This window comes from Corvus hawaiiensis, chromosome 8 (assembly GCF_020740725.1).
Source record: "Corvus hawaiiensis isolate bCorHaw1 chromosome 8, bCorHaw1.pri.cur, whole genome shotgun sequence".
NCBI classification, from domain to species: domain Eukaryota; kingdom Metazoa; phylum Chordata; class Aves; order Passeriformes; family Corvidae; genus Corvus; species Corvus hawaiiensis.
Genome location: NC_063220.1, coordinates 5307363 through 5379294, shown reverse-complemented (window position 1 = coordinate 5379294; position 71932 = coordinate 5307363). Strand labels below are relative to the sequence as shown.

The following is a 71932-nucleotide window of genomic DNA, read 5'->3' as shown; positions in this document are numbered from 1 at the left end:
GTAAACCAAAGTGGCTAATTCTTTGCATTAAGGGGAGAAATCTGATTTAGGGCAGAGTGTCTCACTGTCCTGTGAGAAGGATGAGAGAATTTTCTGGAAAAAAATCTTCAGCCAAACTGAAGAGTCACAAAAATGGGATGTGAAAGCTCAGTGTCTGTCTGAAGTACGCGTGAGAAAGAAAGAAAAAATGACCAGGATGTCTGTTTAATTGATAGAATTATGCAGAGAAGAGAATAAGTACATTTACTGCATGATAATTTGATACCTTTAGAAGAAATAAACAGAAAAGCTTTATTGTTATGTATTCCTTTTGCAGCACTTGTCACTAGATCAGGTTTAAGACCTGGCTGTGGCTCAGATTCCCACAAATCCTCCAGGAATCCCTTGCATAGAGCAGGTGCTGCCATTCTTGCTCCCAAGCTGAGAACCAACAAAATAAGGAGTGGATGGTGAAAATGTGTGTATGATTTGCCTGGCTGAACCTGGGAATGCTGTAGCGGAGGTTCCTGGTGGAATAGGAAAATGCAAGAAATTAGAGGGAGGAAAAAAAGGCCAGTTCCTCATGACTTATTTAAACCTTTTCCCTAGTGTTTGTCATGGAAAGTTACTCTGAATGCAGAGTGGAAAATATTGTTCTCCTAGCCATGTTAAACAGATTAAGCGTTATGGAATTAAAATGCAGACCAAACACTTCCAGCCTCTTAAATGAAGCTGTGGTAACGCGATGTTTTGGAGACTGGGGGTTTGTAAACCATCTGCCCTGCATTACCAACAGGCAGTGTTCTATGTGGATCAAGAAAGAGCTGAGTATTAAAGCCTGAGATTTAGCCTGGGTAATCCTATTTAAACTCCTTTTGAAGTTTTATTGTTCCGTCCATAACCATAAGTTCAGGAAAACTTCAGGGTTTTAACAACTACACAAAGTAAAGAATCCTAATAAAAGATTCAGGTTTGTTTGTTTACATCTAGTCTTCTTTATTAACAGATAGCTCAGAAAAATAGATTTCTTCAGTGGTTTTCCAGGTTTAATGAGTTTTATTTTTCTTGCTACAAGTCTCTCTATTGCTGTAGCTGTTGGGTGCTCAACAGACCATCTAAGTCATGGTCTAGTTAGGACAACTGCATTTGAAAATGTTGGCACAAGTGGCTGCCTGAAGGGCACAGAAAAAGCTCACAGCAGAGGAGGGAAATGAGCACAGATTTCCAAGCACTTTTCCTCCAATTTTTTATTTGTGAAATAAAGAATTAGCCAGTGGACAACATTGACCAACATCTGGCTGTAAACCAAACGGATATGAAACCTTTGGATAAAAAACATTCATTTTTATTGAAACCATCTTTTCCTTCCTTATTTTTCTCTATTTAAATGTCAAATTTTCTTTTCCATTTTTTTCTCATGCCACAATCTCTTCTTCACCTTCCAGTCTGCTGTCTCATACCCATCTCTGTAGTTAACACACTGGACAGTTCTGTTACCCAAGTTCCCCAATTGCTGCTCTGATCTGTTCTTTCACACCAGCTACTTTCTAAACTCATAATTAATTTTCTAAATCTCTGCTATCTATCACTAGAATGTTAAACAGACAAGCTTTAATTCCACCCGCTGCTGCTTTCATCAATTAAATCTCATTTTCAGTGACGAAGAGGAAAGATGCCAAGTTTTATGGTAATTCCCATCAACCACTAATTTGAACCTGTCAGTGTAGCAGCACATATTGACAAAGATTTACCCGTGGGAAAATCTGCTTTTGTGCTGAGGACAAGAGATGACAAACAATAATGAAGTGTACAATGTTGTCAAGAGCAGGCACGGAAGATCATCTGTTAATTGTTTCCTTCTAGTACCTTCTGGAAAGCATTTTATTTTTTGCCAGACTAACAACTAGATTGAATTGGCTGCTGGATCCAACAGCATCCTGATATCTGTACAGAGAGACCCCGATTAGCAAATTTAATATGTACATATTAATGTATTTTAGGACAGGCAGGTGAATGGCAAGTGCAGTGAAGTATTAAAAAACAAAAACGATTGTTCTATTCTGGTTTTTTGACCTCTTCAACTGGCCAAAAGGTTCCTTGTATTAACTTTTCTAATAACGTTGTCCAAGATAGCCAAGAGTGTAGTAGGAGATTGATAGGCAGGACAGGAGAAGGGAACGTCCGGGCAGCTCTCCTTCACTGCCGCAGTGCTGCTCCCCAGTGCAATGGAAATCCTCCCAATCCTCAGCTGTGGGAGTTTCTCCAGCAGCCAGGAATGTTCACAGCAGCTCTGGAGAAAGGGCTATAAAACAACTGACTGTCCTGAGAGCTGCAGCAAAGGTTCCCTTTTCAATCAGAACAATTAGCAGGAAGACAAAAGCCATGAATGGCTGCAGCGCAAAAGTTTTTCATCCACCTTAATTACTTTCCGTAGGGAAGGCATTAAAAATCCAAATGGCCCTTGTCAGAGGGTTACAAATTGATGGTGCAACAGCCCCAGGCAGCGATATGCGGATGGCTATTCAAACACAGAGTGATATAACGGGTTGGGGCTTTGTCTCAAGCGTTTTTATTCTTGCTGTAGGGAGGTGTGTTCTCCTGGATTCCATCCATGCACAGCCCCAGCGCTTGCTTCTGCGGCAGGCAGGTTGTAATGAATCATATTTGAACTTGAAAACTGAAGCCCTCACTTTGTTTAAAGTGAAAGCTCACTGTCATTAACAAAAGCTGCATCTGGGAGAAAATGAGCCGTAGAAACACAATGACAAACAATATTCTGAAAGTCTCTGGGGTGGTTACGAGCACGGTGTATGAAACACTGACTTTGGCTTGTTCAGTGCTGTTCAGAAAGGGAAAAGCTCTTTGTCAGTGATTCCCAGACATCCAGACAAATGTGACTTCTTCTGAAAAGCATATTTTACTGCATAATGACAAGGGGCAAGTAAATGCACTAACTGGCCATTGGAACGGCTTCACTGCCACAGTCAGCTCATTGGAAGGGAAATCTTCCAAATGCAATTAAAATATCAAAGTTAACTTGGAATGAGTTGATAGCTTTCCAGAGCCAAGGAACTGAGGGACAGCAGTGATGGGAAATGATTAAATTTTACTGTGCTGTGTGTGAATTGGGCAACCATGGCTGCCTGAAGCAGAGCAGGGCCAGGGAAAGTGTAGACTGGGAAGACCCTAAAGCTGAATCAGAGAAAGGAGTTTTATGAGAATTCTGGAAAATGTCTGTCATGGCATCCTTGGGAGTGAAGGAAAGGCCAGAGGCGACCCTTGTGCCCCCACCTCCCAGTATCTCCATGGGGTGCTGATGGCCAAAATTCAGGGAGGGGATATTTATTGATTTGCCCTGTCTCCCTGGAAGAGTGGGATTATAGCACAGAGGAAGCGCTGCTTCTTATCCAACTTAAATTGTGGAAGTAGTTGGGATTACAGAAGCATGCACTGCTAAAAACACTTTATAGCTGAGCTCCTTTTCCACCTTACATGAGCTGTGAACGCTGGGCTGGAGATGGGCTGGAATCTCTGAAGTGCAGAGGAGAATTCTCCTAGAGGAAATGAGTCATCCCAGGAAAATCTGTGATACCTAGAGAATAAATAAACCAAAACACTAATCATGCATCTTAATGGATTGTCTTCTTTGTTTTTTTTTAAACAGATGCCTGCAGGAGATTCGGGAATTCATGAGAGACTGGGGGCTTTAACCCTGACATTAAATTCTCCAATGACTGCCCCTCTTTTATTCAGTTTTTCTTGATAAAGGGTCAATTAAGTTATATTGCCTATGAACAATACTTTAGACAAATCCATCAGTTTATTTGCTTTGATGGATTTAAACTAAGTAAAAAAACCCAAAACTAAACCCAGAAACCTTATTCATAATGGGCCTACAACCATCTGTGGGTTATTTTTGGGTGTGTTGCTAATCACTCCCATTATTTAGTTGTTGAAAACATCTCCTTGCAGAGGTGTGTGGGTGTCTGAGGGCTGTGAAGGTGGCAAACCCCTTCTGACAGGATGCCATGAAAGCATGAACACAAAATATGGCTCTGCTTTATATCATATTTTAGATGCATTGGATGTTGCAGCCGTAAAGCAACTCGTGCATTCTTTTTGCTATCAATTTTAACAAGTAAATCAGTCATTAAATAATTTTATTCACAGTTCTGCATCTGTGTACACCTGATTATAAAATCCCTCAGCAGAGCATGTCTGTACATGCTCGTGTCAATTTTGGCTTCCATCAGACTTCAGCATGTTTAAATTGAAGGTATCCTGAAAATCTTCCTGATGTCAGGAATTAGTTGTTCATGATCAATGATTGATTGTTCATTAAAACACACTTTCCTCCTTGTCTTGGTACCTCTATAGCTCTTGTCTTCCATATCTCTGTACATTATTGCTCTGTGAAAGAGCAGACTGTTTGCATTTCTTAATTTATTTTCTTGAAGAAGTGACAAGCAAAAATATATGTATTTTAAATAAGCAAATATCCTAGTTAAATATAAAATTAATTATTAAATTAATAGCTTTTTAAACCTGAAGGCACATTATTTTCTTCTGTCCTTGGCACTGTGTGTGGTAGTCAAAACCAATTGCATGGGACTTTTTCTCTCAACACTCTCTGATTTTGGAATAACACCACTGTAGTACCTTGTTTCTTATTAGCACCAGTGAAAGCTGAGACTTGTTTTGCTTTTTATCTATTCATTTATTTATTGCTTATTACAGCGACTCCACACATTAGTTGGAAAATAAGATCATGCAAACACTTTATTGCAGGTAGTAAAATGAGATCCAGAGCAAGGGGTGCTGGGAGGCAGGCAAGAAATGCAAGTTTTGCTAACTGGGGGTATCACAGAGCTAATTTTAAGGTAAAGGAAAGGGGCAGCATGTGAAAACAGAGATTAAACAGGAGAAATGATGTCTTTGTAAAACCATAGTCCATCATCAGGCTCCAGGAAAAGTACTTATATTGAGTTTAATTTCAAGTTTTCTCACTTAGTCTGAATAGAGTCAAAGTGGTAAAGAAGTTCCATCTTTTCATAAAATATAGTGCAACACACTCTGTCCTCCCCACCCCAGTTTTTGATATTCTTTCTTCTGCTTGAGCACTTTTTGTTGGTTTACTTTCCAATTCTGTTTTTTTTGGTCAGATTTTCCCCTCAGGGCATTGTTGGTCTGTGTACACTTTGTTATTTCACCATTTCTGCACAATCTTTCAAGTACATGGATTTCTCTTGGGTTTTTTATCTTCTTTGCGCAGCTAGTTTTCTTTCCAGGTATTTCTTTTTCATTCTTTAATGAGAATTTTTGTTTTCAGGCTTCCAGTCTAGATTCCTTCCCTCTTTCTCTCTGCAATCTAGTAAGGATGTTTTTGTCCATGTAGATTCTATTTCTCTCACCTTCTTACTCTAGGATATCCTTTTTTTTTTCCCCCATGTGATTAATTTTGTTTTGTTTTGTCTAACTTATCTCCTTTAAATGCACTTGGGTAACTCCCATGTCCTTTCGTTATGCATCACGGTCATCTTAGACGGAAACTGCATGCAATAACTAAAAGATTCCTAAAGATTATTTTGAATTCCATCTCCTTTTCCTACCCTCTGTCCTTCTGCTCATGCTTGCTAACAAGGAATGAGTATTTCCAATCTAAATGTTACTTTGGTGTCCTCACAATCTAAAGCTTCATCTCCGTCTGTCTCAGCCTCAAAGCAGAGACAATCAGAAGGAGACACCTATGTGACATCTGGTTCAGGCCATTCATGAGATTAAGACTCTGAATTATCCTGGGGGAGGAAAAAAAAGGGAAAAAACAAAGTGTGGAGATTGTGGGCAAAATGACAGTTGTCTTGTGTTTTATAAATCAGTGAGGATCTGCTAGCCAACAGCCTGGAGCATAATGTTGCAGGTGCAGAGTGTGGGAGAAGAAAGCATTCTGTGTGTTTGTCTTAATTATAAAAAGAACAGTGTGTCTTGGAGTTAAATCCAGGTTTCTCCTGACTGCTGTAAAATCAGACTGATAAATAAGGGTGGCTTGATGTGTAACAAAGGGAATTTAATGGTCCAGATGCATACTTGGTACTCTAAAATCAAAGAAACAGTTTTGGTCTGATCTCTAAGAAGTGATTACATGCTTATTTTGGCTTCCATTCAATGTATTGAAATCTGATAAAAGTTCTGATAATGGTTGGTTTTCTTATTTTTGATTTGTTTTCTTTTTTTCCCCTGAAAATGTCACAATCAGATTCTTCCTTTAGAGTGCTCTACCTGCTTCATAAATATCAATTTAGGCTATGCAATAGCTCTGGTGATCAGCTTTCCTTGGTTAACCTGTGTGACTATTTCCATGTGATGAGAAAGAACAAGGTGGAGTGGCTTTTCTCTTGATTTTATGTAACTGGGGCATCAATCAGCCTGTCCTTCACTGTGTTATTTAAACTGTGACATGGTTGTGTCTTTACTGACATGGCCAGATTGTCATGTTTGACAAACTGCCTCAGATATTCCCTGATCAGCCCACAGATGAGCCCAGCTCTAAAACTGACAGAGGCTGATGAGATCCCAAGCTTGTGGCTATCTGCCTGACAATCTGTGTCCTCAAGCCTCCGGACGCCTCCTACATCTCTCGTTCAAGTTAAGCCACTCTTGTTGTGTGCAGGAGAGCCAATCTGGTAGTTTGTGTTCTCATCACTCTATAGTTGGTGCCCAACACTCCTGATTTTAGTCAGGATGGAAAAGCGCAGAGTTTTGCATCCCTCTGGGAGGTTCAGTGTTGTATTGAATGCAGTGGGGTTGAAATTGCACAAAAAGTCCATTTACAATCAGGTAAACATGAAGAAGATCTAAGGTGCCTCTTTTTTTTTTTTTTTTTTTTTTTCCAACTTCAGTGACAATTGCTGAAAACTTCTTCAAACACAGCATTTGGGGATGTAACTTGCAGGAATTATAAAACTGGCTGGTTCTGACAATGAAATGTAGTGGGATCTGAAAGTCCTCCACGCTAGTCAGTTCTGTGAAACTCTTCTGAACAGCAATTTCTTCTAGGATTATTATTCTATTGCTCTCTAGCAAGTATTTCAGCATATTTGATACTTAATCTTCTGTGTCAGTGGTGAAAATGTAGCTTCTATATTGCCTTGTGGCTATTTTTTTAATATACCTACCCTTATGGTATCTGCTCATCAAAGCTTTTCTTGAAAAGGTCTGAAAGCTAAGGCAGCATTTAGAGAAGTATTGCCACATTCTTAAAAGGAGAGACAATAAAGTTAGAGTGAGATCTAATTTCTCCAAGGTCAGGAAGCAAGTGAGCATATGGGGGGTGGGGAAGCACTTAAAAAATCAAGAAATAAAAAAATCCAAAGAATCCCTACAGGTGAATTTGGATTGTCCTGTTAAAATTACAGATTGGCAGCACCACTGCTGCCATTCAGCCTCTCTGACAAAGGCCACTATGGGTATCACTCACCCAAAGCTGACACGTACCCTCTGAGCCTGACCTTTTGTTAAACCGATTCTCCCTGACTTAGACAGCAATGCATCAATATTTCCCATGCCAGAGAGGTTGATGTAGAGTAAATAGTCCAGAAAATTAGTAAAAGTGGAAGAATGTCTCCTAGAAAAAGGCAAACTTTCTATAGTGACTGCTCAGTTTTTTACGGGCAGGTCAACATTATCATTTCAGTTCAAGTGAGGAGTGAGCTTGTGGAACACCTCAGTTTGTAGGGCTGCATGGACAGACATGTAAAGAGCAGTTTCCAGTGAAAGCTGTTCTTGAATAGCACATTTAACACAAAATAATAGCTGTAAACACTCAAAGGCTTGAACTAAAAAGAGAATTGCAGCAGAGCTCACTGGCATGAGCTTTGTTAATTAGAGAATGCACCGAATGCTCACCTGGCTAACAAACAATATCGACTTTTAATGAGGCTGGAACCAAGAAATTTCATTAAATACTAACAGTTAATGATTTGAATAATTGGCCTGAGAGAGGAAAGAGATCAGTATTGATACAAGGAATTGTGCTGGTGCTAGCCCTGTAAAACTGCAGAGAATAAAGCCAGGCTTTGAGAAAAAGTCTGACCTAGGAAGGCAAAACTCACAGTCCAGTGCCTTCTATTAGAGATACTTCTGTGAGGTTACATGCTGATTAAAGAGACATTCTGGAGAAGTTGGATCTGTAACAATCTCCGAGTAATTTACTGCCTGAATGACTTTATGTAATTTATTGCAGTCACAGGGAGATTGCTAAGGGCTGGTCAGGATCTTCACAGATTTTACTTCTCCCTATTAAAACCCTGCAAAGAGAGCAGTCAGCACTAATTTTGTTATAGCATCTCATTTTAGGGTGATCATCATATTACAATGTAATACTGTGCTTATCAGAATCCCATAACCTATAAGTATATTTTTCACTGTCTTTGTCTAGTTTATCATTCTTTCCAATGTTTTTATAACACTCTTTTGCAGTCTGTGCATGCTCAGAAATATGCATCTGAGGAAAACTTACATTCTTTCTGCCAAGCAGATTATCAGTTATTAAATCTTTCCAAATCTCCCCACTTTACAGTGAAATCAGAAGAGTTCAAGTTAGCTTTTATAACTCTACTAAATTGAAGACTGTAATTCTTGTGAAAAAAGGTATTAACTGAGGAAATTTATCATGGAGTCTGAGAAGTAATCAACTTCTCTGAGAACAGCTATTAATACAGGTTTCCAAACTGTATAAAAAGGAGACTTTTAGGGAACATTTAAAAACATGGGGAGTGAAGGGCAAAAATCAGGAGGTGCCTCTTCCAGCTGCTGCTGCTCCAGGGAGTTCTCCTTCTCCAGGCTTTTCTGCTCCTCTCCTGTGTGTCTTTTACTTGTGGGACTTCATTTCTTCCACACCTCTGCTCTTGACTTTTTTTTTTACAGCTGCTGATCAATAACAAGGAGTGTATAACTTCCCTTTAGCTGCATTGCACTAGAGGGGCTATTTCAAAAAAGCATTAAGGCAGCTCATACTTAGTGTGGCTCACAGACAAGAAAACCCAGTGTTTGGAGCATTGTGTGATTTCAGCTACTTGGGCTATTTTCTGTTCTCCTGTTATGCAGTGCATTTTTCTTGGCTGAGATTTATATTTTATTTTATGCTCCAGTATGGTCCAAGTTAACAACATACATCTTTATTCTATTCTGCCCTTTGCAGTTTCAGCTTAAATTCTGAAAATTTGGCCTGTAAGCTTCAAGAGAGATAAAGAAAAGAGCCCCCAACATCAAAGAAGTGGTAGCAGATGAAAGGAAACTAGAGAATGCCTTTAGGGAGTAACAAGGAGTCTCGAGGAAACAGGCCCTGAATATCCAGTCAGTCACAACCAAACCATGGAGAAAAACCTCTGTGAAAAAAGAAGAATTATATATGGAAGGATGATTGCAATTATTAATGCAAAAACTGAATTTCTGATGGTGGTGTGTGTGAGAGAGAAAATACACAGGAAGAAAAATTGGGGTTTTCCATCATCCTATAGGTGAAAACTGAAATAGTGACATTCAGTGACCTAGAGGATTCATTATTTATAACTGTCTTGAGACAAAATGTAAAATAGTTCATGTTCCTCATCACCCCAGTGATTTGAAGAAAAGGGAGTGAGATTCCTTTTCTGATATGCTCTGGCTGTGCCTGGAAAAGTTAATGTTTCTGTATGAGATGTAGCAGAGTTGTGTGAGCAGATGTTTCACTTAAGTGTGGGTAATGACAAATCACACCACAAATAATAAGAAAATGCTGGCCTGCAATAAATCATCTTTCCAAACAGTGTGCTTAGATAACGAGCATATGAAAATACCAATGCGGAGCCTATTACTGTATGGAAATTCTTCCTACTGAACTTAGATTTCCTACAAGCTATGGAAGAGGAAGAAATATCTGCTACCAAATTCTATGCCATTATTACACCTTTCTCTGGCATGTAATTAGAGAACTACCTTTAGGAGTGGATGGCTACAACCTGTTGTACTTTGCTGGAAGTGTAGGGTCTAAAAACTTTGCCATGTGGCAGCTGAGAGCATCCTCTGGCTCACTGAGCACATGGAGGCAACAGAACCTGAGTAAGAGCTAAAACAGGCTTGTATTGCTTGAATGTCTCTGAGTGTCTTAAATCATTTGTTTGTTGTCTTGTTGAACCACCCTGGAATTTTCACGTCCGAATCACTCAGTTACTTTTTAAAATAGGAGTTAATTCTTATAATCAAGGACTCTTTTCCAACAATGAATGCATTCAAAGGATTTAGGCTACCTAAAAAATGGAGCTACTGCTTTTAAGTATTCTTAATTATTTGCCGTGTGCAGTGTGCTGTGAGTCTTGTGAAAGATATCTGAACAATTCTCTGTTTTGTGTGCCTTCAATCACAGAAAACATTTTATTTGTTTTGTTCTATCCAGCTCTAATAATTAACCCTTTTCCTCAACACTCAGGCAGAGCATCCAAGGGAAGGAGCTCTACCTAAGTTAGTAAATGAAGTATTTTATTGAAAATTACCCTGCAATGAGCTGAGCCTGCAGTAAGTCAGACTTGGGTGTGTGAAAAGATTCAGCCTGGGCCAGACTGGTCTGCTAAGTGGGGTGAGGAAATGATGGAAGGGAGTAAGTGACGTCTTTTGTGTAGTTGGATATGGAAGAGACGGGGGGCTGTTGGACTAGGAAGATCAGAACAGCTTTGGCAGAATGCATTAACAGCTTGGTGGATGGCAGATGTGCTGAAGATGGGGAGGTTACTCCCTGCCCAGCTGTAGGTGGCGGTTTTATCTCAGTTCTTGCATCTTGCCTCACTTCTTGGCCCTCTCTTACTTCAGAGGGATCCAGGAAAGACTTCAGCTTTAGCTTCTGTGAGTGCTGGGCAAAGCTAAGGCATTTGGCAGTGGGATGTTCTCATGTTTCTGGAGTGCACTCTGATTTTTCCATAACTGTCCATGGCCCCATGATGCCATAAAAGCTTTGTGTCACCCTGGTCTCATCACTCATGAAATCGCTGACACTCAGCTTCTCACAGGGTGCAGTTCTACTGCAGCTTGTAAAAGTCCAGGCTTAACTGGTGGGGGAAGGTCCTTCAAGCCTCAAGCCTTTGAAAAATGGATGAGGTTTACAACCAAAAATGTCATCACAGACAGCTCTTTGTCAAAGCACAGTTGACTGCATGCTGAAAAGGCAACCTGCTGTGGTGTTTCCTTTTGCTGGACATCCTGGGAGAAGAAAACAGCCTTGGAAAAATCAGTTTTAGGAATTATTTTACGGAAATACCAAAGCAATCCAAAAAAACACTCTTCGTGGGTTATGACATTACAGTAAAAGCATTAGTCCTGCACAGATCATTATTTTATCATTAGCTTAATGTCATCAGTTAATGAAGACGCATCCGTGCAGCTCTCAGATGAGTTTCATTGGGCTGCCCACGCCCACAGATAACAGATGCAATTAAAATGCTGCCAAAATCATCATCCTTGTGATGATGTGACAAAGCTTTGTAAGTGTCTTTTTGGTGGTGGAAAATAGTTTTAATTTTACCCACTTGGGTGTTTGTTTGCTGCTAACCATAATTTTGCCCATAGCATGAAGACAGAAAACTTCCTATAATAAATGATTTACTGTTCTTGCAGTATTACCCTTTTCTCTTTCCATATTTCAGGAAGGTGTGTGTATTGTGCCCCTGATAAGGAGGAAATTAAATAGAAAAGGAATAAACATCCAAACTATGATAGGCCTCTAGTAAAATTATTATGCTAATTTTTAATTTTATTTTTTTCACTTTGCAACCCCTCGGGACTGCGATTCCTTTCAACAGCTGCTATATCAGATTAAAAAAAGCTCCTAACCAATTCTGAAAACTGAAGATTTAGCATCTTTCTACCAATACTGTACATTTTTATCAAAGAACTAAGTTCAATCCTGTTGTATTTTATTATAGGGAGGTTATGATTCATAGTGGAAAAGATACAAATTAATTACTCGCTCCTGGGGACTGTTTCAGTGGATATAAGAGCTCCTTTCATTATTTAAAGAAAGGGTACTCCCAATGAACTGCTTAACATTTGATCCAGTTGTTAATAGCACAGAATGGCACTGGGGCAGCATCCCTGGAAAACATTGAGCATTAGAGCAGCTCCTGCATGTCTCACACCATTTCAGGCACCACAAAGAGCCCCAAGGCAGATTTTATAAAGCAATGTCAGCTGTAGCAAATCCCACCCCCGCCGCTTCCCAGCCTTCCCCATGAATTTCTGCCTAGCCAGTAAAATAAAATAAAAGACTTAAGAGCATAAAAAAATAAAGTTTCAACTCAGCTTGAGTCTGATTTTTTTCAGAAATCAGAATCTGCTGATTGATTTTCAAAATAGACTTCTCTTGAATATTCAGAGATGAAATCACGATGGATACAAGACACTGGGCATGACTCATGGGCTTTAGCCAATATTTTGAATTATATTTTCACCTGTTTGTCTTTTTCCTGATGTTATCCCTTCTGCAAAGGAGTTCATGATTTTGGATTCATGTTTATGGATGATACCATACAAAGAGACCAGACTACCTTTAAAAAGCATTTGCAGAAGTTTTCAGGAAGCAAGTATCCTGGAGACCACTTAGGACCCACTGGACATCGTGGAATGAGATCAAAGGTTTTAAATTCATGCTCTCTATATGTAAATTACTCTGAGTCACCATTTAAAAACTGAACCTCTGATCATTGTTTAGCAAAAGACTGACACTCTGAGTATGTGCTGTCCTTAGCTTGAGATTGAGCAGAAGCCTTCTCGCATCTCTACTGGTGCTTCCAGCTCAAGTCTGTGACTGGACCAAGCAGTGCAGCCCTCAAGGTCTCTGCCAGATTGTCAGTGCAGCATCTTTCAGAAGGAATAGATTCACTTTTTCAAAACTCCAACCAAGAAATATAATAAAGAGGCATGTGCTGCTTGGAGATGTACAACTGTTCTTTTTGTGGAGGCTATGAAGCATTTCCAGAGAACTTCCAGATTTATTTGCACATCGTTTCTAATCCCACATAGAACAAAATGTTGGGGTATTGGAGTTGTCAGTTGAGAGAGCTGTTCCTTGAGCTGTTTGCAGGAGAGGAAATGGAGATGGGGGCTTCATATGCCCACCCCTGTGTAGGGTGTGCATTACTGTTCATGAATAATTCATCAGCATCACCTCTCTGTCTTCTGTTCCCTGTTTGCACAGGCCTTGGGTAAGGGAATGTGAGCTGTCACTGTTCCCTGGACCATTGCCTTTCCAGTGTCTCCTGCCCTCAGTGAAGGAGACAAATCATGTCCCGAGACTTTTTGCAGCTCATCTCAGAAATAAAAAGAGAGGAGGTTTCTTGACAGCCTTGTTATAAGTAAATAACTTTTATTCCTAGTGTTCTCCCTAATTTAAGTTGTTGGATTTCATTACTTTATTGAGATGCTTGCCACATGGCCAGGACTACTGAATCTCCAGACTGGCAGATGTTTCTCCTCATTAACCCAGTTTTCAGCCAAGGAAGGAAGCCAATGTTTTTCAGCCTTGTGTATTGAAGATCTATAAATACACAGTGTGTGTATTTGGACAGGACAGTCTGTTTCCCGAAGGCATTAAGCAAAACAGCATCTTCTAATTTGAGGGAAAATCAGGTCATTTGAACTGGGGAATCAGGTGTGGATTCCAGCACTTAACTCAGACAGCTGCTCTCAATTGGTAGCAAAAGGGTGGAGGGAAAGATAACAGAGGAACAAACTCACCTGGGTGCACCCTGTGCCAGCACAAGCATCAGTGGGATCATGGTCAGCCTCACCCACAAGGTTTGCTTGGGCTGTAATCCCTGCCAGGGCTGACAGCCCCAAGCTGGACAAAGTTATGGTCCTGCAGGAGACCTGTGCTGGAATGAAAAGCAGCAGTTCTGACCAGTCCCATCCTCCCCTTTTTAAATTCAAGAAATTACATGGACTAGGAATTAATATGCTGTTATAAACTTTATGCCTGAATTTGTTTGAAAATCACAACAACAGAGGAGCATTGTGCACCAGCTGAATTTCTATTGGCATATTAAAACAAACTCAGTGAGCTATATAGCAATGTGCTGAAATTAAGGTCAGCTTAGCTCCTTAACCAAAATTTTGTATTCTACTGACAGTGTGTCTGAGTGGATTTCTGTTGAGGGCAACTTGGGAACAACTACTCCTCAGGTGTAGTAATAAATATAAATGCAGTGCAAAACTTCTCTAAGATTCTTGAAATTGAGTCAGTTTTCCAAGATGATTAAAAATCTGCAGTAAGAATCCTGGTTTTATTTATTGTTTTGGAGGGGTTTCAGACCTTCATCTGTAAGAGTCTTGAAATGTTTTGGTGCTGGCTGTTGGCTGTTCTTAGCACCTTCTATAATTTATTCCTTGGTGTAATCCAATTTCAGCAGTCTGAGGAGAGAACTGGGCTCGGTAGAAAACTGGGATGTTTCAACTAAATTTGCCAGACAGACACAATTTCCAGCTCTGTGGTGAAATTTAAAACATTTTACACAATGTAAATGAAGATAATGGCAGTGTTTGCATTGGTGAGCACACCTGTATCCCTAAGAAATCCACTACAGAAGGAAAATTCAAGAAATTAATTTGTAACTTAGAGTAAACATCAGGGTTTAAGTGAGGCTCATCTAGAAATATAATCCAGCTGATGTCTGTCCTCATTGCAGGTGCTTAAGAAATGACAAGACAAGCATGAGTGCTATACCACAGAGGATTCTTCTGGGGAAATAAGGAAGTTTGGAAACTTGGAAAACAAAAGGAGAGTTTTTATTCTGGTCCAGTCATGGGGTGAATGGTACAAGTCTCTGCTGCATCTCACAACAGTGGGAAATCCAGGTTTTTTTCTAAAGGAGGTTAGGGGGTTGGCTGTAATCTTCAGTAGCACCTTGAGCTCTGCCTGCAGAGGAGAGGATGCAGGGGAGAAAATGTCTCATTGACCAAATGCCCTTGAAAGGAGTTCGCTTTCCAGGTAAAAAGACATGGGGTTTTAAAGATAGACAAGCTTAGGAAGACCAGGATTTCTTGCAGTTCTCCAGGAGTGCCTAAAAAGAGTAACTGAGAAGGCTCCTAGCTGAGAAGGCTAAAAACTTAGACTGTCTCCATCCCAAAAGTGCAGTTTGCCTGGCAGAGCGAGGCATTTGCAGCCCCTTCCTGAAGTGAAAATGTTCTGAGTGACTGCTGGGGAAATACATTGTAGTGAGAATTGGAGTCTGGGGCAGGATCTCTCCCTCTGCTTCCTGCTCCAAGGGAATGGTTTAACTGCATTTACCAAGAGTGGGAGACATCAGTCAAGTCCACAAGGGGCTGTGGTTAAGAAAGACTGGGTTTCACTTTTTGCCCATGCTGCACTCTTAAACCTGGCATCCCTCAAATCTGAGCAAATTCTGTCTGCTGAAATGCCACCATCATTTCTCTTCTCCACTTTCACAACAATCAGTTAATTTATGCTTCACCTGACTCAGCAGAGCTGCACTCATTTTGGTAGAGCAGCATCATTTTACGCTATGTGAGCATGAGCCCATCAAATCCTCTCTGGCTGAAAAGACCCATTATATACATTATTATTACAACAGTCATATTAATAAAGATCTGGCAGGGTACTGTTACAGTGAGCTGCTGGTTGTTTCTTCTGCCTGATCATTTTGGTGAGAGGATGTGCCCTTCTTCCTACAATTTTATTTCTTGCACAATTTAGGGTCTGTAGAAGTAGGTGCTTTGGACAATATTAGAATGAGACTGCCTGAAATAATTCCTGCCCTGAAGCCCGTGCTGGCTATGTTTCCATCATTTCCATGAAAACTCTCTTCTGATTTGCTGAGAGATGTTTAGTTTGCATTCAAAATGAAATCTGCAGTCTCCATTTTTCTGACTTGAGCTTATTTGATCTCTAGCCTGAGGGTACTGAGTCCCTGTGACTTGAGAAGGAGACAGAGCAGATCCCATCATCCCTCTTGGACTTCAAACCTGTGGGAAGAACAGGAGCAATTCGGTGAAACTGCTGTTTGCCTTTTAAAAAAGCAGCTATTTAAAAGCCTAAGTTAAAAGGAACTTTAGCAAAAATGCTACTTATGGAACACAGAAAACTCATTAAAACTCATGAGTATGAAATTGATGTGTTAAGCATGTGTTGTGAAATATAGAAGCGGAACATGAACTGAAACTCAGCAAAAGGAAGAGACTTCTAATAACCAAATACTTCAACTCTAAGATATTATGAAATGGTTACACTTGGGTAGTCCACAAAACAGGACTTTTTACCCAAATAATTTCCGCTGATTACACAGAAAAATGGTCAACCACTTGCTGACTTGCAGTGTAAAATAGAGCAGGGAAAACAACAGACATATTCACCCTATATTTTTAGAAACCTTTATCACTAATAGATGGGACTCAAATCTCATTTTCTAGTCCTTTCTCTCTTCTTTTTCCTTCCATTTCTGCTTTGCTCCCAATTTCTGGTATTTCTTTCATTATTCTTTGACTTCTAGAAGACCTACCATATAAAAACCCAAGAGCAATAAAACACAACAAAAGCCAATTCAAGCTAATTTCTAAATCTTTTTTCCCTCAACCACGAAATTGTGGGAATACATTTTTAATATACCCAGAGCTGTTTGTTAATTATGAGATGTCATTGCCTTTGAGGACTGCAGGAGGTACAATCAAAAGTCTTTGCATGTTTCAAGACAGCTTTGAAAACACATCCTTACAATGACCAAATAGATCAAAATATGTAAAAATAGAAAAGCTACAAGGGGGCTCAATTGTTTAATCAAAGAGATGGAGAGGAATAACAAATGTATGAGAAACTGCCTCTGGGAAAGGCTTTAGTAAATATGGCAGAGCACTGCCTACAAATATGCTGACAAAATCCCCTCCCCTGTAAGAGACAGGTCAGCTCACTGGTGCAATCTGTAATATTTGTAAGGGCTCTAGAGCTGATATTTATTTATATTGTTCTTTTCCAAAATTAAATCTACATTTTAAATCTTAACTCATGCCATCTGAGTAATTAGTTTCAGCATCTATCCGTGCCAATCATTGCCACTGTAATTTTTGTTAATTAAAACCAGTCATGGCAAGGGGAAATTAAAAATGTAAATGCCTCAAGTTTCGCACCAGTGGCTGTTGTGAAAATTTGGAAGCTTTGTTTGAAAGGGCAGCAATTTTTCACTGAAATAATTGATCTGCTGCTGTTTTACTTTTGTAGCACAGTATCAATCTGATGTTAATTATTATGATAAATATTAACTGTGTAGGCTGTGTTTGGTGAGCCAGGGGCAAATCAATCAAATGCTGCTTCCAGGAACCATCCTTTTCACTGAGAGAGGGATAGGCCAGAGCATCCACATCCCAGTCGGTGCAGAGTATCAGAGGCACTTCCAGCAGATGTGCAAACACCAGAAGACCTGGAACAGCCGGTCTGCTTTCACGGGCCTTTTGCAACTATTTCTTCTCACTGCACCTGTTTTCCTCATTGCTGTTAAGAGAGGAAAGGAGGGATCAAATTCCTCATTGCAGTAACTCCACTGATGTGAGCCCACGTTAGAAAACTTCATTCTTCTCAAAGGCAAAATTATCACAAGCAGTGGGAAGGGTTTGGTGCCACATTACGACTTTGTAGAAGAGCCAGAATTCTCATACTTTATTAATGAGGATTTTCTTTTGACAGATGTGCTGTGTACTCCAGTAGCTGTAAGTGGTTTCAGTGTTACAAGCACTTTTATGGGAAACACCGTGGTTACTCGCAGCTAAACACTGATTTTCAAAGGAGGGTGGATGTGAGATCCGCAATGTATCAATTAGTTTCAGCATGATATCCACAATGCTAATGAAGAGCTTTTGCTATGAAGCCTCCTGCTGTTTGTGAATCCTTTTAGTTGAGGATCACAAGGCATCAGACTGGGACATAACAAACTCACAGTTTTCGTAGCTGAGCCACCACTTTCTTGGGTAACCTGGACGAGCTTCTTCATCGTCCTGTGACACAGTTTTTCCTACAGCAAAATAAGCATCGTGGTAATTTTTTCCTTGAGAAGTTGTACGGTGAGGAATGTTCAGTGCCCTGCGACAGGTAAGCATTGTTATTTCAGTTACAACAATATAAACTTTTCCTTTTTAAAGCAGCTCTCCGTGGTTGATCCCTTGCTGTGAATGCCTTTGCCAGGCCATTAACGCTGATGGGTATCAGCAGCAAACACTTAATAGGATAAATTACCACTCCAGCCACCACGTCATATCTTGGGAGGAATCTCCATTAATCACAGCAAAAACTTCTTGGTATTTAGAGTACCACCGAGTTTGGACCAGAAAAGGCTTTCTTTATGCAACTGAAAAGCAAAATATTTGGGTAGCACAGTTTATCTATTCCTACTTCAGAGCTACTTATGAGCAAACACATCGTTTCCCACCCCCACAAATTTACCAGATCTGTCTGCAACCTGACAGTGCTGCCCATTGCTTAATCTTGCTGTGCACGAAGGTGTCTCACACAGTGACTCACTGAACTGAAGAGATATGGAAAAATCACGAATCAGATTGTTTTCAACCTCATCAAAGATGCAAGAACTCATTTTGCCCCAAAACCCTTCTGAGGACTGAGGAGATCAATATGGAAATTGGAATTTAAAAAAAAAAAAAAAAAGGTTGCTGACTGAAAAATAATGCAGTTATACTTTTTATTGAATTTTGTAATGAAATGAGGAATGCACTTAATTATACGATCCCAATGGTAATACCTGAAGTAATCAGGTTTCTATTTAGTTCTCTTCTTATTCCTCCCTGCCACTTTCCTTGTGTAATTTCTAATCTTGCTACAGTAATTTTTAAATTACTGCCCAAATTCTAATGCATAAATAAGAATACAAAGAGGGGTAGAACAGTGCAAATGCTCACAGTGCCAACACAGGCTTTTCTGTTGCAAAAATACGTTCCTGAAGTCACATAACTAGTCCTTTGAAAGTTTTAAAACATGGAAAATAAAACAAAAACTGAAGAAAGGTGATGTCTTTTAAAGGGGAAAAATTACTAAATATTTTTTGTGCTTTAGTGGTGTTGTTTGGGATTTGGTTTTTTTAATCTCTGTAAATGGGCACTTATCCCTCAGTAAATCGTGGCACATGGATCAGTCATGTTTGTCAATATCATGAAGAAAAACAAGCCCTTGAGATTACTTGTGTTTAAATTACCTTACAAAGGACCACAACATATTGAGAATGACAAAATTACATTTGATAACTGTCTTTTTTCTTAAAAATATGCAAGAAATAATGACTGTTGGTCAGGTAAATCATCTGCGTCTATCCAATTTGTTGACTTTTACAGGCCAATCAGCATTTCTAATCCCTGGAAAGATAGGGGATTTAAAATCTTCTGGAAAACAGTTTTGCCAAATACAAAACCTTATGGATTTATGCCTAATTTCTACAAATCACTTTGTATGCTCAACAATTTGCATTTATAAGGTGTGCAAAAGGTTCTTATATTCAGGCCAAGTAAGAGGAGGATTGACTGAGGTCCCATATTCTCTGTTTCTGGAAGGTTTCTCCTCCTTTCCTGCAGATGGAAGGAAATTGCTGGGGACAGGAGGACTGGCAGGCTCACACTAGGCTGAAAATAGCCCTGCAAGGGCTGTCACATTTTTTACTTGGTACAAAAAAAGTTTTATTATTAAAAATGCAAGTCAGAAGTTTCAAGTAGTATGTATTAATAATTTAAAGCTACATCTACAAAAAGTTAGGGAGTTAGGTCTAAGAACTTGTGTTTTTATTTGAGGACTACTTTTGTTAACAGGTTAAACATTTTTTTTGGTGTCAAAATCAAGAATGCTTTGTTAATAGCATTCCTCTGACTCTAAGTCTCCTTTGGTTTTAATATTGTATAACCCATGCTAAATATTTAATTACTTTTCATGTTTTCTGCTCTGAAGCTTGCATGTCTGGGATCTGATTCAGATTGATCATTCTGTCTTCAAATCAGGGATATTTTATTAAAAATTCTGTGGAGAATAGGGAGCTTGAGTACTGTATTGTTATGGAAAACTCATCTACAATAATCCATTATATGAAAAACATCTTTATTCCCCACTATGTGCAAAATGCAGCAAAGAGAGACAAAGAGAAGGAAGATGAAAATATAAGGATGAAAAACTGATAAGCAGGGGAAAAGTGCTTTGGGCTCACCATTTCAGATCTGTTGCCCTTGTCAGTCAAAAATTGGCTGTTTAATTTGTGTTAAAACTGAATACTAGATCTTTCTCATAGCAAAACTTCCAGAAATTCTGGAAGAAGCAGTTTGTAGTGGAATGGGAAGTAAAAGGAAGGAAATCTTTAAAGAATAGCTGAACACTTAGCCTGTGAAAATCGTGTTTACCACAGACTCTTTGCCCTGGCTGGCAGCAGCTGAGCTCTGGGTCATGTTGATCAGCTTCATGGGGATCTGCATTGTTGTCTTGTGCTCCTTCATCTCTCCAATTTCTCTCCATTGCTACCACAAGCAGCCACCTTCTTTCACCTGCTGAAGTTTTGAGGATAGGAACTTTGGTGACAGCAGATCCTGTGCTTTTAATACTGATATATAAACCTTGAAAACCACTGTTTTTTTCCCAAAGAGAATTCAAGAAATATTCTTCTCCCAACATCCTTCAAAAACACTGACAGTCTTAGAAAAGTAATTTCTCCTGCACTGAAAGCCTCAAGTATACTGAAACCACATGGTCATCAATATAGATACTTATTGAATTATATCCATTAAGAATTAAGGAATAAATAGGCCTTAAATCATGCAAATTTTGGAGTAGAATTCATTCCCAAGGGAAGATGAATTCATGTCATGTCCCCAGTAAAAGAATAATCTTGCTCCCCATTGTGAGAGCTATTGTGAAAGTCCTATTATCAGGGATCTGGGGGCTTTTAGCCTAATGAAGAACAGAAATGTCATATCTAAACTTGCCAGGTGTGGTAAAGTTTACAGTCAAATGCATCACAAAGGGAACTTTGCATTTGTTGAAGCAGACAAAATGTTCCCCTTGCTCCACAGAGGATGATAAACAGGTCTGGTTTTTATTCAGCTTACTGTTAGCACAGTGATAATTTGGGAAAACAAACTGGAAGCTTGGATGGGCAGGATTCAGAGGTAGGGAGCTCAAACCAAGTGAGCAGCACAAAGAGCACTTCCTCTGGGATGGAGGTACAGAAACCATCAACACAGAGGCAAAAGTTGAGCTGTAGTTTAATGGAAAGAAGCACTTTTGTCAGAATTGAAGATCTGGCTTAGAGTGAAATTTCTTTTATTGTTTTATAGGAAAAGAAAAGGGACATGGTTACTCATGACAATATTTGGAAGTATTCTCACAATCTGTCCCATTAAGAATGCCAGTCATGGAGTATATTATTGTAAACACATCCTCAGTGAACTGGCTTCCAGCTGAATTTATTTCCACCCTTCCTGCTCTCCCAGGAGTCCTACTCTGGGGAGCAGAAAAAATGAAATACTGAAACCATCCCCAGTATTTGCAGCACAGGAATACAGCCATTCCTTTAGGGCTGAGCTTCAAGACAACAATCTGAAAATGTTTTGAAAGAAAGAGATAGAGGTACATTTCCCTGAGTGAGAAAATCATAGCAGAGATTTTAAATTCCCCGGCCAAACTGCACTCTGGAAAAATCTGATTTCTTAAATTACCTCCTACAGTTAAAAGGTTATTTCCATGTAAGTTTGTCATGACAAAGCTGTTGTCAGATTCCTCCAAATATTATTTGCATGAAAAAATCACCACCCATTTGTGCATTCCTGTATAAATTGCTCTGTTGTAAGTTTAAGTTCACAAATGCATTTCTTATAGCTCTGCTTTATGATCCCACAATGAGTAAAGTTTAAAAAATCTATAAATTCTTTATTGTTTCTGAATTTTTTCAACACTGATTGGCTCATTTCAGGCAAGCTTAATGAGGCCTGGAAGGACACTGTAGAAGTCTCAGATTTCAGGGATGTCTTAGTCCTGCATTTCATCATAATTCCCACTTGAACTCACACTTCTCACGCACGAGATGTCTTTCACTGATCAAATTCCTAAAAAGATTTTCATGCCAACTCCTGAAGGCCTGTTTGGGTTTTGGTAGGATTTGTATGAGTGTCTGTGTGTGGGTTTTGGTGATTTTTTGGTTTTAATTACCTTTGCTTTTCTTGTGCTGAACTGAAAAAAGTCAGAACTGGAAAGGTAAATAAAAGTACATAAAATCGAGTATGGGAACATTGCCCCAGTGTGGAGGGCCTTAGAGTCAATTTATCACGACTGAAGCCAAAGTTTCTCTTGTATATATGAGAATGAACTAAAACAGTAAATATTATGATTTTTATGACATCCAGTGCATGTTGGAAGAGCAATTTCACATTTTAAGAAATCCTCTTCAAAGAGGAGGATGTGAACTTTGCAGAAAATCACCAGTAAAGCAAAGCCATAGAGTCTCTCCACTACTTTCACTAAAGGGGAAAAAACAGATGGATACTGCTAATGCCACAGAACATAAACCAACATTTACAGCTCAAACAGGGCTGTAAAGAAATATATTTTATTCATGGTTGGTGAGGCAGGGTTCTGATCTCTACTAGAAGATCTATTTTTTTTTAATGGACTTTTCACAGGATGATTTTCATATATATGGATACATGGTATTTGCCTGCTAATAGATTCAGTATTTCAGCCAAGTCATTTCCTACCCTGCAGACACTTATATGGACAGGACACTTAATATGTCAAAAGTGATGGGCGTTATGAGGATTTTTGCCTCCACATTGCCTTTATCACTGATCATAAAACTTGCTTTTTCAGCACTACTTCAAAGTCAGATCAAATATTTATGGTACTTATGGGAAATATTTACATAAGCTCTTTAAAACCTGAAATCTTAAAAAGCATTAAGACTCATTTGATTTCTTTCTGTAACTCAATGGCCCCTGAGAAAGCAGTTTAAAGTGTGAAATGCAGCACTGGCAGGAAGTAGCCTTGAAGAAGAAGCTCCTGTGTCCTATCTTCAGTGCACCGACCACAGATTTTTCTCTTTCCTGTGGTTCCCAGACTTTAATTGCTGTCAACAAGAGCCACAACCTGTAAAGCGTCATCACTGAACCAGCTCCAGAAGCTGATTTGAAAAATATTTTTATTTGATATTTTGATCCCAGCAGCTGTGTGGAATTACTCTCTGACACAAATCTGTGTATTTTTTTCTGCTGCCAACATACAGATTGCACTAGATGATAATTTTTTCTTCCAGACTGCTGCATGATATTCTCTTTCTTAAAGACTGGTTCCTCAGTGATCATTTTTCTTTTATTTAAACTGGAAAAGTGGAAAATCCCAAACCAACTTGTCTGGGAACTGTGGTTCACTTGAACCTTGTGTTCCAAAAACTGCAACTTTTCTTCCTGCCTGTGATCAATTTATAATTACTCCAGAGGAAAAAGAAATCATGCACAGCTAGAGGGAAGTCACAGGTCATCACCGTGCTGAGATGGAAAGCAAGCTTTGTGCATCATATTTATGGAATTTTCTATTTTTTGCCCCTGTTTACCTGTCAGGCTCAGGCCCTCCACCTAATATATGTAAGCATATCAAAGAGATCAGAGCATTTTTCAGGATGCCTTACAAAAAAGAGCAGTAAAATCCACCAAAGAATTCAAAGCCCACAGCAAAACCATTGCGTAACACTCTTAAAATATATTTTATGAGGGAAAAAGAGTGATTATAAAGCTGCTTTAAACACTGAATATGTGATGCCTTCTCAGTTGCTGCCTCTCAGAGGGACTGTGGGAATACATCCATCACCTGTAACAACAGTGGGCAGCCACAGGAACACCTGACAGCCAAGGAGCACTGGAGGAACAGCAAATGTGGTGAGCAAAACCTGGCTTTAATGTCACTGTCAGCTTGCTAATGCTCCTTGTATTTACAGAGGGATTTTATCTTTCACAGGTCATCCTAACATTTTATTTGATACTTTATATTGTATTATCAGAGCAGGATTTAAGTACTTTCAGTGTCCTTTGAGCTTATAAGAGACTCAAAGTTTCACTGCATCATAAACCATGAGAGCAGAGAATTCCCACCCCGGTTTGTGGAGGAGAGGCACTGGTGCAGGAATTTTTGTGGTTCGAGTGGATGATGTGCCAGGCTGGTTTTTTTTACTTCCCACATGCAGATTGTACTGCTACACACTGAATTATACACATTTATTTTCTTCCATCCAGAGCCTTGAAACAGGGTCACACTTTAACACACAAACTTCATTGGACATTGGATACAAACAAGTCCTAACGTAGATTTTGCCAAAGAATGTGAAAACCATTTAATGAAAATATTATACATCATGAAATAATTAAGGTTTATGCTCTCATAAGAATTATTTTTGGGCTGCATCCAACCTTAAATATTAATGTGTAGGTTATATAACGTGCAGAAATTAATAACACTTTACTGGATATACATTGTTACCATGGTTTCTGGACATTTGAATTTTTAAATTTAGTTTAAAAAACCCTGCACAACCCAAAACATTAATAACAGGGATTAAAACTTTTCCATCCATTTAATATACATTATACATGAGGACACTTCTATTTCCCAATATGCACATTATCAAACTCAGTAAATTACTGTGTTCACATTTTCATTAGCTGTAGTCATGGAGTTGCATGACTCTTAAAATCAGTTTTTGCTTCATTTTCCATTATTTTCTCAGGAAGCCTGTCTTCTTAGAGACTTCTTCCTCTTTAAACATTTATGTCATGGGACCTCAGGTTGTCAAGAACACTGATTGATTCATCAGTGTTGAGTATCCTGCATTGTTTCACACAGATTTCAAATCCCAGCTTCACACCACTGTTGCTCTCTTCCTGTATCTTAGAGCACAATGCACTGATGCTGATAAATTACTTATTAGCTACAAAAAAAAAAAAAAAAAAGAAATCCTTTACTGCATACCTAATAAAATAACAAACAAATGCTCTCTCAGGTTGCTACGGTGTTTCCAAAGCTCTGAAATATTTAAATCTTCTCCCCTTTAACCCATTTGTTGGATCACAGTGCCTGACACCCCTCCATGCTTACCTAAAGCATGAACCAGTGTCTGAGCTCTAGAATTACTCACCACTAAAAAACCTCAGGGTTCTGCTAGTGGACATTCTGATTTCTCTTCTTAGTAAAACCCCCACATTTTGAAGTCCAAATCAATCAAATTGCCCCTGGATGCTGATGTCTGGGATTGGCATTCTCGTTCCCTCTTTGTGTTTGTGAGAGATCACACATCTTTCGGATCTCTGTCTTTTTTTTCTGCAGTATTTCTGCAGGGATTTTGCCCTCAGTTACAGTAATCTATTTCAGGGAGGTGGGTAAATGTTCATCTGCAGGAATACTCAAAGAAAGGACCATAAGGAAATGTGAGGGCCAGGGCTCCTCAGTGATTGTGCTACAGCAGTCATGGACAGCTGTGGCTAGGATCAAATTAGAAAGAAATGGCACAAACTGGCACCATAGAAATGAAGTTTAATATGTGAATTAAATATTTCTACAATTCATCATCTTTTTGGACCCTTAGAGAAATATGTAAGGGGAAGGAAAATATTTTCCAAAAAAAAATCACAACAGACCACTTGAGAAATTTCTCCTTTGATGAAACTTGGTCAAAACGAAATAAGGCTGCAGGCAGTCATTTGAGTCTCTTCATAGTTCACCCCACAACCTTTGGGAATTTACATTTACATGTTCAGCAGGTTCAGTGGAACTGGATTAGACCATGCTCACTTGGAGGGAAGTTTCTGGATAATTTTAAACTTTTCAGTTGAAAGCATTTGGAAAGGGAGACAAGCGTTTGAGTCTTTGATTAAAGCCATCTGGTTTTGCAGACAGCTGATAGAGTTCTAGAAGCTAAATATTCCATACTCTGAAATTCACATATTGGTTTTATTTTTGTGTTAAATTTAGCGGAACTCAGATGTCCCAGAAATAGAATCTCCTTCATCAATACTTTTTATTTAATCCTTTTCTGAAAACACAACATGAAATAAAAAGATCCCTACTGGGATTATTAAGTTAGACTATGATTAAACGAATCTTGACTTTAGATACATCCCCTTTGCAAAGAAAAAATAAAAAAAAAACAAAGTGTGAGGCAAAACTCAACTGTGCAAGTCTCTTGCTCTGTGCAAAACCCCTAAAAAGAGAGAATGGCATCAGTTTTTAGTCAGCCCCCTTTCAACCAGGGACTCTTAACCAGCAGAAAACTCAAGGAGCTTTAAATGCAGGGAGTAGAAATGACACCACCAAGGCAAGAGCAGTACAATTTGTAATGTAAATAGAACCCTGCCCCACAGCATGTGTGGATTGGTTACACACCCCAATCTCAACCTGGGGTTTGTATAATGGAATGCACAGCACACAGAACGTGGTGGTTCACCACTGCATCCCAGGAGCTCCTGCAGCTCTAACTTAAGGCCATGGAAATCAAAGAGGTTCCAGAAGCTTTCACAAGAATATCTTTGCAATAATTGCTATGTAAAGGAGAAAACTAAAAGGGAGGCTGTACACGTCTCTACTTTGGTCCCACTTTCTCTTGTTCAAACTCACAGAAAAATCATTTGCAGTCATGAGCCAGAAGCCATGTAAAATCATAGTTCTCATTATTTATTTAATCAGTAATTTATTAAAATGTGTTTTTATGATCACCCAGAAATTTATTCTCTATATGTCTTAGTGAGGACTATTGAAGCTATCTGGAATGAAGTCTCTCCCACTGGGTATCACATCTTGGACATTTGATAGTCCCACAGGTTTTGGTGGGTTTAATGGCTTTACTGACTCTGCAGTTAAACACCTGTAAGCTTGGTATTTCTTTTTGCTATAGCAGCCAAAAGTGTATTATTGTATTTACAGAAGAGTGAGAGAACAAAGTGCCTTGATGTATTTTGCATCCTTGCTTGGCAATGGTTTAATTTAACAATAAGATGTGAAAGAGGACATACAGTTAACCACCCCAAAAAAAGAAGTTTACATCTCTGAACATCTTTAGTTCACATCCCTTTGCTGTGCATCAGTCTCTGTGTTGGTGAGCAGCTGTGGGTCAGAAGTGGAATCAGTTCATCCAGTGCACACTCTGCTTTCCCTCTGACATCTCACACTTCTATTCCTTTCAGCTCTTCCAATGATCCTTATCATTGTTCACAAACCTTTTCCTCATCTCCTCCCTGTCCCTCTGATGAATCTTCAGAATTCACCTGGCTCATGCACCGTGATTTTCACCTTATCTGACCCTGAAAATCACTCAGATTCTTAATTTTTTTCAACCAATTTGGTGATACAGCCCTCATTTCCTCTTTTGCTTCCCTTTTTCTGGTATCTATCCTTATCTTCAACTACCTTAAAGCATCTATTTCCTTTCAGCACTTCATTTATAGCTTGGTTTTCTGATGCCAGGAAAATAGATGGAAAACTGTCGAGAAGAATTTCTGCTTCTATTGTGCAATAAAAGTTCCAAAGGACCCTTCTCACAAAGCCCCAATCCAACAAAGCAAGAAAATAAGCCAAATCCTCCAAAAACCTGAGCAGCAGCACATTGTCCAAGGACACAGAGTGAAAACACACCATTAGCAAAAAATAACTAAAATTAATGAAGCTAGTGGCTGCTCAGGGTCTTACAAAATTGATCTCCAGAGGTGCAGATCACGTAGTCCTCAAATAATGACAAAGAAAAGGGAATAAAAAAGCTCTTCTCCAAACTGCTATTTTTCAGTTTTAGGAGTAGGAGAGATCTCTTGGGACAAGACAGTTTCAAGAAATAAGTTCCAATGTTATGGTGACCTGAAAGTGGCAGTGAGTGATGTACTGTGCTTGAAGAGCAGATTTCTTCAGAAGAGAGTTGGAAAAGGCACAGCTGCAGGTTGTTTCTCGAGCTCCCACTTGGACAAATTCAATTGTGATTAGAATGAAAAGAGGGAAAAAGAGGATTAGCACTATTGCATTTTCTGTGACAAAGTGACACTGCGGCAGTGTAAGAGAGTGTGGCTGGCATTACATTCTTGCCATCTCTGGCCATCTAGTGGCATCTTTTTCTCCACAAAATATAACAAATAAACAATTATTACTATTATTTCAAAGAGAAACAAACACCCCAACAGCCCATGTACGTTAAATAACGAGTCTGGAAGTATGGAATTCTTGTTATCTTATTAATGCTGTGGCACAGAAAACTGTTTTAGAAGCTTCACAGAATCACACAATCAGGTTGGAAAAGACCTTTGAGATTATCGAGTCCAACCTCAATGCTCGGCAGCCTGGTGTGCTCCAGTGCAAATGTCCAGTGCTCCTGCACAGGGATGTGTCATCCCAGGTGGCTTTGCCTGGTGCGAGTGACAGCTTGGGGACAGATGGAGGATGGGTAGGTGCGTTGTGGTGTGAGGTGTGCTGCTGCATCCCTGCTATTGAGGGTACCAAAGAGGTCTGTCACTGCCGTGTTTCACTGTTGAAGACGCATTTTGGAGGAGAAATTACTGCGGTGAAAAAAATGCTCTGGCTATAGCAGCAGGTCCTGCAGAATCCAAGCTCCTGGAAACGGGACAGCGAGGTGTCCCAGGTTGCAGCCTGACAAGAAACATAAGCATCCCTGGAGCTGGACTCTCACATCCCACGGGTCCTTTCCCCTTCCAGCCATGGATGTACAACCAACACGGCAGCACCGTGTCCCTGGCCATGGGTGGCAGCTCTGGGGGGTCCCTTCTGTGTCCCTTCTGTGTCCAGTCCTGGGCCTCTCAGTGCAAGCCACGGAGCTGCTGAGACGGTCCAGCAGGGCCACAAAGATGATGAGGGGTCCGGAGCATCTCTCTGATGAGGAGAGACTGGGGGAGTGTTTGAGCAAGAGAAGACTGAGAGTGGATCTCATCAATGCACACAAATTATCTCTAAGGTGTGTCAGAGGATGGTGCCAGACTCTTCAGTGGTGCCCAGCGACAAGACGAACAGCAACGGCCACAAACTAAAACACAAGTTCCACCTCAACATGAGGAGGAACTTCCTCACACGGAGGGCGGCAGAGCTCTGGAACAGGTGCCCGGGGAGGGTGTGGAGTCTCCCTGTCTGGAGACATTCCAAACCCACCTGGACGCGTTCCTGCGCCACCTGCCCCGGGTGACCCTGCCTTGGATGATCTCCAGAGGTCCCTTCCAACTCGAACGATTCCGAGATCCGGAAGGGCCACGTCCGGCCCCAGACACCCGCACGGCCCGGCCGGGGCGGGCCGGGGCAGGGCAGGGCAGGGCAGGGCGGCGGAACTGCCGTTCCCGGGCCGCGGGGCCCCGGCCGAGCTGCGAGCGGCGGCGGCGCTGAGGCGGCGCTTCCTGCGGGGCGGTGCCGGCAGGGCCGCGGCGCTCGGCAGCGGCTGCCGGGGCTGGGGCCGCCCCGCCGGGCTGCGCTCTGGGCTCCTTTGCCTGCCGGCCTCGCTATGCAGCGTTTCACCGTCAACATCAAGCTGCCGGCGCGGACCCTGACGGGCGCCCTCAGCGCGCCCAACCGGGGCGCGGCGGATTGGTGAGGGCCGGGCCGCGGGCGGGCGTGGGGTCCCGGGTCCCCCCGCGGCTCCTTGGCCGCAGCCGCGGGTCGGGCTTGGCTCTGCCCCGGCGTTGTCTCCGCCTGCGAGGCCACGCTGGTGCCGGGGCGTCCAGGGAGCCCCCGTGCAGCGTCGGGAATCGGGGGCTGGGGTAGTGATGGATCCATCCCCTGGAGCGGCCGGCGCAGCGCAGGCACGGAGCCCATGGAGCTGCTGCTGTCCAGCTCTGGGCAGGGGCAAAGCCGTGCCCAGGGATAAGCGTGGCCCAGTCCCTCCCGGCAGTGACACGTGAGTTCCCATTGAAGCAGAATAGGTCGAGATTAGGTATCAGGAAGAAATTCTTCCCTGTGAGGGTGCTGAGGCCCTGGCACAGGGTGCCCAGAGAAGCTGTGGCTGCCCCATCCCTGGAAGTGTCCAAGGCCAGGCTGGACGGGGCTTGGAGCAACCTGGGATAGTGGAAGGTGTCCCTGCCCATGGGAGGGGGTGGCACTGGATGGGCTTTAAGGTCCCTTCCGTCCCAAACCATTCTGTGATACTGTTGTCATCTTATCCTGAAGTCAGACAGGCCTCAGCAGATTTTCCCTGTTACTGTAATGATTGTTAACATGCTCCTTTTTTGTCTGTAAATAAGTAAATAAATAGTTTAAAAATACACAATTAATTATATAATTGCAAATATATTTCTTACCTGTGTTCGTACATGTAAAATTTGGGAATGCTCTTCATGAATTCCTATGTGATGTTTTAAACTTAGAGAGGAAGACTTTTAGAGATGGACACAAAGAGGTGCTTTGTGGTGGCTTAGGGTTTCAGCAGACAGTGCAATATTATTTTATAATGCTTTTATGTTACTAAATAGTATTTATCATCTGATAAACATCAATTATGGTTTCTAGTAGCATGCATTCAATTTACCAAAAAAACTCCTCATTCCTGATGTGAAGAGCTTTTGTTCCATTTTAGTTGTTGATGATGCTCTGTGCTCTTCCAGGGGCTGGCAAGGTTTGATTGCATATGGATGCCATTCCCTCGTGCTGGTAGTGGATGCCAATTCTGCTCAGACTTTGCAGGTTTTGGAAAGACACAAAGCCAGTGTTGTCAAGGTGAGATGTGTCTGGTTTAAGGTATATTGGTTCTGGTGCAGATGTTATCGTTCTAAATCACTGTAAATACTTGACATGATGTTCCATGTGATTTTCACATGAAATGTGATGTAAAATACCCATATTTTAGGTGATCTCTTTTGCAGCTAAGTCAAACCATATGTGCTGAAATTTGAGCTGAGGTTGATGGTATGTCTTTCTAGAAAATGTAGATATAGAATATAAAATATAGACTATCTAGAAACATTTGTTAGTGTTACAGAACATAGATCCATTTCTAGGAGAGCTGATAACATGAGAGGATTTCAAATGAACATTACAAAATACCAGATGGAGCTCTTCGCTGCTGCCCTTTCTGATCCTTCCTGTTGTGGGAAGTGCACCATTTGTCTAGAAAGCTACTTTTAAGCTTTTTAAAATTTTTTTACCTATGGAAAAGGAACAATAGCAGACAAAGCTGAACATTTATTTTAGTGATATAAAATGGTTAAAATTTTAGTTTAAGCGTAGGCTGCCTTTGCTTTCCTTTGAAGGTCCTTGACTTGAAATTGCAGAGTTTGACTTTGGGTGGAGTGTGGAACAGGATGTATTTCTTTGATTCATCATTTCTTTGATTGTGGACAATGACAGATTCACTTAAGGTTTAGAGGATTGTTTGCCTGGCAGATGTGTTTGATGGTCCTTGGCACAAGTGCTGTATTTATTAGAAGGCAGTCAATAATTTATGAAGAATAATAGGGTCATAGGGGGATTTTGGTGGGATGTTTTTATAGCAGAAGAAAAAGGTTCATTGTGCATTCTGCTTTAACATTTTCACTTAGCTTAGATAACAAATTGTAGCAAAATTTGATACTATTCCATGCATTGATAGCATTTTAATGAGTTTTGGTGACATTTGCTAGCTTTGAGAAGTTACATTATTTCAATAGGAAAAGAAGTGCTGAAGTCCAATAATTTATAATACAATTTTTCAAAGCCACTACCTGAAGCTTTATGAACAGAAGTAGACTGTAAGACAATGGCTAATTTATGAGGTGAAAGAATGTAAAGAAATTCCCTTCTACTTTAAGAAATAGGTGTTATATAAGAAATGATTATGAGTCCATGATGATTGCAGATACCTTTACATCTCTAAGAAATTTTCTTCAATTCCTAAATTGTTTTTTTTAATGAGTTTATAAAAGCTAAGAGCATAAATATGCTGGAGTGGCTGTGTAAGTCTGACTTAAATTCCTTGTAGTAGAGGCTCACCCCAGCAAACTCAGTCCATGGGGGTCTTCTCCCAAAACACCTGTGCTTCAGTTCTGAAAAATTCCAAAGTACTCTACATCTGTTATGAAGAAAACAAAGAAAAAAGCAATTGTTTCATGATCCTTTTGCAGTCCATTTTGCTATTTTCCTTTAAATACATCGTGTCTTTTGGCTGTCATAACTGTGTTTGGGATAGATAATAGCTTAACTGGAAATGGATCCATGTTAGTTGTCCATCTGTCCAAAAGGCGTTTGTGGGAGGATGATGACTTTGTATGACATGGATTGTATCTGATTTTACCTGTACAAAGAGTATTGAAAGCGTGCTTTTACAGAAGAAAATCTAATTATGAGAGAAGTTTTTTCATCTATCACAGGAATGAGAGGATTGAAGTTATGTTTGTGTCCTTTTTGATGCATTAGTAAACAGTGATAATAAGGCCTTATAAATGAGGAGGTATGGATTGTGGAAATTCAAGAAAGTCACCACTGGTTCCTGTTTCTGATGCTGCTGTATTTTGAAGTCAGGGTAGACAGTGACTAATACTGTTAGAAAATAATTTCTTTTATCAGAAGGTCAAGTCCTGTGTGGGGACCTTGTTGGAGCAGTGTGACTGCAGAGAGGAAAGAGGTTCATGGTGTGGAAGCATCACATGGGCTCTTCTGGTCAGGGCTGGTCATGTAAAGGTCTCCTTTTTGTTCTGAACTTGGTGACAACTCCTCCTTTGAGAAAGGATGTTTTCCAGACTTGGAATTTGCTTTGAAGTAATATATATTTAACTGAGAAATAAGTAGCTTTGTAGGTTTTTACAATTACAGTTATACATGCAGATATCCTCAGGGGTAGTTCTTTCTTGAACAGCAGGGAAGCAGGAATTGCAAAAATGAAATTTATAGGTAGAGGAGAGTCTCTCAAGAGTTCTTTGTGATTCTGGTAGAAACATACTTTGAGTTTATAGCTAGAGCTAGAGATTGTGTGCTGTGCACGTGTCACATTTGTGTAATTGATTCAGCTGGTTTGTGAGATACATCCTGCTCACACCTCTGAGAGGGGCAGCACAAAGGTGCCTGCAGGGCTCTGAATGCTGCTGTAAATCTGTTTCATGGACCAAAGTTAGTGGTGCCTAATGATAATCCTATCTCAGTTTTTAAATGTCATGTTTTCAGGATCTACAGAAAGTCTTGTGTTTGCCTCACCCTTTCTGTGTCAGGCAGTGACAGCACATGGGTAGCTGGCTAGGGTGGAATTTTTGTAGCCGGTGAATTCCCATTAGCTTAGCAATAATGTTTCTTTATTCTGTCAGTGTCTGCAGTCTCCTCTGGGGCAGAAGTTCACCTTAGAAGCAGATAGCAAAACAGCTCCATGTGGGACTGATAAGGTAGAAGTCAATGTTATCCATCCCCTTGTAATCCGGGGGGAGTTGTAGACTGAGCGTTTCAGATGTCAAGACACAGATTTCTCATAAGTATTGCCAATTTACAAGCCTGTGCAGTTTGAAATCCCAAAGTGGAAAGTGGTACCTGGAAATCAGTGGTGGCAACGTGCTGAAAATAACCAAAAAGTTATCAAATGTCAGCAATACCTTATTTTGTTATTTAGTTATGAGCCAACACGTAGATGAAAGACTAATCTTCCTTCCTCACCAGTACCACAATATACTTGCTAGATTCAGAAAATTACACGTTTTAGGATGTGTATAAAAAGGGAATGATAATTTTTCAGCTTTCATTTGTTTGGAAGTCAGTGGGTTTAGGTTTGTGGGGGCCCACAGAACCTTAAACACTGCCATTTAGTTTCCTCTAAATATTTGAGTAAATTCTTTACATACATGGTGTGTATGTTTGGATTGTTGTAGTTACCTTCAGGAACGAGAACTGTTGATTTATGTAATTTGAGAATATCAGCCATGCAGTCATGCAGCACAGTGGTGACCTACCTTAAATTTACACAAGTGATGGTAGCTTAAAGGTATGTTACAGGTGCTGTTGGCTTTAACTATTACCATGCTTTTTTATTGAGTTCATTATTTATCTATCTGAAGAACATGAAGTGTGGTGTCTGTGTTACAGATTTGTCTCCTTTAACCAATTCCCATCTGTATTTTCAGGTTAAATGGGCTAAGGAAAATTACCACCACAATATTGGCTCTCCATATTCCTTACGTTTGGCTTCTGCTGATGCCACAGGAAAAATAATTGTGTGGGATGTGGCAACAGGAACTGCTCGCTGTGAAATACAGGAACATTCAAAGCCCATTCAAGGTAATGATAGTGCCTGATGTTTATATAGGACTTATTTTATGGAGCATTGTGTACAAATCCATCACCTGCCTTTTATAAACTGTGCTCGGTTCTGACAGGGAGTTTTCCTGTTGGGATTACCAGCCTTCTGTATGTTTGCTTGTTCATTTTATGAGTAAATGTAAGATTTACTGTCCCCCAGAGGAATGCTGTGAGATTTAATTCATTATGGTGATGTTTTCCAAGATCTTGTGCAAAAAGGTAGAATCTATTTTTATGAATGTTATTGACTGAAATAATAACATTTATTATGTCAAATACATCTTCGTGCCTTTCAGTTGGGGTTGGGGTTTTTTGAGCATTTCAGCTATTTTAAAAATTTGTGATGATGCTTATGTCATACCTGGTGGGTTTTTTAACCTATTATATGAAAGTTCTCTTATGAAATTAGGGTAGGTTTTTTTGTTATTTTTCTGTTTTATAAATCCTGTGAAAGAAAATGCAATATTTTAAGTCTGATACTGGGCCACTGAAAATTTCTTTATTGGCCACACTTCCTTTTGTAAGCTTTTTTACTTTGTTCTTGCATTATAAATTGGGTTTTATTTGCTCCTGACACCAATTCACTGAACGTTTAGAGGAGTTCTGACCATGACAATTGAAGATTTCTACAGTTTCTCAGGCCAAATGAAATCTCACATTTTCTGTGAAACTAGGGAAAGCTCTTACCAGCTCTGAATGAGCTGAATTGGTAAAACAGAATAACAGCTGAGGAAGGAAGAGGGGGGGTTTTTTTTGACATCTTAATACCTATGAACTGTAGAAATCTGTGAGCTGGTGAGGTCATGTAGTGACTGGTAGGAGGTGCCCTGGGGAGCCTTCATCCACTGCCTGCCTGTTGTCTCCGGCACTGCCCTGTCAGCATGGACAGAGCTCTGTACAGCTCCTTGCAAGGAGCTGAGGGGTCTCTCTGTTCTTACTGACAGAAAACTTAGTCTTCAATGTCCATTTATCCTGAATATTTAAATGATGCCCAGCTGGGATGATTGTACGCCTTTCAACTGATCCTGTTCTTTAAGCACTGTACTTTCATTTTACTCTTGAGCTTAAGACTGATTAAAAGGATTTAGAATGGAGAAGACGTTTATTTCCAGGTCCAATACTGATACCATCCCAAATAATAAATTTGTTCCCTGTTTCCTTTGACAGACATGCAGTGGCTGTGGAATCAAGATGCTTCCAGAGATTTACTGCTTGCAGTTCACCCACCTAACTATATTGTACTGTGGAATGCAGACACAGGCACCAAACTTTGGAAGAAGAGTTATGCTGAAAATATCCTGTCTTTTTCATTTGACCCCTTTGATCCCTCACATTTAGCTTGTAAGTTAATATGTATAAAACAGTGGGGTCTAGATGTGTGACCAGGAAAATCGTTAAACTAGAATGTAAATGTTGAAATTAAAAGTAATGGATTAGAGACAATTATGTCAGAAATGCCAATAAGAAGTCTGAAAGCAAAGACAGGGAGCCTTTGGCCAGTGTGGAATCTTATTTCAGAGGATGCTGTTGTGTGGGAAGGGGAAAAGCAGGCATGAGTGGAGAAGTTAGAGATCTGAAAAGAAATGTTTGAGACTTTACAAAAGGGAGTGTGAAGTGTGTAGAGAGGGAGCTGGAGAAAGCCAAGTATAGAGAGCCCTGTGAAATGTAAAAGGATGGGTGCTGAGGGAGAAGGCAGTGAGATAAGTAGACCAAGAATAAACGTTATTTTCAACAGAAAGGATTTTAGAGGACTCAGTGTGAGATCAGTACCAGAAGCAATTCAGATGTCAAGGGGGATGTAGTACAGATTTATTAATTTTAGCAGAAAGAAGCTGAGAGAAATAAGAGAGTCACCGTTTTATTCTTGAGTTTAGCTTTACCACTTCTGATCTGTAATGAGACTGTGCAGTTGCCAGCCTTTGTAGTCTGGGGATTTTTTTTTCTGCCATACCATTCAACCTTCTATAAACACTTTAGCTGAGCTTTATGCTGCAACATAAATAATGTGAATTAATGATTATTTGAGCCATGCTCTGCATAAGAACAAAATATGGTGATACAGTCTATGTGTATTCTGCCTTCTATTTGCATTGTGAATCTTAAAAACAGTTGATGAGAGAGAACAACTCTTTCTGCCAGTAACACAGTAGTTTTTAATATAAAATTAATTTTGAAAAGTTGAGTTTTGTGGCTGTTAATTGATTGTAATGGACCATCTGCTGCTCTTTCAGTTGGAAAGTGCTGGTTGTCTAGAATTACAAGTTTTCTATCTGATACAGTATTACCAAAGTTATTAGCATTTCTCCTCATCAAAATGCCATTAAAATGGAATGCCACAATCAAATTTCAGACTGAATTGTGCTATTTTTCTTTCTTGGTCCAGTGCTCACTAGTGAAGGAATTGTGTTCATCTCTGACTTCTCCCCTTCCAAAGCTCCAGCCAGCTCAGGGAAGAAAGTTTACATCTCTAGTCCGCATTCCAGTCCTTCTCACAACAAGCTGGCTGCTGCTACAGGGGCCAAAAAGGCCCTTGATAAAGTAAAAATCCTAATCAGTAATGAAAAACCAAGGTAGGTTGCAAATACTTCCTCTCAGATAATGCTTTGTATACGTGTATATTTTATCAATGTACTTAGGTTAAAACCTGTAAGGTAATAAGCACAACAGTGTACAAATTGGAGTAAGCACTGTGTCTGAGGGTAATTTCCCATGAATGCCAGTAAATGTCAGGGCAGCCAGCACTGTTCCCAAGTGAATTGCATTGGATTTGAGATGTGCAAGAATTACACTTGTTCCATTTGAATGAAGTGCAATTTTTAAAATTACTCTATAATCTTATTTAGACAAAAGTCAACAGAATGTGTTTTTGGAAGGCGGTGATGCTCTGACAGATAAATGGAAATCTGCAATTGCCTTGTTATCAAAGTAGGGGTTACTTGAAAAAATGCAATTGCAGGAAAAATGAAACTGTTAATTTTATTTTGAACTTGCTCTGTTTGTTGACACAAGCTGATAAAAGTTCATGTCTGATTTTCCAGTGCTGAATCTGTAACACTCAACGACTGTCTTCAGTTGTCATATTTGCCTTCCAAAAGAAACTACATGCTCTTACTGTATCCCAGGGAAATTCTGATCCTTGACTTGGAAGTGAATCAGACAGTGGGTGTGATTGCAATTGAAAGGACAGGGGTGCCTTTCATACAGGTAAGGAAGATTTGGTTGGGTTTTATCCTTGTAACAGCAAACAATTCAATCAAAACCTTTCAATTTTTCAATTTAATTGACTTCCTTAGTCACAAACCCTGTAGCTGAAGAAATTAATGGAAGTGTTGCCTTAATGGTAGCATTTTTAATGGTTTGCTTAAACATCAGGAGTTGTAGGTTCCCTTGCAAGTGTCCTTTGCAAAGGGTAGGATTTTGAGTATGCAATCTAACAGACATCTCTTTGCCCAGGTAATCCCTTGTTTTCAGAGGGATGGGTTATTTTGCCTACATGAAAATGGTTGTATCACATTAAGGGTTCGCAGATCCAACTGCAGCATCACTGCAACTCCAAATGAGGAGCCAGGTGAGTTTTGTGTCAAAAATGTCCAGAAATGAATTTTGATGCATTTTAATTAATAATTTAACACCAATAATGACCATCATGCCCCACGCAGGATGATGAATTACAGCCATTCTAGCGTTTTGTCTCTTATATATTGAGTTTAAATTGAAATTTATGCTACATTTTCCCTAAACAGTTTTTGACTTCTCTGATATTAAGTGCAAAATAGTTTCTATTAATATCCTGAAAATACTTCTATCACTACATAATACTTGAGTTATTAAGTAGCTTAACAGTACCATATACAAGAATGTTTTAAGTAAAATATGATTATGGCGTTCTTTTTATCTTTAAGAAAAAACATTTTTCAGACAAACACAAGATTTTGGAAGTCATTTGGTCAATTGGAAAAATTTATTTTAGAGCTAAGATATGGGCTTAAATTTAGATTAAATCTGAACTATTAAACTTTTGTCTCATGAAATGTTACTAAGAATGGTCTTTTAAATCTAGTGGTGGAGACTGGAAAAAAGGGAAAACAGTGATTTTTGTTTGTTTATTTTGGTTTGGGCAGTTTGCTAATTTCTAGTGAGCTACATTACTGGTTTCCAGGTTTACCAATGAACCTGGAGTTTCAGATTGTGGAGAGCAGGTGCATATTCTTCCCAGCTATGAAACAGCGTTTTTTTTTAGGTTTTACAAGATTCATATGGAATAATATAGTACAAAGACACAGTTACATTTTGGAGAGCTTTCCAGAGCCGTTTTGTGTACAGCAAGATCAAGAGTTTGTAGTCTTTGATTGCTTTTCCTAATGGTTGCACAGGAAGCACATGGATTTCAATCTAAGACCTCAGTTGTTCTTCAAATTTACCTTTGTTGATTGATCTCATTACATATTTTTCACCCTAATTTTTTGTCCTCTGGGCGATGTTGATGTTACAGATCCAGACCCAGTTCAGGAGCTGGTTTATGATTTAAGAAGTCAGTGTGATGCCATCAGGGTGACCAAAACAGTTCGACCCTTCAGCATGGTGTGCTGCCCAGTGAATGAGAATTCTGCAGCGCTCATAGTCAGTGATGGCAGGGTGATGATCTGGGAATTAAAATCCTACATTTCTGGCAGAAATGTGCGGAACAGGTAATGGGATTTCCTTTTCTTACCAAAGCTGCTTTTTTTTACAAGTGGTGTTCAGTATTTCATTGTATTTTAAAGTCAACAGTGATCCTTCTGTGTGTGGAAGTGTTTCAAGTACTGTACATGTGTGTGGGTGAAGGAAGAGGAGCAAATTATGTCACCCAGATAGATCAGTTCCCTTTCTTTGAGGAAGTGCAGGAACTATATTTACTCTTTTCACTTTAAAAGGCAGTTCCATCCTGACTGTCTGGACTAAGAAAACAAAAGACAGAATGACTGTTCACATTATTTTGGGGGAGCATTTTCCTCTCATTTGGCTTTCTTCAGACCATATAATTTTCCTTAGGAATGGATCCCTCACTTTCTGTCATACGTAAGGACCAAATGAGTCTGTAAAGAACTATGCTTTTAGTAGGGGAATGGCTTTCTGCTGCATTTGTGTGAATTTGACACTGAGCAATATGAAGCTGCACAGCAGGTGACTGGAATAGGGTGGTATAAACAATGTTTTGATACACAGAGCCTTTAAAATTTTACATTTTGAGCAGTCTCTCAAAATACTGCGTGAAGTAATACAGTACCTTGAACATTCATTGTATTAAGGTTGTTCTGCTGCAATAACCCTTTAAAGTACCATGGAATAAAATAAATAACTTACTGCCATAAAAGAAACAGAATTATTTTAAATGTCAGTAGTACCAGATTTTCAACATAGATCCTTTTGTTCCTCATCAGAGATTTAGTGTTTTTATTCTTGCTGTTCTCAAAAATACTGCTAGATGGATTCCTTGTGCTGCATATCCAGGAAAGCTACTCTAGAATCCATATGTTCTTGGGTTTTACTTCTTCTATTCTTAAGAGTCATTTCTAAAACATTGATCTTTGTCATGAAGGAAAAATGTAATACTGTAAGAGCCAAGTAGGTCTCTGCTCTTTGCTCATGACACAGAGCTGCCCCAGCCCAGCAGGACGTGGCTGCCAAGGCTGCAGGGGCTGTTTGAGTCCCTTGGGGATGGAGATTGTCCTTGTAAGAGGAACTTGTTTCCATTTCTTTTGCAGCAGTTCAAGTGCATCACCTCTGTACTCCCCAGTCTCCTTCTGTGGAATCCCTGTAGGAGCATTCCAAAATAAACTTCCAGACCTCTCATTAGACAACATGATTGGTAAGAATTTCTTTCATTGATACTACTGCTACTAATTTCTCATGGTTTTGAATCATTGTACATCTTACTTTTCTTAAGAACTTAAGAATTATTTTCTAATGGTAAGTCTGAAATAAAAAGAATTCCTGTTTGCTAAAGAAATTATCAAATGAATGCTCTTGAGGATTTTATGTTGAGGACTAGTGTTCCAAGTTCATTTTCTTTGAGGAAAAATAGTGTTTTAAAATGGAATCTGGCCAAAACACTTTGATTTTTTGATCCTAATCTTAGAAGCCGATGTATCTGGCACATGCCATCTTTGTGAAATCTAGATGACAACCATTTTTCCAAAAAGTTTCATCATACAAAGCTCAAGAGGAACAAATGTGCCTTCTGCATTTGTAGCTTTTTATTATATAAATTCCTGTCTGAAAACTTTCCATAACATCTCCAGTTATAATTTCTTACTAACAAGAGCTTTCATTTTTAAGCAGGGCAAGGTGCAAGCGCTGGAGAAGAGTTAAGGAATTCATTTCTGCAGGAAGTGCACCTCAAATTCCTGCTGACAGGACTTCTGTCAGGGCTGCCTCTGCCTCCTTTCGCCATCCGCATGTGCCCGCCCCTCACAACCAAAAACATCAAACAGTATGAGCCCATCCTTGCTGTTGGTGAGTGCCTTGAAAACAATATATTCAGTATTAAATGCAAATATAGTTGCTAATAAAAATCTATTTGTTGATCCTGTGTAACTTATTGCAGATGGTGATCCTTGTATTGGTTTGCTTCTTTGATAGTCTTTGGGTTCTTTTTTCCTGCCTTGGGTTTAAGCAATGCTACCTGAAAGATGCTATATATAGTAAGTTTGTATTTATCCTGTCATTTACTGTGATATTGGTCTGTTGATACACTCAGCATTTTACATGTTGCTTTCACTTCATTCTGAATGTCAGGAAATACTGACTTCTGCAGCCCTGCATTCCTGGAATAAGTAAATGAACTTTACAGAGAATTTATTTTTGCTCTGATGTGAGTTTCTAAAATTACACTCGCAGCACGTTATTTTTCCTGGATGAATCTATTCTGTCTTACCACAAATGTACTTAAAGTCATCTAGATATTAAAAGAGTTGCCAGTGAGCACCTGATTTATTAACTCGAAGTTCTCCCTATTTAAACCTAATTTTTTTTGGCATCCTCTTTCAGAGTTGTGCTCTAAACCGTAGGCAGTCTATCATGGTGTGATGTAATGCTGCTAAAATGTAACCTGTGGTTTTCCATGAGCTGTAACTGTTAAAACAGGTGAAATAAAAAGATTAGGGAGCAAATAGGTTCCCTATTTGCAAAGGGATTTGCAGCAAGGTCTTTGCAAATTTAACATAGCTGAATGGCTCTTTAGGTATCCATTGTTGTATTTCATAAAGTTAATATTGAATATAAAGAAGTGTCTAATGGAAAATTGTAAGTTTCAGTATTTCAGAAGGTTTTTGATGTAATTGAAGCTCATAGCTATTAAGTTACTGATTTCTAATTTGAAAGATGTCATTATTTCAGGGATGAGAAAGCAGAATTACTTTAATGATTCAATAAAATCTACCCAGGATTCTCCCCTGGCGTTATTGGTGGATAACAGCTAAAACATTTCCTTGAGGCATTTACTCATCTCCAGTAATCAAAGCAAAAAGAAGCATTCCTTTCTTCTGCAGCTGGATGGGTGTGTTGTAGAAATGCAAGAAGAATAATCAGATTTTCTACAGCCTCTACAAAAAGGTTTGGAAGAATGTCTTGATCCAGGTGGATATCAGTGGCTGCAGAGGGTTAAATATTTGGGATTTAAGTGCTAGACATTAAAATAGTTTTTCTAAAATTGTAAAATATAATAGTTACAGGTATCTAAAAATAAGATAGAGAGACAGAAATAGCTGTAAATGCTGAATTTGCACTGAAGTATGGAAGAAAAAAATAAAATATGTGCCTATATTTCTTTAATCAATTTTTATAGGTACCAGCAATGGCTCTGTCCTGGTGTTTCACCTTACAAGTGGACTCCTCCACAAAGAGTTAAGCATCCATTCCTGTGAAGTCAAGTAAGATTTTAATTTTAATTCCTGCTATAATCCTTTTAGGAAACAAATGCTGAAACACCTGAGTGATGTTACCCAGCTGTGTGGGTGTCTTGCCTTGCTGTTAATGAAATCAGGAAAATTGCCCATTGAGTGCTCTACGCTGACAGTGCCTTTGCTGTGTAGAGTTGTAACACCCTGACAAAACTGTAATGAAAATTACATTGAAAGAAATATTGGAATTGCATCTGTGCCTGCTGATCTGGGATGCATGTCAACTACTTCCAGTCTCTTCAATGCACTGCAGGACAAAGAAGTCTTTTTAGGACAAGAAACTTTATTTCAGTGTCTTATTTATAACTATTGGGATTGAGTCCTTTGAATTCTAGTTTGTGTGTCAGGGTTTAATTATTTTCTCCCCTTGAGGATGAAATTGCTGTTGAGACAGTTCTAGTCCTAAGTGAAGTAAAGATAATTTTACATTGACAGGTTGTTAGGAACATAGGAATCCGTATTTATCCATCCTAAGAAGGAGCAGAGTAAGTGTTAAAGCTTTTGTGCTGTGTGCCTGTGTGTACACACCAGCAGAACTTTTTGCATAACTGATGGCACAGATATTCAAGGTGGTGCTTGCTGGATACATATTTCCAGACAGACTGGTGCATAAAAATAAAATACTTATTTCTAGTACTAATAGTAGTAAAAATTTGTATCAGAATTGTGTCATGAAGCCTTCATCTGGTTAAGGTCTGCATTTTACTGTGCATTCTGCAAAAAGTTAAGGAAAGTACAGGTTACTGAGACTAGGCAGCTCTGAGAGTTCATTGTGGAAACCTGCTTGGAATCTACCACCACAATTAACTTTATGTTTGTTGTGTGATTACTTGACACTGTAAGAATAGAATTCCCCTTTCTCTTCTAAACCATTTGAATCTCTTGGTTTCATACTGTTATCTACACATGAAATTATTTTCATTTTACTTTCTGTTATGCAGCACAAGAGGAGAGTCCTTTTTTATTAAAGTGATTATAGAACTCAAAATGAGTTCTACACTACTCACATTTCAAAAAAAAATAAAAAGATGGAGAGAGAGGAGGAAATAAATACACTAGAAAAAAAAGCGTTGTGCATTTTTAGTATTGTTAGTTTGGGCTTTTCACTTTGTAAAGAGTTTGCAGCTTTTGAGAAACTTTAAGAATACATTACCTTTCTGGCAAATGTCCGCAACAAGTCTTTGTAGAATTCATTTTTTGTGAATTTTATTTAGCCAGAAGCTGTTATCAGGGTAAGTCTTTTAAATATTTGTTAGAGTTCCCTCAATTGTCAGAATGACTTTCTACATAATTTGTACAAGTTCAAGGGAATGCTTCAAGCAATTTAGATTAAGGCATGGGGATTCTTTTCTTTTTTTTAATTGATTTTAATGGAGTGCAAAAGTTTTTCTTTCACTGGGAATTCTTACTTTGCTTCTAAAATGTGGATAGACTGAATAATGCCAGTGTTTCCATTTTATCTGAAAGAACGCCTTCGGGGACCATCATTATTTTAGTATGTAATTGAGAATACCCTGAAATTGTAACTCAAGGCCAGCAGAGTTTTCAGTGCTCTGTATTTAGGAAGAGAATGTAATAAAAATAAGGCAATTGTCCTTTACAAATCAAATGTTCTAAGTTAATGGCCACTGAGTGGTTTGGGTGTTAACAATTATGATTTCTTTTTTTTTTAAGATTAAAGTGTTCTACATGTGTAGTCACATGCTGATTTTTTTGTTTCTTTGAGTTTTTGTTTAAACTTTGAAATTCCCTTGTGACTAGAAGGAGGAAGAATTGCCTTTCTGTCCATCCTTTTAAGATGGTTCATACTTGTGGGTAACCTTGAATATTTCTTTTATTTATGATTATTACTTAGCTTTCACTATTTGTTTAGAATTATGTAAGTAAATACTTTGCTGTTGAGTTTAATTTTATTTTTATAAGAAGATTGAGGCAAGCAGCAGCAGGAAGGCTTCAAAGCACACAGAGGGAAAATCAATCAGGCCACTGCCAGGAGTGTAAGTGGTGAGGGGAAATCAAGAAGGGAGCTATGGCCTGTGCTGCCTGGCAGAAACTGGGAGCAGGAGGTCAGGATTCCTTCAAGATAGAGAGAAATACAAATCATTCTTATTACTAAGAGGAACTGGAAGAACCATGAGCTAACCAAGTCTGATACCTGTGGACAACAGGCAGTACAGGAGGTAATAAAACATCTTCAGTGCGGAGTCGAATATATTTGAGACATGCAAATAAAATGCCTGCAGTGCAGCTTTACATTCAGTGGCACATTTGCAGCTCTCAGTGCTACTTTTGCTTATTCTGATAGCTAAATAGCTGTGACTGGAGCAGCGCTGCTCATTCTTTTTCACTGAAGCTCAGCAAGTTCAAGGCTGCAACAGCTTTTCTTTTTAAAATTAAAATCTCACTGGTTTTGATGATAACAAGAATGTCTATGGCCTGCAGGCATGACTTGAAAATTACTACATTGCATCCAAATTTTAGCAGTTGAATTGAAGCTGCTTTAGCATTTGAATTTCAGCTGACTGCTCTTTGGGAAACTGCTTTGCAAACATTCATCATCTCCTTAAAAAAACTTTCCCTGAATAGAGAAATTAGAATGAAAGATATCTACCAGTACATTGATAGCACATATGGTTTTATCTCCCATTTTGCCTTTCTCTTTTTCTTATAATCCTTAAATTTAAGTAGCAGCTGCCATGTCATAAAGTCACAACAATCTATTCCCAACTAGAAATGTAATTTGTGTTTTTATCCACTTCAGTGCACTTTGTAATTTGTTTGCATTGGAAACATTAATCAAAGCAACTGAGTCTCACTCCTGAAGTAACTGAGACAAGTTGAATGTATAGAATCCCTAAATGTTACATTTTAAAAGAGTGGATTCAGTCTGAGAAGTGGTTGGCAGCTGAATGTAACCCTTAATTCTGGTAGGCAAAGATGACTTCTATGAGGAAATTTTGGCTATTTCAGTAGGGAAGCCATTACTTGTTTTTGTCATTAAAATTCAAACCACTGTCTTCAGATTCTCAATTTCTATGTATGACAGTGACAAAAATTCTGTTGTTTCAGGTGCAAGCAGTTAGCTGAGCTAAGGTTTCCTTTTGATTACGAGTGTCTTGGGTTTCTGTAGATTTTTATTGGTATTGACAGATGGCCAGGTAGAAGCAGAGAAAAAGGACTTGCGCTGTTAAATCTGAGCTAATGAAAGAAGTGTAGAAAATGCGTCAGGTCTTTGAAGGAGAATGGTGAACAATACCAGCACTAACAATGCATTAGGAGTGGACTTTTTCTAAAAAACACAGCTGAGTAACAGATAAATGGAAATGGTGTCAGAATTCACATTTCTTCCGTTTCAGAAACGTCCCTGGATTTTTGACCCTTTGGAGACTTGCAGTGTCACCCATTACTGCAGTTGCAGATTTCGATTCAATCATGCCTGTGATGTTTCAATTAATAATTGAATATTTCTCATTTTGATTGAAATTAATGGTTGAACTTTCATAGGTCCTACTGGGAAAAAGACTGGGCCCTAAATTTTTAACTTTCCTTGAGGACTTAGGAATAAATCTTCCCATGTTTTTAAAGCTTGAACTAAAATAATAAATATGACTGTAAATTGTATGTGCAAAATATTATGGAAGTGCTTTTTAGTTTCACCATCTCCGCTGCATTTAGGAAACTTCTGCTTAATACAGTGTGAGTTGGATTTACTGACAGTAAGTCATAAATACTGTTCCTTATCTTTCTCATACTTCACATGTATTCTTGCAAAGCACACAGTTGATGTAACAGAATACTTGTCCTGGGAACAGCTCTTAAGCAATCTGCGTTTGAAGGATTTGAGGAAACCTTAAACCCTTTTATCTGTGTTAGAATGAAGTTGAACACACGTGTGTATTAGAGCTCAATTTTCTTTAGATAAGCTCCTTGATTTATCTCACAGATAAAGCACTCAGCAATTTTTGCAGGCACCAAGTGTGTGTGGGAAAAAATGGGACTGGAGAAGGGTCTTGTTTTGGAACAGTCCCACCCGGTGCCACTTTCTGTCCCTTTTGCCCTGTGGTATATTTCAGGAATTGGCTGAGAATCCATCTGTGCTGCCAATATGTTCTGAGCCCTGGAACTTAACATCCTTGCAGCACTGCAACAAGATTTGCTTGGGAGCTGCTTTGGTGTGATCAAAAAGAACAAAACCAAAAAACCACCACGTTTTTGGTTCTTTTGTGAAATCTCGTTGGGGCCTTTTTGTATCATCTTTTATTCTCCTCTCTGTGGACTGGAAGATTGAAGTCTGCCCACATTGCCCCTCACATGAATATTTTCCTGTGTGCTGGGAAATTGGAGTTGTTTGATAGTAACCACTGATTTGATCAGAGCAGGGCTTTTAGTCCGCTCCAGTGCTGAGGATCTGTAAAGGCCTTTTTGCAAAAGTTAACAATGTTCCTACCTGAATTTTTTATTTAACCAAAGAAGAACCAATGCAGTCTGAAAAGAAAGCTGCTCTTAAATTTCAGTAACTTTATATTCACATCATAGTTGTTAATGTGTGGCTTCTTTTTATGCTTAAATATGATGTTTCCAGAAAGTCTAGAAAATTACATCTGTGCTGGTTTTTTAGAAGAATATACATGAAAAAAAATACTTCAGACTTCTAGCGATTCAAATATTTTGGCTGATATGCTCCTTGTATTTCCTTCTGATCACAGAGGAATTGAGTGGATAAGCTTGACTGGCTTCATTTCCTTTGCCACATCAACACCCAACAATCTGGGACTGGTCAGGAATGAGCTGCAGCTGGTGGACCTTCCAACAGGTTTGTGTTTACTGAGAAATCTGCTCCAGGAGCTGACAGATTTGCTGGGGAGTGACAAGTTCTGACTATTATTTTTTATTTTTTTAATTGCTTCTGTTGTCGTGGCAAAATAAAATAATAAAGAGGAGCTTTAATTGTTCTCACTCTTCTCTGGGAAGCCACAAGATGTCTTTTGTCTGGTGCTCTGCAGACAGAATTGAACCAACACCTTTGCAAAAACATTTTGGACTTACTGAAAGAATAATAAGTGTCAGCAGGGGCTCTAGAAGCAGCCACACAGGGTATTAGTGGTGGATTTTGTTCACAAACTTCATTTCTTTCCATATTTCCTACTGTGTTTTGTCACAGTCTGCACCCACTGTTTCGTGTGCACCTGAAATAGTGTTGAACCTTTTATTGTGGTTTGTTTCAGCAACAGGCCAGGCACATAGTCAGGATTTGAGTGTGAATGAGTGTAAAATGGACTTTAAACAATAAAAGCTGATACTTTCATAAAGAATTGGAAAGGTTAAAAAATAAGTAACTGTTTAAAAGATACTGTTGGTAGCAAAATTAACAGGTTACGTGTGTTTTTTCAACATTTTGGCCTTATATAGGAGGAGAAATATAATTGTAATGAACTCAATATTTGCACAATACAAGGAGATAGAACTGGGGAGATTAGACAGCCCAGAACAGGAAGCACTTCAATAATTTTAAATCACTTTTGATTGTGAAAACCTGGAGCCATTTAATTTCTAATTGAAGAGCCTGAATCTTGGAACACACGACTAATTCTGAATTGCTTTATGTAAAGTGATTTTTTTTTAATTGAGGTTTTTAAGTTTATGAAAAAACATCAATTGTCTTTCCAGGGTGCTGCACAGAGAGATTATTCTTGTAGCATGATATCATTGTAAATTTTTTCATAGAATGCCTTTTGTTCATCTGTTTAAAATCAGAACAGAAAAGATACGTGCATTGGGAAATTAATCTCATGTAAAATGGGAATCTGGTTTTTCACTCAGCTTGTGAATCAGCATAAAACATTTCTAGACAGAAGTCATAAAAGGTTCAGTATTTCTGCAGGCAACCAAGTTTTGAGTAAATGTGAATATCTGAGACTTTAGCATTTGGTTTGGTAAAAAATGGTACTTTTCCTCTTTTAAAGCTTTCAGGGAAGGCACAGCAATTTAACTGTTTGAGTTTTGCTTCTTCCCTCACTTAGGAGCCCAACTTTCTATTTTAGGCCTAGGAAAACTGTGCTGATTCAGATTTACTTTGACAAAATTCACATGTACATTTCTGAATAAAAATATGAAGGACAATTCCTAAGATGTTGAAAACAGAGGTGAAAGATTTCCTTTAGCCTCTGACATGAGAGCTCTAACTAATGTTCTTGATAACTAGATTTATTCATGTAATTGGCTTAAGTAATTTAGCTGTGAGCTACAAGAGGAGCTAAAGTTTATGGCTTGAATTTTCCTTGAAAGCTAAGGAGACTGGAACTTGCATAGAAGATGCTGTTTGTAGGTTGTTACTTATTTTAGTGATATCTAGAGCACCTATAATTCTGCAACACTTCCTTCTAGTGGATGAAAATTTTGTTGGGGATAAGATTATAAATTCTTAGGATTTACTCTTTTAGCTGGAAAGAAGGGGAGTTGTTCTGATAAGTGTAGAATGTAGCTCACCATGAAATACTATCAGACTTAGGTTATGGCGGAGTTAATTTCTCTTATCAAACTTGAAATCTATTAATGAATTTCCTCCTTGGGGAACAGAGAGAATCTCTCACTGGTTTTGAGTGGAAAATAATAACTCTTTGAACTCTCTCTCTATATTTATGTTATTCTGATGCATCCATTTGAGTTGATGTTCTCTGGAAGTGAGTCAGGTGTTAGACTTGACTTTAGAGTTTACATTATATTTAATGTAAACTTTAAATGCAGTGAAATTAAATGTGGTAAAACTTTGACAATGACAAGAGTAATGTTAGAGATGACAGGTGATTTGGTTCTCTTCTGGTTTGTAAACTGGTTCTGTTTACAAACAGAATAGTTCATAAACTATTTCTGTATTTCTGTTTAGTTTGTTGACTGTGTCTGTTCTCCCTCCTGGTTTTGTGCTCCAGGCAGGAGCATTGCATTCCGTGGGGAGCGAGGCAACGACGAGCCAGCCATTGAAATGATAAAGGTGTCTCATTTGAAGTAAGTACATCAGCCTTGGGAAGTTTATAAATTTTACTGTGTTGCACGAAAATCCTCATGATAATACACACATTCCAAGAAAAAAAGCACTTCAGAGTGTATAGAAAAATATCCAACAGCATCAAGAGGGAAGTGCTTCAGAATATTAATTCCAAGTGCAAAAGCTGTGAATGTTTCTGTGGTTGACTTTGTCACTTCAGGATCCAATCATATTGCAAGATCAGTAATTAATATTTTATTTCTTGCAGGACTTGTGTTTACTGAACAGGCATTTTGATAATATTAAGGCTAATAAAAGTGCTGAACTGGTTTTTTCCACTTTGATTCTGTTATGAGTTAATTCTCTTTTCCATAACTTAAGCCTTATTTAAAACTAGGAAGTTAGACATTAAAGAGTGGATGATTATTCACATTTATTTAGCTTTTGTGTAAGTATTTCACGCCTTTATAATAACTGTCTGCTGGAAAAACCAGATGTGAGATACAGTTGTTTGAAAAGTCAGCTGATAAATGACCAAATTGTTTCCTTTCAAGTTCTCATTATTTTGAGCTCAGGCCTGTGACAGGAGCCCCTGGTCTTCATAGTAGCAAAAAGAATAATCATGGTAGTCTGGAAAATTACTTCACTTTCTTGTATAAATGAAATTAAAGTGGTGTTGAATTTAACAGGGCATTGTCTCTAAATCTTAAAAGCTTTTTCTTTACAGTGGAGGAAAAAAATTAATGTCCTCTAGCTTGCACAGGAATATTTTTGTATGTAGGAGTTCCAGAGAATTTGGAAGAGTTCAACCATACAATGTTCTTAATAATGCATTAAAAATTAAGAACAGCCATGGGCTTAGGTGAAGAGTCTGGAGAGTGTTGAGTGAGACAAGAAAGGAGGTTCACTTGCAGAGAGATGAATGCAGTGCCTGAGAGGACAAATTGCTGCACAGCCTCTCTGTTTTCAACTTGAATGTGAAAAGTGGTAGATTAAAGGTGTTTACACTCATCCAGCTCCACAGATGAACAGTCTGAAGACATGACTGGCAAGTGGTTTAGAGTGAGATGATTTTATGCTCATTTATCCCTGGATTAGGAAGTGGCATGCATGTGCAAGAGAGAAAAAAGTCTGTCCAGCCTGCAATCTTGGTGTGTCTTTGGTGTTTGGTGCAGTCATTGACTCAGGCTGAACAGGATGAGATCAGAGGTGCTGCTGCTCTCTCTGAATTACTCCCCTTGTCTCCTTCACAGTAATTGTGCAGAACCACCTGTCAGAAATTTATAATTCTGTTAGATTTGAAGAGAACTCTTTTTCAGACATTTTTTTGCTTCTCAGTAACTCGAGGGAATCACAAACTTCAGAGGGGGATTTAATTTGCTCTGCTTCCTCTTAGTTTTGGAAGTCTCCAGAGTGCTGGTGTGAGCAACATGTGTGAAGGAAAATGCTCAAATGACTCTTGCTGGACTAAATTCTCCTTTGTTTCAGGCAGTATCTAGCTGTGGTATTTAAAGACAAACCACTGGAGATCTGGGATGTCAGAACATGCACTCTGCTCAGAGAAATGTCTAAAAACTTCCCTACAGCCACCGCTTTGGTAAGGAGTAAATTCTGTTATTCTTTAATAAATGTAGTACATTGAGGTGGTATAAAAATCTTTAAACAATATTGCAGCAAATGTTACTTGTAGCTGTAGCATATATGGGGAAGCACTTTAACATTTCATCTGTCACCAAATGGAAGCAGGAAAAAAGGAGGTTCTGGTGAAGAAATCTGCTCTGCCCCTTAGGTGATGGAGGGAGGTATTACAGAGAGCAATCTTCTTGAAAATCGTTATAAAGCCCCAGTAAATTCAGGGAATAAACCTTTGTCTTTTCCATTTTTCCTGGGCTCTTTTTCACAGGAGTGGTCACCTTCCCATAACTTAAAAAGCCTGAGGAAGAAGCAGTTGGCAGCCAGGGAGGCCATGGCCCGGCAGACAGTGGCATCAGACACTGAAGTCAGCAGTGTGGAATCCTCTGTGATCAGGTACCCCTCCTTCTGATGGAATCCTGTGCTACAGCAATTGTTGTTTTTCCACCATGTGCCACTGTTCTATGGAACAGAATATTCTGGAACTGATGCTTGAGTACCTAGCAAGCAAAGCAACTTGATGGGCCTCCCTTTCGTTTTCATATGTGGGACTTTGATGTACCTGTTTCTCTCAGGTGTATCTGTAGCAGTGCATTGGTTAGCTGGTTCTTTAAGTAAAACTGTTATTTGCCCTTGGACATTTCCACAAGAGTGCAAGTAATAAATAGTTAACTGTTAAATAAAGTGTTTAGAAGGATATATGCTTTTTTTGTGCTGTCTCTGTGCATTAGGTAGAATTTGTCTTGCAATTCTGATTTCAAGAAAGAAATAATTGCGTCTCATGTTCTTTTTAAAGCTTGTTGCAGGAAGCTGAAAGTAAATCAGAGCTGAGCCAGAACATCTCTGCCAGAGAGCACTTTGTGTTTACAGGTGCTGATGGGCAGGTTTATCATCTCACAGTAGAGGGAAACTCAGTAAAAGACAGTGCAAGAATTCCTCCAGATGTGAGTTCCAATTTTTCTATGTCATTGATGCTTTAATTTTCTGCTTAGCTTTGATTGCCAGAAAAAAATCAGGGATAAGCTTTGTAGCAGCAAGTGGTCACTAATGCAGTACTTTGAAATCTGAAATATGAATTCCAGCTTCAAAACCCGTAGCAATTCTGGTTTCACAATCTTATAAATATTTTTTTCTGTTTTAACTGAGTAGAGTTTGGTCTATCATGTCTTTTTTTTTTTAAATTATTGTTGAAATATTTATACATATATTTGGATCTATTAATCACAAGTTTTTTTCTGCTTCTTAAATATTTTCAGGGAAGTATGGGTAGCATTACTTGTATTGCCTGGAAAGGGGATATCCTGGTTCTTGGAGATGTTGATGGAAACTTGAACTTCTGGGATTTGAAAGCTAGAGTGTCCAGGTATGAAGGCAGATTAAGTCTGTGAAACATGAGATTATAAGTGTTGGAATGTGGAATGTTCTCATCCTTCCTCATTTTTGTTCTTCACTGTAGGGAAAAATGCAAGCATTTGGAAATAAAAATTCAGAAAATGTCTACTGTGTCACAGTTCTCTACATTTAATCCCTTGTGTTTTCAGAAGAATTAACATTTAATCAGGCTTTTAAAACCAGCTAGATATCTTTTTTACATTAAATCTGCAATGGCTTCTGGTAAAACATTAAATCTTGTGGTGTTTATTCCAAGCATTTCATCACTTTAGTTTTAATTATCTGGGCATCCATTTGAGTGTGCATGTATAGAAAGATTGTTCTCTTCCTCAGTCTGCAATACCAGGACCTGCAAAGTTCATGGAAAAGATTCAATCTCCTACAATATTAGGTATAGAATGATGGATCCTGCTCTTGTCTTTCCTTAGGGGGATTCCTACACACCGGAGCTGGGTGAAGAAAATACGGTTTGCCCCGGGGAAAGGAAATCAAAAACTTCTTGCAATGTACAATGATGGGGCAGAAATTTGGGATTCAAAAGAGGTAAGTGACTGTGGGTTTGATAGGCACTTCTCCTCAAAGCACACACATCACCTCTGAAAATCAGGGTGAGGGATTCAGTTTTACTGAATCATGGTTTCTTACTGACAGTTGTGTGATAAAGTCATACGGCTTTTCTCCAAAGGCTTTTACTCCCTATAAAGCACCTTTAAGCTGCCATCAGTGAGAAGTGTCTTTCACTCTTGAAGCTGACAATGTGTCTGAGATACTCTTTGTCATCCTCTTGTAATGGTTTTGAGCCAGACCTTGAAAATTTAAGGAGTCCCCAATCTGTGGACACAAGGTTGCTTTTACTGCAGGTTTCTTCTGTGTATGGTCAAGAGTAGCTTTAATTTGTTAGGGAATACCAGAAAAGCAGACACTTGTTCATTAACATTGCCTAGCTTCTCTTCTTACTCAGGACCTCTGTAGTTATTTTCACAAACCTTCTGGGGTTTGCTTTGTAGGTCTGTCAGGGGATTATAGTACCGTGGGGAAGGAAAAATAATTGTACTGTTTTAACTTAGCCCCTGGAATAAGTTCAGGGTATCAGGGTATGAAACAGGAATTTAAATTTTTTTCCCCATTCACTTTGTAATGAGCACCAACTTTAAACTCACACTTAATTAGTGCAATATGAAACTCCACTGATGATAAGAATTGGACAGCAGATACAAACAACTACTGTGACTTCCATAAGCAGAGTAGGATATTACCCAGTGAGTCTCTCCTTGAAGCACATTTGAATAGTTTTGATGCCACAAGATACTCCTGTAGCTGTTCCCTCCTTTTATTTTTCTAGGATAAAGGAGTTTCCTACATGAAAGCATTTAAAATTAAATTCACATTTTCAGTTGAAAGTCTTTCAGAATATCTGTAGTAATATTTTATAGTCTCAGTTCTATTATACATCTAATCCTGTCCTGTTAAAAAAGATAACAAAAAGGCAGCTGTACACTGTGCTCAAAAGGATCTTTTCTCAGCTCTAAATTGGGAAATAGTATTGTTTCAGGGCAACCATGTGACCTAACTCCAAGGGTTCTGAATTCCCTACTCTCCAGAAAAGACCATTATTGAAATGATTTATGGCTAACTTCACCTTTCATTGTGAATTTTGTGCTGTGCCTCCTGGCTGCATGACACAGCCTTACATTGGGTGATGGAGAGGCTGCTAAAAATAAAAAATAACTGAATTTTCCCAGGTACAAATGGTGAGCAGTTTAAGAAGTGGGAGAAACGTGAATTTCCGGATCTTGGATGTGGACTGGTGCACGTCAGACAAAGTGGTGCTGGCATCAGATGATGGATGCATCCGAGTGCTGGACTTATCCATGAAGCCCTCATGTTTCAGGATGGATGAACAGGATTTAATAGGTATGGCTGTGTCTTTTTTGCTATCCACTGCTTGATGCTTCTGCACTCCTGGTTGGAAGGTGGAGCTCAGCACTTCTGTTAGAACAGGGAATTGTCACATGTGGACATTTTGATGCCTCTCTACTGCTTTTCATAGATACAGGATTTTTTTTATGCTTAAGTCATATGGATGAATTTTTTAATACAAGTTTTATCTCCTAAATTACATATACTTTTTAATATCTTAATTGAAATATAAATGAACAAAATAAGAGCATTCTGTAGAGATATCCAGCAAGTTGACTTAAAAAGCATGGGCACATCAATTAGGTATCAGTACCTCCATCACTGATATTCATTACATGATACTGAAACATTTGTTGATGTGTGGAAATGTATGTTCTGAGTTTCTCAGGTGTTTGTAGTCTGATTCATTGCTTTTCAAACTGACCTTTAAAATAGCAATATTAGTGCTGTTTGCCTTCTTAGCTGTATGTTTAAGAAGGGAATTTAAATATTTAACTAGTTAACTAAGCTGCATTTTTCTGTATTTATTATTACTGGTGTTCAGATAACTGCTCTTGTTGTCTTTTGAGTCAGTCCTACCTTTACTCATATGATTTCCTTAAAACACAGTAGATTCTAAAACACATGTAATAAACTGATGTGGGGAGCTGTGCTGTGGGTTTATTTGAGGAAATGTAATTTATCACAGCCATTTTTGCTATCAAAAGAATGTTCTGCAATAATAAGTTATAAAGATGAATGTTGTAAACCCAAGCACACTGAAATTAAAACTGTGCCAGCTGTAAGGCTGCCTGTGATTTAGCTGTCCTTCTGCCTCTGCACTGTGGTAATGTTTTAATTACCAAATCACATTTACAAGAGTCCTGCATCACTCACTGCATATGAAATGCAGGGAATTGTGAATATTTAATAATGGAGCTGGTTTTGGTACTTATTTTACTCCTAAGTCACTGGGTAGCATTTACTGCCTGTCACCCACACCTTGTACTGAGTACAGACTTAGTGACTTTTACATTTGTGTGACAGCACTTAATGTATCATTTTTATGTCATTAAACTTCCCACCATCCTTTCCAGATGATGGGGTTTAATCCTCGTGTTATACTGTAGGAACTATGGGGACAAAGCAAAACTAATCATGCTTTATGATACATTTGAGTACAGCTTTACTTACTTTGCACCATGCCCGTGCAGTAGCAATAATCATTGTACACAGCTCTGCCTAATGCCAGTGTAATGCAGTCCAGGAGAGTCTATGGCTAAATTCACTAGGGAATATCTTGAAATTCTCATTTGAGCATGTTTGATAATCCTGTACCCTCTATGAAATGTTTTTGCTTGAGTGTAGAGATAAGCTTTTATGTCTAGCAGCCTGTGCTGGATGTGTGAAAAGACTTATTTATGATTTTCCTGGTGCTTGCAAACAAGCTGGGGCATTTTCTGGTGGGGCATTTTCTGGTGGGGCATTTTCTGGTGGGGCATTTTCTGGTGTACATTTTCTGGAGGTATATTTTCTGTGGTACATTTTCTGGTGTTTTCTGCTGCTACGTTGTCTGTGGTACATTTTCTGATTCCTGAACACAGCACTATTGCACTTGAGCCTCTCGACAATGAATCTTTTCCTTTTGTTTCAGAACCTGTCTGGTGTCCCTACCTGCTTGTTCCAAGAGCTTCATTAGCTTTAAAAGCATTCCTGCTGCATCAACCATGGGATGAGAAATACTCTCTAGATATCATGGACATGTAAGAAGAAATATAGATCTATATATAACATATTATTATTTTTTAAAGCCTACATCTTTTATTAGTCTTTCTGTGCAAATAACTGTTAGATGCATAAGTTTCCCCACTCTTGGGGACAGGCAAAAATATAATTAGTTCACTATTTATTACTAAAAGTAATAAATAGATAAGGCTCTAAGGTCAGGTGTTTCTTCTGGCTTTCAGTAGCACTTGGCTATTAAAAACTGCAGCCTGCTTTAAGTACTGGCAATATTTTTATGTCATTATATTATTTCTGAGAAAAACTGTGTGTTCTCTTTGTTCTAGAAGTTAATGCAGCAGTCAGGATTGTTCCTAAAGTGTAACTGGAAGTGATATTCTGATATTGTGATAGACCTGTCTGTACTCTTTGAGAGCCACGTTCACATCATCATAGGAGCACGCTTCTGTGTCCTGTATTGTGCTCGTGGTCACATACGAATGCTCCAGGCATTGCCATTTTCACTAATTTTAAGGTTAATGAAGAGAAGAAAAATGGGAAAAGAAAGATTGACACTAACTGTGAGGTTGAGTGCAAGCAAACCCAATCTTTCCCTGCTATTTTGGAATTGGTAACTGGATAAAGAATCCTGCAGGAATGGCTTACCAAAAGAATGTGAGAGGTTGTTTCCATGCATGTGCTTGTGTTTTTCTCCTACAAGTAGTGCTCTTCCATTTCAGATAATTCTGTCTTTTTAGTAATGTAGAAAACCTCTATTTTTTCTTTTTTTTTTTTAAATCCAGTGATTATCCAGAGAATGAAAATATTAAAAACCTTCTTCAAGAGCAGTTGAATTCATTGTCCAAGTAAGAATTTTCCTATTATTACTTGTGTAAGCTATGGAATTCTGAGAAGGCAAAAAATCTGAAGTCTGTGGCAATTCACAATTAATGAAGAAAGAATGCTTTTTGCCTCTCTAAAGATAAGCTTGAGTAATGACAGTTTTTATTTTAAAAAAATGTTAATTTTTATGTAATTTTAAAGTTGGTGCTTTAAAGGTACTGATAGTGTCAGCACATGTTTTACAACTGACCTGTGAGCATTTGGAATGCTTTAAGCAGTACTTCTCATGGATTTAGGGTTCTTTATGGTGATCCAGACTGCACTGGACACTGCTGCTTAAACACTCCAAGGTTTGTTAGGATATTTGAACTCTGAGGAAGAAAAGACGATTCTAAAAATCCTTTGTTGAAGATATAATTCCAGAGCAGTGTTGATGCACATTTCTCTGCTTACACAGAAAACAGATTTTGGAATTCCATTTAAACCATGAAAATTACAGTTTTTTCCAGTTTCCTTTTGTCCTTTCATGTAGTAGGACAGAAAAGGTAACAGCATATTTTTATCCAGTTTGAAACACTTGTGAAAATCTAAATTCATGCATGTGCATCCCTTCTGCTATGATACTACATAGCTGCAAGATTACTTGTAATTGAATTAATATTGTAATTGGTAGAATTACTGCAGACTAATTGACAGCTTTGCATACACCCTGGTGGTGATTCCCTATATTGCAAGGATAAAGAGTTCTGATGGACTCACTGCATTGGGTCCTGGAGATCAGTTATATTTCAAATTATATATAATTCCTATTGTAATTGTCTTCATAGATGCATTTTCTCATTTCAGAAAAGAAATTGTGTATTTTAGGGTTTGGTTTTTTCAGCTTGTATGTGGTGCATCCTATACGTGTTCAAAACCAACCAAACAAAAAAACCTGCACAGCATTTTACAGATTCTTTAACGCTTTCTCTTTTGCAGTGACATAAAGAAACTTCTGCTTGATCCAGATTTTACTCTCCTGCAGAGATGTCTCCTGGTTGCCAGGTAGTAGAGATCCAGATAAATACAGGAAATGTTTCCTAGGAAAATCTCGATGCTATTAAGGCATAGGAATGAGCTGAAGTTTAGGTACTCACCCAATTGTCCTTTAACTCAGGGCAGTCCCTAAACTACTTTGTTACCCATATATCAGAGTGGTTTTAGGACCAAAATGGAAATGTTACCTCACTGAAACACAGTTTTATTTGATTTCTGGATACAGGGAACTTCTCTCAGTCTTGGTGGCACTTTCATAACTGCAATTCTGGCAGCCACATTACATTTAGTTGGTCATGCCCCAAAATGTCATTTAGAACTTCACAATAGTTCTGTACAAACTGAGGAAGGCCTGGGATTTATTTCAAGTGTATTTGTTCTGTGTGGTTCGTCTGCCTAAACTGAGCTAATTTTAGTCTGTCTGTATTCAGAGACACTTTTCAAACTTAGTAACTTGTGGTTGAAAGAGGAGATCGGTGGCTAAATGTGAAATAATAATAATAAATATCAATTTCCACATATTTTTATGCTGAACATTCGTGGCATTTAATTGCTGTTGTAACTTACCTTGCTGAATGTCATTCCTTAATCTTCTCTAGAAGTTTGTCCCACTGATCATACAAAGTACTTGTGGTGTGCACAGGAATGCACAGTCCTTGAGAAAATGAAATATATCATATTTTTATGTGGCATATGAAAGAATACAAACCTATTTCACATCTTGCTTTGTATCTTCTCAGACTGTATGGGGATGAATCTGAACTGCATTTCTGGACTATTGCTGCCCACTATTTGCACAGTTTATGCCAGGAAAAGCCTGCAAAAGCAGACACAGCTGTCCTTCAGGAACAGTTGGTTAATCCTCTGGATATATGCTATGACATACTGTGTGAAAATTCTTACTTCCAGGTATGTCAAAGAGTTCAAAACCAAATTTAATAAGAATGTCATCAGCACAATAAACACTCACTTTCCTGTACATATTTCACTTTTATTAGTAACATACCAGTCTGGATTAAAACATTCCTGGTGCTTAAAAATAGAGGGTGTTCCAAAAACTGGCAAGATATTTACATATCTTTTAAATGCCTGGTTTTATTTCTTATGGTAGGCTCACATTTAAAATATTTTTCCTTCTTTGTCCAGAAATTTCAGCTAGAAAGGGTAAATCTCCAGGAAGTGAAGAGATCAACATATGATCATACCAGGAAATGTGCTGATCAACTTCTTCTCTTGGGCCAGGTTTGTGGGTAATATTTGAATTTTTTATTCTCCTTCCCTGTCTGTTTTGTGTACTTAGCCTATTCAAGTAAAGCTTTTCCTAACTATATTTGTTATTTCCTACTTGTGTTAACCCAGTGCAGAGTTTTTGCATTCTTAGTATGTTAAATTCATGATGGGTTTTCAATGCTATCCTTATTACAAGTGCCTTAGTGAAATAGAAGCTTAGTCATTACTAGACTGGGAGATATTTTTTCAGCCCGTTTTAGAATAACTTTCATTGTTATTTGTTCCAGGTCTTAAAAAGGATAAAAACAGAAAGGCTTTTAAGCAAAATTAATGTGTTATGGTCAAAGCTGTATTTTTTTCTCTTGCCAGACTGACAGAGCAGTGCAACTACTGCTAGAAACCAGTTCAGAGAATGCACATTATTACTGTGATTCACTCAAAGCTTGCTTGGTCACCACTGTCACCTCATCGGGGCCATCTCAAAGCACCATTAAACTGGTAGCAACCAACATGATAGCCAATGGAAAGCTTGCAGGTAAAATATCTTTCTCTTTGCTTATAAAATAGTAATTCTCATCATTTTTAAGGATGCCTGTGGAGTGAATCCTGCTGTAATAGATCTTACAGGTTGCATGTCTGTAGGAGATGCTACCCAGAGTAGTTAACACAAAAATGATCAGTAACTGAGTTATAAAATCCAGCTTGTCTTGATTCATTTTCACTGTAGAAGTTATTTCTGGAGTAAATCTTGTAGCAGTTGTTTGCACAAAAAGAGGCTGAGCACATAATATGTATTTTCCACTTTTCTAATTAAAGAATTAACTAAAATTTGGTGTCCTATAACAAGAGATGAAATATAGACTTTGTTTCCTTTTCAGCTTAGAACTTGCTTCAAAATACATGTTTTCTTACAAGTACAGGTTAATTTTGCTTAATGCAAGAGCTGTTCACCATATGCTGAAATACTCAGACATGCAGAGAAAGTTAAAAGTCTGTACTTGCCTGGAAAAAATACTTCCCACTCTGTAGACTGTTAATAATTACTCTGTGGACAACATTAAATTAAAATAAAGGATTACCTATGAAATCTAGTTATTTGATTTACAAAGATGATTATCTCTTTATGATGAGAAGTCCTGTGAACCCCTACATTTTTGTTTAGAACAAAGACAAATGAGAGCTTTGTGTGGCTTCTGTAGCCTGGGACGAAGCTCCAATAAGTGGCACCCAGTCTCAACATCTTCATATGCTGAGGATATGGAGATCCTTTTCCACACTTAGATAACAACTCTTTTTTTCCCTGAACTTCCTGAGTGGAGTGCATTTTTCTGTTCCAGAGGGGGTGCAGCTGCTGTGTCTGATTGACAAGGCTGCAGACGCCTGTCGCTACCTGCAGACCTACGGCGAGTGGAACCGTGCGGCGTGGCTGGCCAAGGTGTGCAGTTCCTCACTTCCCAGGCTGGTAACACCCACCACCTGCTTAGCATCTGTGCTTAGGAAGGCTGAGGAGGGTGCTGAAGTTCCCTAAATAACTGAAACATCAATTGGAAATGCCATTTAGCTACAAGAAGCCAGTCCATTCAATCAGCACTGACAGGTTCTTCAGCCTTCTGACCACACAGGACTGGGGCCCAAAATGGCTTGGAATACTCAATTTCCTACTTTTTAAGCAGTGGTTTAGGAAGGTCCAAATAGCTGTAGCAGTACCAAGTTGGTAATAAACTACAAAAATCCACTCTTGGATGGGGATAAGTAACTGGGCAATGACTTCGTGCTGAGCTCTATGTAGTGTGTGAGCTGATTTCAAAATTAGCACCACCCACGTAAATTTGCATCACCTTCTGTGTTGGTATGCAGATATAATTACAGCAGAACTACCCAGACACAGCATTAATCCTCTACATTATAAATGGGCAGGAGTCAATAAGGATTTTTCAGCATCTCTTGAGTAAAATTTCTCTTATGTTGCCTGAAGAAAGCCTGGAAAAAGTTGTACTTAGATTTTCTAAATGAGTGAATCCTGCTTTTAAGAAAAATAAAGATGTTTGGTCCTGAAGTCTTCAGTAAAGGATGAAGATTTCTAACTTTTTGATTTAAAAAAACTTTAGAACAACTTGGGGTAAAAGTAATGTTAATCCCATTTAAAAATGGAGTGCCCTGAGTGGAGTATCGTTATACCCAGATATTTCTGATTTTCCTTTGTCATGTTAAGGAATATGTGTACTTTTTATTAAAAACTGATGGTTTCTGATGCAATTGCTTCTGTCCAGAGTGTTGCCCTGAGGAGAATGAAGCAGAAGCAGAATGCTGTCTGTATGTGGAGCTGGCAACTCACCCCAGGCTCTGCTGTCTCCCGCAGGTCCGTCTGAGCTTGGAGGAGTGCGCGGATGTGCTCCGGCGTTGGGTCGATCACCTCTGCTCCCCGCAGGTCAACCAGAAATCCAAGGCCATTCTTGTCCTCTTGTCTCTTGGCTGCTTCACCAAAGTTGCAGAGATGTTGCACAGGTAAAGGTGAAACAGCACAGTCTGTGTTTGCTCTGGGCCAAAATTGTTTCTGACATCTGTTTCTATTTTAGCATGTTCTTCTTTAATTAATTTGAACCTGTTGGCTGCAACTGGTGTTTCACTTTACTGCAGGCTCTAAAAGATTGCCAGCACCCATGGACCAAGCAGTAATGATTTATAGTATCTATGACTTTTTCTGAGTAACTTGAGCCCTGATCTTTCAAAAAAAATTTATAGCAAGTGTCAGTTCTTGAGTGCAAGAAAGGAGATGTAAAATGTTTTAGAAAGCCTCTGTGCAAGTGCTGGCATGATATCCTGGAATATGTTTCTGGTTTGTATCCTAACAAATGAGTCTCTTTCTTTTTTTTTCCCCATTTAACAGTATGAGGTACTTTGATAGAGCAGCTTTATTTGTAGAAGCTTGTCTGAAGTACGGGGCATTTGAAGTTAATGATGATACAAATATCCTTTTTCTGAAATCCTCTTGCTCACCAAAATCTTCACATCTGATCTGGTGTTCTGGAAAGCTGAGCAGTTGCACAAACTTTTGTATTATAAGTAATAAATAATCATGCATATGTAAAAAATACCCGATTTATGGAGTCATCACTGATGTCAACTTGTATGTAAAAAAAGCCACTAAGAAGTCATGTAGGTAACTCCAGGTCTAATTAACAAAACAATCTTTGTGATATTAAAATTTCTGTTGCAAGTTATGCCATTGTATGATGATAGCTACTTAAGCATATCTGCAGTGTATCAGGTTTAGTTTATAGCACTCTGCATGTTGCTTTACAAATACTAATATGCATTCAAAAGTAGCATTTAAAGCAACTTTTTTCTTCTTATTTGTGCTGAAAAAGAATGGATTTGCACAATTGGTTGCAATGGTCAGGATTCTGAGGTTTTTTCCATTTTGCTATTAATTTGTGTTTTCCTTAATGCTTCATTTACATAAATTGATCCATGCTGTGTATGCAGATTATGCCAGAAGCTTGAAGCTCCTGGGCTTCAAGGAGGGAGCTGTTCTCTTTGCCTCAAAAGCAGGAGAAACTGGGAAGGAGCTTCTGACTGAACTCAAACAGCCGAAGGAGGAGGTGACACAGGAGTGAGAATTCCATGTTTATGAAGTTGTCTGTCAAACTGGGATTCCACTGGGTGAAAATACATTCTTCTCTTGAATCACTGTAATAGCTGATCTGTGTGATTTGAGCAAATGCTGTTAAATGTGTTCGAAGTCAGGATTAAGAACTGTGGTGTTGCTTTTTGTTAAATTTGTCTTCACTTTCATAGGAGGGGAAAGAAGCTTATGATAAACTGATACAATAATATTTCTACTTTTTCAACTGTAGCAGAAATCAAATTTAAAAACGTGCTGAAAGGCTTCCATACCTGTGTAAAAGTCTGGTCCATTTACTTCTAAAAATCAAATCTTAACGGAACTTCAATACTGTTGTATTTATATGTATAAATAATTGAGTCTATACTATAAAAATAGAAATGTATTTAAAAATAAATAGAGATCTCAAAGCACACAGATCTTTCCTGGAACATCATGGTTTTTCAGTCCAATTTCTTGTTTAAAATGACTGTTAATTGAAATCAGTTCACTGTATTGTCATTTCCATACCTGACTGCGATGGAATCTTGGACAGGTTCTCTTACAAATGTTGCTCTCCTAACATTCCAGAAATCCATGGAATGTCACTTTTTTCAGTTAAGGGATTGTTATATTCCATTTTATTTTGGAATGTGCGCTCCTTGCACACCCTAGGGACTAAATTCTGCCTGTCAAAGGATAGGGGATGGTTGTACCTCCAGAGCAGAAAGGTGGGCTCCTGCAGCAGGGCCAGGACACTGCCGGTGCTGTCCCCAGTCACTGATTTGTTATTCAGTGTAGATGAAAAAATAGATGAAAAAAGCATTTTGCAAAGCCAAAACAACGGCTTTTTCATGAGATACATCTCCTGCTAACATATCTTATGGTACACGTACACAAGGATGCCACCAAAACCCTCTTTTCTCATTTTTGTGCCAGTATTTCAGTATTTAAGGACTTGTTTGCATTGTTGTTTCTAATGTCAGATGTGTCTTTTCTATGTATTCCTGATGAGAAATGTTAGAGCTGAGGAGGGGGTGCTGGTGGTACATTGCCCTTGCAAACTGAAGACTGTGGCATTTAGGCTACAAACCTTAATTCTTTTTCTCAGCTTGTTGGAGCTACTGAAGTTGAGTTTGTTGTATAGAAAAGAATCCTGTACAATGTCTCTAATTTGAATGTAATTTGTGTCTTGTCTACTTACAGTAACAGTGCATTGGATTCTGCTTTTGTTCAAAGATTTGTGGGTATGCATTGAGAACTCCCATCAGCTTTGGGACATCACCAGCTCCAGAAAACTTTTGGTTCAAATCTGAAGTAGCATTTCTGATAAAATTGGAAAGGGTAGACTTTCCAAATCTTTTTGTGTACAAACTGAGAAAGGGAGTTCCATCATTCTAAACAGAAAAAGAAGAGTTATAACTGCAGTGTATTGTATTTGTTCTTGCCACATCTTACATAAATAACCACCAAATACCTTTTGTTCAGTGTATTGTGAACTGTGCTTATGAAGTTGCTTTAGCTTGGGAAGATGAGTATACAAGGAAATTTGCCTTAAGTATTAAGTGAGCAAGAGAATTAATCAAAATTAACTGTCATTAGCAGTGGCCTGAATTCTGGCTCACACTGACTACTACAACTCTCCTCAATCCCTACTCTTGCTTTTGTAGCAGCACTTGTGGACAAGGCTCTCATGGACTTATTGTGGGCACACCAATCTTGTTCTTTGACCAGTCATGAAATTTTGTGTCAGTGGGTCTCTGAAATAAATCTACTTCACTATACACTTGGATTTATAACTCTGATGTTTTTAAAAAAACCAAACATATTGCAAAGGCCTTTTAATACTGAATGTTTCTATAAACTTTTAAGTGTGCAGGTTGCAGAATACTTTGAAGCATTCCCAACTGGAACCTTGATGAGGAAAACAAGAGTGTAATAGTGATTGAAAAGTTTATTTAGATAATATTGCAATCTCATTACAATAATAAAACTATTTTTAAAATCTCTGTGTGTCTTGATTTAATACAAAGCCATCATCGCTTGCCCTGGAATTTAATGCTGGTTGTGCAACTGTTGTCCTTTTGCCTTCTGGCCAGGAACAATGCTCAGGGCTGGCTTTAATAGAGGAAGTGATTATCCTTTGTACATGTGAGTCACATTTTCTGTATTAATTCTAATGAAACATTGTGCTGGAGCAGCGTTAATTCCCAGGCTTTAGCAGCAAACATAAATTTGTACAGGTTAAATTAGAGCAGGACATGGTCTGCACATCCTGAGTTTTGAAAAGCACGGAAATAAGTGACGGAAGAAACCCCAGTCCCTTTCTGTGCTCAGAACCTACAAAGTGAACTGAATGAATTTTTAAAAGAAATAGGATTTTAACTCCCTTAAGCCCCTTTGAGAATTCCTTCCTCAAAGCACTGAGAATACTGCAAGTAGCCACCGAGGTTTATAGTGTGTGCTTTCTCAGTTTTGCATTTTGAAGCTTCTGTGAGCAGTGAAGCCATAACTCTGGAACCTGTGTGTGACCATCCTTGGCCATGAGGAAATGGAGGGAATTGTGTTTGCAGGTCCATATACAAAGATTCTTTATGCATTTGTCTTTGAACACCAGCCTTGTATTAATTAACTGTGATGTTTGATTAGCAGAGCAGAGTATTCAGTAACTGCTTAAAGATTCATTTGCAAAAGGCCAGGACCTTTGGAAATGAGGAGGTTTTGGGGCATTTAGGTTGTCTAGATGAGGAACTTCTGGTTGGAGACAATCTTGCAGCATAGCTAGTGCTGGTTACCCCTCTCATTGTTTTATATGAATAATTTTGAGCTTCCATGACCGACAAAAATAAAAAAAATGGATAAGATTGAGTCTGCAGGGATTCATAAATTGTCTTCAGTTCAGTGAAGCATCCGAAATTTGTACATCTCTGGAGCTCAGTCAGTCCCATGGGCGTTTTCTCTCCGCATCTGTGTGCTCACATTCCATTGGTGTTTGTACAACCTGAGGGAAGCTTATGGTAAATATTGTCATGGGACTCTCTTGGCAGTGCTGAATTTTAAAAATGGGCTTATTTCTTCTCAATTCCTGATGTGATTCTTTAAAAAAGTCCAAATTTGTTCAGTTTTATGATAATGGATTAACTTATCCTGTCAATGGAAAGTCTAGAAAATGGTCTTTCAGCTTAGATTTAGTAATGGCAGGCCCTAATTAGAGTTTTAATTGGATCATGATGTGCTTCACAATAAAGGCAGCCTGTAAAGTAAACATTGACCAACAGTGTCTAAAATTGCCTAGCTTGGGTCAGTTTCTGAAGTATTTCTCAAAAAATTCAGTTTAATTGCGTGTGGATGTATATATATACACGCATAAACATAGAATTGATTTGGGGGGAATAATTGGGGAAAATGACATGAAATACTTGATTGCAGTGTAAAAATGATTAGTGCTATATTGCAAGTTATTTATAATTTGCTTCCATTAAAATGCAGTCTGCCAATTTAGAGACCCTGCAGCCAGAGAGAGGCATTTATTACACATCAAGAAACCTGGCCCAGAGTGTTGATGTTGAGTGTCTGAGCAAATAATCAGAGATCATTTTTTGGTGCAGCTGACTCTGGAGACAGAAAACGAGGACAATCACAGATTCTTTAATGGCAAGTGAATTTGGTATGGATGAGCACTTGCTGCCCAAAATTGTATTCTAAAAGCTCAACTAAAAATTTAATTGCTGGTGAGAAACAGAATAATAATAATAATAGCTTGGAAAAGGGTAGGGGTTGGGGTTGGGTTTTTAAAATATTTATTTATTTACTTACTTATTTCTCAGAATAAGTCATCACAACTTTGATATTTATGTGAACCATTCATTAATGAGTTCAGGGTAAAAAAACTTATACCCATAGATCCAAGAGTGGCATAAAATTCTTAATGAGATTGGTACTGACCCACGGATATTTTTGAGTTGGGAATTCTAATATTAGGGTTCAGTTTCTATCTAAACACTGAAGATAAGGAAGGGGAAAGATAAGGTTTGGGATAGATAAGGAAAGAGTGTTTAAAAAAGCTTCTGTAGGAATGGGAGAATGGCAAAACAAAACCAGGAGGTGGATGCCGGTGGTGAGGTGTTTGTAGGTACTCAAGGCAAAAGATTTTGCTTAAAAGTGACATCTTTAATGTAGGAGTATTCACAGAGGGGTTCAGCAGAGCTGTGTTCTCACCTCCCTAAAGGTTGGAGGACTAAAAGATTAAATTGCAAGGTCAATATCTGTTTATTTCTCCAGATAATTCAAATTCTTTCCCAACTTCACAGCCCCTTGCACGAGTTGGTGGCATTGCCTTGTGTAGCTGGGATCTCACACTTACCCCACAGGAAAAGGGCATTTTCTCCACTCCTGTTGATTCGAGGGGACAAGAAACAACTTAAAAACCTGAAAAGAAATTTTTTAGAAGCAGACTGGAGGATTTGGACTCCTTCAAGTTCTTTTCTGTGGAAGCACTGTACAAACTTTCTTTGCAGATCTGAATCCTGCCTTCCCTAAGGATGGGCAGAGGCTGGCAGTGGATGCACTCAGACTTTGCTGTCCACGTGCAAAGTGCTCTCCTTTGCTCCCTCTCAAAAGGCAACATCCACCTTTTGAAACAGGCCTGGTTTCTGACAAGCATGCATTATGTATAGTGAATTAAGCCCTCCTACCAAAGCACATCCTGGCCACTGAACTGACATTTTAACTGATTTCCTGCAAATTTTAACAGTGAACAGCGGCTGGAGTTGCATAAATACAGCCTGTTCTAAAGAGCTGATCGTCAGAAGGCTCCCAGCCTCCTGTAACAGAGAACTCTGCCTTGCTCTCTCTTGTTCTTCTGTCTCCTCAGCCCACCTGAACAAATGAAGTTGTAATGAGTTGGGTGTGGAATGACCAATTAAAAGGGGAAGTGCTGGAGAGGGTGAATTTAACCTCCAGGTGGAAGTCATAGGCCACCCTTTGGGGGATGAGCTGGCACCTCATCCATCTGATTCCGTCTGCTCTGGCAGAGTAAAAGCAGAAAACATCAAATGTAGCTGAAATAGAGCATCTAGATTTTATTTTTTTGCTTTATACGTTCTAGAATCTCTTTGTGTTTAACTTTTTGTTGGTGTGGGTTTTTTTTGTTTTGAGATTTAAATGGTTTTCTGGCTTGGACATAACAATTGTGGAAGAGAAGGAAAAGTGTGGATCCCCAGAGGAGGGAAGCAGCATCTTCAAAATGCAGTCACAGAAGGTCACTGGTAAGTTTATTTCAGTCTTGCAACTCTTCAAGCAATTACAGTGAGGTGATACCAGGCTTATTTCCATGCTATCCATTGAAATTGTTGGTCCCCTTTCATAGGTTAAACTTCCCCCTCCAGCCCCTTATTTTCTCTTCCTTCCCTGCAAATGCAGCAGCAAAAGGAGAAGCTGTGGCTGATGGGAACAGCTCACGAGCAGATGCTGCAGGGAAAGCCAAAGTTCCCGTCCGACCAAACTCAGCAGCTGGTGAAGGCAAGGCTGTTAAATACTTCTCCAGTGTGACTTTTTGGAGCCAACTTAAAAGTTTTCTTTCTGGAAATCCGATCCTCAAGTTGAAAATACTTTTTTTCCCCATGTCATTGTCACGGCTACTTCATTTAGCAAAGAGTGGCTGCAGGTCAGGGAGGTTCCCCGTGACAAGCTCTGTTTCAGTGGCTGCTTTCCAGAGGTTTATTGAGTGATAGTGTTATACACTGGGCAAAAGAGATGCCAGCAGGTGGTTTGAAAAAAGTGCAGTGTTACTACTTTTCACCCTGGTGTAGCAGGAGATAATAGAGTTACAGTTGACTTGTCTGGCTTTTATTTCACTTAGTGTAACTAATAAAAAGCTACAGGCAACAAATGTCAGTTGCTAAAAGGTCATCTTTGTGCTTTTTTTTGTGTGGTCATTTTTTCAAACTGGTTTCATATTTATGGCCCTACTGAGTAGATTTTTTTTTTTTTTTTTTTTCCCCCTGCTTTTGGACTCCACCCACAGGCTCATGCATAATAGTGTATTTTGGTGACCCTTTGGAAATACTTTTTTCCAGCACTGTTTGTGAACTTTTATACACCCACCTCTTTTACACCTCTTTGGTTTCTGTCTCCAGTAATGCTTTATGTAAGAGGCAAGTTCATCTGGTGTTTTATGGAGCGTGCAGGACCAGCTACTTTCGAAAGTTTTGAGCTTCTCCAGAGCTCTGTATCTCTTGTCTGGATTTACTGTGTAATTCTTTTGTGTTGCTTCAGCTCCAGCATTTGCTTGTGCTAGGAAAAACCAGCCAGGTTGCTGCTGCAGATGTCATTTGTTCAAGGGCAATTCTGGTCTTCTCTTCCTGGCTCCTAAATGACCTTTTTCCTCAGAGGTTTGGTAACCACCCACTTTTCTTGAAAAGTGCCTTGGGGACAAGAGGGTGTTGATTACAGCAATGGACCTAACGTTTGAAAGGCAGCTGGGGATCTTTGGAGGTGGGAAATCTGATCATAATAATAACAGTAATAACAACTAGTTGTCCTCTTTAACAGAATTCTGTTTGCCCGAAAAACTCCTTGTGAAGAAGCTATTCCAACTGAATTACTGGGGGATAAGGACATCCTAGGCCCTGGTGTGCAGCCTATAAAGTTGCAGTTTAGCTACTCCTTGTTGTCCAGGAATTCCATTCCTTGTCCTGCCAGAGGAAGGATTTTTGTAACCAGACAATTATGCACGTTGAGTGTCATGTGAACACAAGTTCATCTTTTAGGAATAATTGGATCTTTCCTCCTAATCAACTTCTGAAATGTTCTTGGCCCCTGTTGACAGAAAGCAGAGAGGCTTTTCTTGGCCTCTCAGGAGAGCCAGGCAGGGCTCTTCTGGTTGAAGAGGTTCAGTGGCTGTTGATGCTGCTCTGGATGGGTATCCTTTGCTGTGCTCCTGGTTTGGGGCTGCAGACAGAGGCTGAGCTGGGCTCTTAGCTTGTGGTTGTGGCTGGAGAGAGGAGCCTGGGCAGAACCCCCCTGCTTGGGAGGGTTCCAGCCTCAAGTTGAAGCCACTTGCTGGAGGAAGGATTCTCTGAGCATCCCCATCTCCTCTGAGCTGAGAACACCCCAGCACTGCTCTGCAATTTCTCCTGGACGAGCTGAGAGAAGCCAGGTCTCCCCAAAATAAATAGCATTGATTGGTCTGTTCCCCCCTGGCTGACAGGAACATCCCCCAGATACCTTTTCTGTTGTGCCCTTCATTCTTGGAATGCTCCATCATCTCTTTGCAGCTCTTTGGGAATATCCAATGTCTGCCCACATCCACTTCCCCAACTCCTCTCCACACATCCTCACTCACATTGTGCTGGTGTGGCAGAGTCATGAGAGAGCTGTGGACCTGGCTGGAAAATAATGGGGTTTGTTTGAAGGTCTTGGTGGGTTTTTCAGATCAACATTTTGCAGTTGCCTGGGCTGGTTCAGCAGGAGCTGACTCAGGCCCAGGGAGGTGAACACAGATGTGAGGGTTTGGAGCTCGGCTTCACAGGCTCCAGGTGACCTGTGCACACGTGAAACCCTGGATTTGAGACTTCTGGGGAGAAAGAAAGATGGAAGGGGCTTGGGGTTCATTTTGAATTACAAAATTTGACTTGCAGCATCTGTGTTTGAAGTTACCAGAGCAATCACTTGCACTGCAGGTGGTGTAATCAGATGTTCATGGTGGGTACCAGCTGTAGCTGGAAATCATTAAAAGGAAAATGACCCCAACAACAAAACCCAAAACAAACCAAAAATTGCCAACAAACAGAAAAAAAAACCCCACCAAACCAAAAAAATTCCCCAATCCCCCCCCAAAAAAACCCAAATAAACAAACAAAAAAAACCAACCATGCAAAAAAACCAACACAAAATGCCCCCCAAATATCTGAGTCTTTTTTATCCTACCGTGTTCTATTTCAATAATTTCTTGCAGCTGGAATTGTAGCTGGTACCTACAGTAATGGCGATACTGGATCTCAATCTCTGGTTGTTTGCATACAATCCCCCCTAGAACAGACTTGGAGTGCTTGTTTGCTTGTTTCTTAATTCCCGACAGCATAAAAATTTCATTTCCACAACCTGAAGATTGATTTTTCAGATTATCAGCATTGATTTTTTTGCCTTTTCTGTGCTGCCCAACTAAATAGGAGCTGGCACATGCAAAATCCTGTACAAACCACCTCATGCCTCCTACATTTGGGAGAAGAAGGCAGGCATGGCCATTCAAGCTGTAACAAAATGGAGAAATTTTCTTTCTCCTTTCCCTCTAGAAAAATAGTTCTTAAATCCTTATCAAGCCAAGGAGCCTTTTCTTTCTTTCTTTCTTCCAATCCTACTCTGTGGTTTGCCTCAGCATCTGCTTTCTTTTTCCACTGCAAAGCTAAGCCTGGCTTTGATTAAAGGGCAGCTGAAAGGCAGATTAATGCATCTCAAGGAAAAGCAGCCTTGCTCGTAGGGAAAGAGAGCAGGGAGGGAGTTTGTCAGGGATCACCTGGATGAGATGTGTCCTGGTAGCAGCTTTTTCTCCCAGTAGGAGTAAGCCAATGTAGAGGGAGTTTATTCTTATTTTATGTCACAACTGTCTCATCAAAAACCAAGGCACATTCTTTGAACTGAACTGAAATCATCTGTTGATCCTTTCTGACTGCTTTGCAGGCAAATTCCTTGGCCACAAGATCATTTGCAAGGCACATTTTCCTCTTTCCCATTCCAACACCTTTTCACGTTTGATGAACTTTTTAAATGTTTGTGTTTCTGTGTAAGTCCAGCACTTTGTGGTAATATCTTCAATTAATTCAGGAACATAAGTCCCAGGAAGAGTGGCCGAGGGAGCTGGGAAAGGGGCTGAGCCTGGAGCAAAGGAGGCTCAGGGGGGACCTTGTGGCTCTGCACAAGTCCCTGACAGGAGGGGGCAGCCGGGGGGGTCGGGCTCTGCTCGCAGGGAACAGGGACAGGAGGAGAGGGAACGGCCTCAAGTTACACCAGGGGACATTCTGGACGGATATTAGGAAAAATTTTTTCACTGAGAGAGTGGTTAAGCACTGGAACCAGCTCCTCAGTGAACTGGTGGTGTTACCATCCCTGGAAGTGCTCAAAAAACAAGTGGATGTGGCACTTGGGGACAATCTGGATTAGTGCCATGGTGGTATTAAGACAAAGGCTGGACTTGTTGATCTTGGATGTCTTTTCCAACATTAATGATTATATTATGATTTAATTTATTACCATTGTTCTTATTATTCTTATTATAATTATTACCACTATTAGTGTTATCGTTATTATCATTTTAGCATGATTGTAATTATCATTATTTTGCCCCTTGCTGTATTCAAAAAGCTGTCATGAGCACATTCCCTTTTCAGCTTCAGTTTTCCCTACTCCTAAAA

General features: G+C 39.1%; 1 protein-coding gene across 4 annotated transcripts; it reads left to right on the top strand.

Annotated features, from left to right (window-relative positions):
• The first annotated feature begins 29406 nt into the window (after positions 1 to 29406).
• Positions 29407 to 64531, top strand: WDR11 (WD repeat domain 11). Of its 4 annotated transcripts, none has more exons than XM_048311351.1 (29): positions 29407 to 29587; positions 30598 to 30709; positions 34069 to 34222; positions 35411 to 35584; positions 36627 to 36813; positions 37282 to 37447; positions 37697 to 37811; positions 38736 to 38931; positions 39991 to 40091; positions 40565 to 40738; positions 42069 to 42153; positions 46890 to 46996; positions 49110 to 49185; positions 50654 to 50762; positions 51069 to 51193; positions 51594 to 51741; positions 52054 to 52160; positions 52618 to 52732; positions 53932 to 54103; positions 55743 to 55851; positions 56614 to 56676; positions 57632 to 57697; positions 58429 to 58597; positions 58835 to 58930; positions 59288 to 59453; positions 60256 to 60353; positions 61278 to 61423; positions 61806 to 61885; positions 62378 to 64531. In XM_048311351.1, the coding sequence occupies exons 1-29, from the start codon at positions 29502 to 29504 to the stop codon at positions 62533 to 62535; spliced, it is 3660 nt and encodes a 1219-aa protein (XP_048167308.1). In that variant the 5' UTR covers positions 29407 to 29501; the 3' UTR covers positions 62536 to 64531. The 4 variants fall into 4 exon arrangements, with proteins under 4 accessions (XP_048167308.1, XP_048167307.1, XP_048167306.1 ...); XM_048311350.1 differs by having other exon boundaries at positions 40562 to 40738; XM_048311349.1 differs by having other exon boundaries at positions 39988 to 40091.
• The last annotated feature ends 7401 nt before the right edge of the window (positions 64532 to 71932 follow it).

What these genes read in the sequence shown, in the direction of transcription:
- WDR11 (XM_048311347.1), top strand. Translation starts at nt 29,502, where the DNA reads ATGCAGCGTTTCACCGTCAACATCAAGCTGCCGGCGCGGACCCTGACG. An exon ending in GTGGAATCCTCTGTGATCAG is followed by an intron (nt 51,194 to 51,593) that starts GTACCCCTCCTT and finishes TTCTTTTTAAAG; the next exon opens with CTTGTTGCAGGAAGCTGAAA. An exon ending in CAGTTGAATTCATTGTCCAA is followed by an intron (nt 56,677 to 57,631) that starts GTAAGAATTTTC and finishes TCTCTTTTGCAG; the next exon opens with TGACATAAAGAAACTTCTGC.